The 72,089-nt window shown below is 43.2% G+C and overlaps 1 protein-coding gene across 1 annotated transcript; it reads left to right on the forward strand.

The window, feature by feature from the left end:
* Positions 1 to 28,736: 28,736 nt before the first annotated feature.
* On the forward strand, positions 28,737 to 48,661 carry JCHAIN (joining chain of multimeric IgA and IgM). Its single transcript, XM_056551899.1, has 4 exons — positions 28,737 to 28,888; positions 35,863 to 35,992; positions 42,238 to 42,318; positions 48,263 to 48,661. Exons 1-4 carry the CDS (start codon positions 28,828 to 28,830, stop codon positions 48,462 to 48,464), a joined length of 474 nt encoding a protein of 157 aa, XP_056407874.1. The 5' UTR covers positions 28,737 to 28,827; the 3' UTR covers positions 48,465 to 48,661.
* The last annotated feature ends 23,428 nt before the right edge of the window (positions 48,662 to 72,089 follow it).

Genomic DNA, 72,089 nt, shown 5'->3' on the forward strand with positions numbered 1-72,089 from the left:
TCCACAACAATACAACAAATTCGGGTTGGAAACCTTTATAAATACGTGGGAAAGCTCAGAAATGTCGGGTTACGCCCCTTTTTCGGGTTTGGGAGAATCCACATCGGGTCCATTGGGAAAAAATGTTGCATCGTGTCGCAGACTGGCGCATGATGTCTGCGACATGGCGCAGACAAAGATGCGACAAAAAAACCTGACAAAAGAGGTCGGGTTTAGAATAGTAAATGAGGGCCATTGTGTTTTGATTGGAGAGGCCTAGATTAAGCCCTCCTGCGATTCATATAAATAGCGCATAATGACTGAGACATTCATTGCTGTCGGTTGTCTCCTTGATAAAGCCCTGTGAGGGGCGAAACATGTCGGGGTGACGGCAGTTCATTTTAAGCTTGCACCTCATTGTGTGAATATAATCACATACAGTGAATACAATGAACTATTAACTAATTCACAATCTCTGCATTTCTATCCAGCCCACACCCGCAGTGCACAGTGTGTTGCGGGGCTAGCTTATCCCTACAACCAGCCAGCACTGATACACAGTGCTGGAGACAGTTTTCACCTGATTCTATATCGGTCTCCAACCACCGCAGTAGCAAGTGGTGGATTGGATACTAACCAAGGATATATAGAAATATTAATATCCTTGTACTGATATATGTTTAGTGGATGCCTTTTGATAATACGCCCCATACTCTATAAAGGGCCAATATAGTGTCGTCCATCTTGGTAGCTGGGAGTATTAGTGGTGCATTGAGTAAGTAGTAATCATAGGATATTAATTACGGAATATTGACACTGTATGAGGTGTGTTTTGAAAAGCTGGGTTCTCATGTTATATTTTATAAGCACACAATGAAAGTTAAGTATTATCAATTATCTGTCAATTATTGAGTATATACCCCAGGAATATTCCAAAAAACATCACAACCAGCAATTTCTTTTCTTTCATTTCTTAATTTCCTTCTTCCTCTTCCAATTTCACTTAATTATAATTCCACTGTCTCTTGAGGACTGGTTTTTGTATATAACAATTATATAATGTTCTTAGGTCTGTGGGATATAGACCTACCCAGTTAACCTCGAGCCAGCTAGTTGAGTGAGCTACACTATTTCTATTGTTTCATTCCCAGGTGTATATATACGTCAGTGCAGGGGACCATAGAAGAACGGCCGCATCTATACATTATACAGGAGGATCGCAGCGGGTGTCAGGAGAAGTGACATCCGCTGTGATCTGTTTCTTACTGCAAATACTACAGGTCCCAGCATGGAGCAGAGTGTGCTCCATGTTGTGAGCAGTAGTACCTGCAGTAAGGTTCAGATCACAGCGGATGTCACTCCTCCTGACACCCGCTGCGATCCTCCTGAAGTGAATGTCGGGATCAACTGTACCCAAGGCTACAGAGCTGGGAGAACAGCTGATGCTGAGCAGCAGATATACATCGTTTATCTACTGCCGTGCAAGAACTTACAGTGAGCCCCAATGTATATACAGTATACACATTGCTGGCTCACTTAACCCCTTGCTGAGCTGTGCGCTATGCGCAAGCCCTGCAAGGAAAGAGTTAACTTACACTGCTGTACAGTGTAGGTTAATCCTTCGGGTGGTATACAGTATATACAGCTATCTATAGATAGCTGTATATAGTGTATACAGAAGATGAAGAAATCCCCTTCCTCCCTCCAGTCCTGGCTGGGTCAGTGTAGCTCCGCCCCCTAGTGGTGATGTCATTAGGGGCGGAGCTTCAGACGGATGCCAGGCTGGTTAGTATAAGGCTCTGTTCACAGTGTCCTTTTTGTATAATGTGAACAGACCCTTCTAGCAGTGTCCTCCAGGACAGGGAGACTCCAGCTGTTGCTAAACTACAACTCCCAGCATGCCCAGACAGCCAAAGGCTGACTGGGCATGCTGGGAGTTGTAGTTTTGCACCAATTGGAGGCTCCCTGTTTAGGAAGACATTATATTATGGGCGCTCTCCCCAGCGGAAAGTGCCAAAAATGTGCTAACCTATTTTTTTCTCTCGTTTCAGATCCGTGCATGAAGAGGATTACGGCGGATTCGATGGATTACGGCGGATGAACTGGATTTTTTTCTTTTAATAAAATGGTTAATGGCTGTGGGGGAGTGTTTTTTAAAATAATTTTTTTTTTCCAATATGTTGTGGTTTTTTAAATTTAATTTTCAGGCTTATTAGTGGAAGAGGGAATTATAGACGGAATCCATTACTAAGTCAGGGCTTAGCGTTAGCCCCAAAAACAGCGAGCGCTAACCCCCAATTATTACCCGGTACCCACCGCCAAAGGGGTGCCGGGAAGAGCCGTTACCAACAGGCCCAGAGAGTCAAAAAATGACGCTCCTGGGCCTAGGCGGTAACAGGTGGCGTTATTTAGGCTGGGGAGGGCCAGTAACAATGGTCCTCGCCCACCCTGGTAACGTCAGGCTGTTGCTGTTTGGTTGGTATTGTGCTGAGAATGAAAATACGGGGAACCCTATGCATTTATTTTTATTTTTTATAAATAAATAAAAAAATGCATGGGGTTCCCCATATTTTCATTCTCAGCACAATACCAACAAAACAGAAACTGCCTGATGTTACATTGGGGTGGGTGAGGACCATTGTTTCTTGCCCTCTCCAGCCTAAATAACGTCAGCCTGTTACCGCCTAGGCCCGGAAGTGCCATTTTTGATTCTCTAGGCCTGTTGGTACCGGCTCTTCCCGGCACCCCTGTGTCGGTGGGTACCAGGGTAATACTTGGGGGTTAGCACTAGCTGTTTTTGGAGCTAACGCTAAGCCCTGACTTAGTAATGGATTCCACCAATAAGGCCGGCTTCCACTACTAAGCCTAAAAATTCAATAAAAAAAAAACACATTGGAAAAATTATTTTATTTTAAGAAACACTCCCCCCAAAAATCCAGTTCATCCGCCATAATCCATCAAATCCGCCGTAATCCTCTGCATACACGGATCTGAAACGAGAAGAAAAAAAACCACAAAAAATTGGTTAGTACATTTTTGGCACTCTCTGCTGGGGAGAGAGCCCATGATGCAATGTCTTCCTAAATAGGGAGCCTCCAATTGGTGCAAAACTACAACTCCCAGCATGCCCAGACAGCCTTTGGCTGTCTGGAGATGCTGGGAGTTGTAGTTTAGCAACAGCTGGAGTCTCCATGTCTGGGTAGACACTGCCAGAAGGGTCTGTTCAAATTATACAAAACGGACAATGTGAACAGAGCTTCAGACTTACTAGCCTGGCTCACGTCTGTAGCTCCGCCCCCAATGATGTCATCACTAGGGGGCAGAGCTACACAGACCTGACAAGGACAGGGAGCTAGGAAGGTAAGTGGACCTCCTGTTCTGTATACACTATATAAAGCTATCTATAGATAGCTGTATATACTGTATACCGCCCAAAGGGCTATAGGAACAGGGAGTCCTGTCAGTCTGGTGGCAGGATTCCCGGCTCCTGTATGGTATACATGGGTACACTATGCCCCCCTGTATACTACACAGCCTGGGGAGGTGAGTAGTGATGCTGTACATCATTCCTCATCTCCTTATACTCTGTGGACCGGGCGCTCAGCATCCGACCCACTGACTGGTACCCTGAAGACAGTGAGAAAACTGCCACAGGGGACAAAACTGTCTGTTTCCACACACCAGGAAAAACACCAGAAAAAATACCAAAATGTAGGAAAAATACGTGGCAGTTTTTCCCGGCATTTTTACTGGGGGGAAAAAACCTCAGTGGAATTCTAGCCTTAGTGTTGGATTTCTTAGTAACACAAAAACTAGTCAATTCATTACTAAGAAACCTTCGTGACATTCCCTTCGACCACAACTCCATCCATGCAAAAAAACAAAACAAAATCATGCGAGCTGTGAAACCATTGTAGGAGAAATTTTTACTCATGAAAAACTATTTCTATCTTTGGGGACATTTTACAATGCTGTGCTCCACAAAACCAACTGTGCTCTTCACAACCAACCATGCATGACATGGGTTAGCAGTAATAGCTCAGTTGGGGTAGTGTTAGATCTATACGTCCATGGTTTTATCCTGGGTTTCAACAGTCTCCTTTTAACTCAAAATCAACTAAAGTAAGTTAAAGGGTACCTCTCATCAAATAAACTTTTGATATATTTTAGATTATTGAATGTTGAATAACTTTCCAATAGCATGTTAATGAAAAATATGCTTCTTTCTATTGTATTTTTCCCGATCAGTCCTGTCAGCAAGCATTTCTGACTCATGCTGGAGTCCTAAACACTCAGAGCTGCCAGCCTGCTTTGTTCACAGCCAAACAGGATGTGAACAAAGCAGGCTGGCAGCTCTGAGTGTTCTCCTTTGTGAACAAAGCAGACTGGCAGCTCGTAGTGTTTAGGACTCCAGCATGAGTCTGAAATGCTTGCTGCCAGGACTGGTAGGGAGACCCTAGTGGTCATTTCTTCAAATTGGAAAATTAAATAGAAAGAAGCATATTTTTTATTAACATGCAATGTAAAGTTATTCTGCATACATTAATCTATAATATATCAAAAGTTTTTTTGATGAGAGGTACCCTTTAATTTGTTGATGGGTTTAGAGTTTTGGCAGCTTAGGTAATATACCTCAAAGGCCAGTTGTTGCATTGTGGTGAATAGAATTTTACAAATCCTGTACTAACTCCATGCCAGTACAGTGTGTGGCTTTCATTCTTAAATTTTTGAAGATTTTTTTGTCACAACTCCACCCATGCCAAAAAAATTAATAAAAAAAAAAAAACATGCAAGCTATTAAACCATTGTGGGAGAAATGTTTACAAATGAAAAACTATTCATTTCATTGGTTACATTTTACAATGCTGTGCTTTACACAACCATCTATGTATTAGATGTGTTCGCCAAAATAGCTCAGTTTGGAGAGCGTTAGACTGAAGATCTAAAGGTCCCAGCAGTCTCCATTTAATTCAAAATCAACTAAAGTAAGTTAAGTTGTTGATGTGTTTAGAGCGTTGGCAGCTTAGGTAATATACCTCAACAGCCCCTAGTTGCAAGTGGGATTTGAACCCCCACCTCCAGAGGAGACTGCAACCCATACACAGCACCTTAGACCGCTCAGCCATCCTGACATTCCCTTGTATCACAACTCCACCCATGCAAAAAAAAAAAAAATGCAAGCTGTTAACCCGTTAACAACATAGACGTCTATGCTCATCCATGTGCTGTTAATGGGGTATGACACTTCGAACCCGCAACATACCAGCCGGCCCCCAGCTGATTCCTGTAGCTGGGGGCCAATGTTAATAGCCAACATGCGGCGATAGCCGCGGCCAGAAACTAATCCTTTAGCTCACCGCAGTCAAAGCTGACAGCAGCATCTAAAGGTGCCTGTATCCCATCCCTGGTGGTCCAGTGGGGTGGATCCCCCCCCCCCCCCCCTGCAATCGCAGGGGGGCAATCCACTGTGGAGGTAGCCTGAGGGCTTACCTTTCCCCCTGTGCCAGCTCTGGAGCTCAGAATGATAAGCTTAGCAGGACCAATCGAGCGCAGAACACACAGATCAATGTGGTTCTATGGAACCATATTGATCTGTATGAGGAATCAAATGATTGCTCCTAAAAGTAAAAAAAAAAAAAGTGTAAAAAAAAAATAAAGTTTAAAAAAAAGATTTAAAACACACACATTAACCCCTTCCTTATTAAAAGTTTAAATCCCCCCCCCTTTTCCCAAATCTATATGTATAAAACTCAACGTGTGTATGTATGTATGTGTGTATGTTCCAGCATCACGTCCAAACGGCTAAAGATATTAACATGAAACTTGGCACACTTGTTACTTATATGTCAACAACAAACATAGGGTAGGTGATTTAACCCTTACTCACCCCCATTTGCCAGGGTCGGGGTTTATGTTTAAAGTCCTATACAAGTCAATGGGAAATATATATTACTGCATAACTTCCAAACGGCTGGAGATATTTCGATAATACTTGGTCACATGTTACTTATATGTCCACTTAAAATATTGGATAGTTAATTTAACCCTTAACTCCATTTGTGAGGGTTGGGGGTTTTGTTTAAAGTCCCATGCAAATCAAAGGGAAATGTATGTTCCCACATAACTTCTGTACGGCTGGAGATATTTCAATACCTGGTCACATATTACAGGTCGGAATATGAGGATGGGATAAGAGGTCAAGATAGGAGGTCAAGATAGGAGGACGGGATGGTCGGGATAGGAGGTCGAGTTAGGAGGTCGGGATATGAGGACGGGATAGGAGGTCGGGATAGGAGGACGGGATAGGAGGACCGGGATAGGAGGACCGGGATAGGAGGACGTGATAGGAGGACGCGATAGGAGGTCGAGATAGGAGGACAGAATAGGAGGTCGAGATAGGAGGACTGGATAGGAGGTCGAGATAGGAGGACAGGATAGGAGTTCGAGATAGGAGGACTGTATAGAAGGTCGAGATAGGAGGACTGGATAGGAGGACGGGATAGGAGGTCGAGATAGGAGGACAGGATAGGAGGTCGTGATAGGAGGACAGGAAAGGAGGACGGGATAGGAGGACGGGAAAGGAGGTCGAGATAGGAGGTCGAGATAGGAGGTCGAGATAGGAGGACGGGATGGGAGGACGTGATAGGAGGATGGGATAGGAGGACTGGATATGATGACGGGATAGGAGGTCGGGATAGGAGGTCGGGATATGAAGTCAAAAGCTTCCTCCTTTGTTTATTTTCCTCCCCAACAAGGATTAGGAAGGAAAAACCGTGCAACGACGGGTACTCAGCTATTTCCATATAAAAAATATATAAACATAATAAAAATCAAATATGTGGTATCGACACATGCGTAAATGTCCAAACTATAAATACATATCATTAATTAAACCGCACGGTCAATGGCGCAAAAAAATTCTAAATTCCAAAATAGCGTATTTTTGGTCACTTTTTATACCATAAAAAAAGGAATAAAAAGCGGTCAAAAAGTCCAATCAAAACAAAAACATACCACCCCGTATGTGGAAAAATAAAACAGTTATAGAGGTCAGAAGAGGACAATTTTAAATGTATTCATTTTCGTGCATGTAGTTGATGATTTTTTCCAAAAGTACGACAAAATCAAACCTATATAAGTAGGGTATCATTTTAATCGTTTGGACCTACAGAATAAAGATAAAGTGTAATTTTTACCAAAAAATGTACTGCGTAGAAACGGAAGCCCCCAAAATTTGCAACATGGTGTTTTTTCTTCAATTTTGTCGCACAATTATTTTTTTTCCCATTTCGCCGTCGATTTTTGGGTTAAATGATTGATGTCATTACAAAGAAGAATTGGTGGCACAAAAAAATAATCCCCCATATGGATTTTTAGGCACAAAATTGAAAGGGTTATGATTTTTAAAAGGTAAGGAGGAAAAAACGAAAGTGCAAAAACAGAAAAATGCTTGGTCCTTAAGGGGTTAAACTATTGTTAGAATTTTTTTTACATATGATAAACCATTCCTATCATTGGGGACATTTTACTATGCTGTGCTGTACACAACCGTCTATGCACCATCTTTGCACCGTCTTTGCACTAGGTGTGTTAGCTGAAATAGCCCAGTTAGGAGAGTGTTAGACTGAAGATCTAAAGGTCCTTGGTTTGATCTTGGTTTTGGCAGTCTCCTTTTAGCTCAAAATCAACAAAAGTAAGTTAAGTCGTTGATGCGTTGAGAGATTTTTCATCTTAGGTTATATACCTCAAAGGCCCTATGTTGCATTGTGGTGAATAGAATGTTACAAATCACTTTGGGATTCCATGCTAGTACAGTGTGTGGATTCTCATTCTGAAATTTTTGAAGATTTGTATTCTCTATATAAAAAGCTTCTGTCAGAAGTGGGATTCAAACACACACCTCCAGAAGAGACTGCGACCTGAATGCAGCACCTTAGACTGCTCGGCCATCCTGACATTCCTTAATATTCCTTAATATTACAACTCCACCCATGCAAAAAAAAAAATTATAATTAATATGAGCTGTTAAACCATTGTGGGAGAAATTTTTACACATGAAAAACCATTCCTATCATTGGGAATATTTTACAATGCTGTGCTCCACACAACCAACTATACATGACATCTGTTAGCAGAAATAGCTTGGTTAAGAGAGAGTTAGATTGAAGATCTATAAGTCCATGATTCGATCCAAGGTTTCAGCAGTATACTTTTTACTCAAAATCAACTAAAGTAAGTTAAGTTGTTGGTGCGTTTAGAGTTTTGGCAGCTTAGATAATATACCTCAAAGGCCAGTTGTTGCATTGTGGTGAATAGAATTTTACAAATCCCGTTCGCATTCTATGATAGTACAGTGTGTGGTTTTCATTCTGAAATTTTTGAAGATTTTTTGTCACAACTCCACCCATGCCAACAAAAAACAAATAATGCCAGCTATAAAACCATTTTGGGAGAAATTTTTACACATGAAAAACCATTCCTATTATTGGGGACATTTTACAATGCTGTGCTCTACACAACCATCTACACACTAGGTGTGTTAGCCAAAATAGCTCAGAGAACATTAGACTAAAGATCTAAAGGTCCCGGGTTTCGGCAGTCTCCTTTTAACTCAAAAACAACGGCCCTCATGCCCCATCCCAAAAACTTGCATTGAGGGGGCGGGACATCACGAGGGGGCGGGCGTGAACATGGAAGCCTGTACCCAGCGTTCGGAACATTGAGTTCTGGATGCTGGGGAGCGGAGTAACCCTTTAAATCTTTGATACGTTTAGAGTTTTGGCAGCTTAGGTAACATACCTCAAAGGCCACTTGTTGCATCGTGGTGAATAGAACTTTACAAATACCATTGGCATTCCATGCCAGTACAGTGTGTGTTTTTCATTCTGAAATTGTTGAAGTTTTTTGGTCTATATAAAAATCTATAATCTAAATGGTATTCAAATCTATGCCTCCAGAGGAGGCTGCAACCTGATCGCAGCCCCTTAGACCGCTCAACCCTCCTGACATTCCTTTCTGACATTCCTTTAAACCCCACTACCTTCCATGCAAAATAAATAAAAAATAAAACCTGCAAGCTATTAAACCATATTGGGAGACATTTTTACACATGAAAAACCATTCCTATCATTGGCGACATTTTTCAATGCTGTGCTCTACACAACCAACAGCACACATTGTGTATTAGCTGAAATAGCTCAGTTGAGAGAGTGTTAGACTGTAGATCTAAAGGTCCCTGGTTTGATCCTGGAGTTTAGCAGTTTCCTTTTAACTCAAAATCTACTAAAGTAAGTTAAGTCTTTGATGCATATAGAGTTTTGGCAGCTTAGGTAACATATCTCAAAGGCCAGTAGTTGCATTGTGGTGAATAGAATTTTGCAAATCCCATTGGTATTCCATGCCAGTACAGTGTGTATTTTTCATTCTGAGATTTTTAAAATATTTTAGTCTCTATATGAAAAGCTTCTATCAGAAGTGGGATTCAAACCCACACATCCAGAGGACACTGCAACCTGAACACAGCACCTCAGACCACTCAGCCATCCTGCCATTCCCTTGTACCTCAGCTCCACCCATGTAAAAAAAAATTACAATTAAAAAATGAGAGCTGTTAAACCATTGTGAGAGACATTTTTACACATGAAAAACTAAATAGAGCATTGGTGGCTAAGTGGTAGCATTCTTCAAGTGTTCAATTTCAAGCCAATACAGTGCCACTTTTTGTCCTTTAGCTCCCCTACCCCAAACCTTTTTTAGTCTTCATTTCAGGCTAGGACTACAGGGAGACTTTTTGTAGAGCTACTGATCGATTTCAACAAAAGGACTCCACAAGATTTAATACAGTCCAGCGATTTGCTTTGGACTACAGCTGAATAGTGAGAATTAATCAGTAGCCTTCCTTGATCCTTCTTTTCCATTCTCTTAATCCTTCCCAATGATTTTCTTCAAAGTTGGTTCAGCTGAGTTTGAGTTGTTTTGGTATTATTTCTTTTCAAGGAGGTAATCTGTGAGATCTTTGATGGGGTGATAGAGGTAAGCACATTGAAAGAAGTACTCTACCATATTGAATACATCTCTGTAATTTCCTTTGGACCTCAGCAGAATAGTCAAATGGTCAAAGTGTAGAAGTTGCCTTATTTGCTTCTGATGATCTTTATCCTTTCCAACAATTTTCCTTAAACTTTGTTCAGTTGCATTGAGGCTTTTGGTGTTATATTTTTCAGGGAGAAAATCAGTGAGCTGTTTGGTTGGGAGATGGAGATAAGCACAGCCAGAAAGGAAAAGTAACCATCTGCCACCTAACATGGGACTTGAAGCCATGCCTCTGAGATTAAGAGTCTCATGCTCTTCCAACAGAGCTAACCAGGTAACTGGCTGACAGGAGAGCTTAGTGCACCAGAGCGGGACATGGCATCTGTGAGCAAGAAGTCGTGATGAGGCCTGGGTGCCAGCAGCAGTAGCAACAGTAGGTGACCAAAAACTAACCGTGTACAGCAGAGCATTGGTCATTCAGTGGTAGAATTCTTGCTTGCCACATGGAAGGCCCGGGTTAATCCCAGCCAATGCAGTGCTCCTCTTTTAGTTGTTCAGCTCCCCTACCCCAAACCATATTTTAGCCTTTATTTCAGGCTAGGACTACAGGGAGACTTTTTGTAGAGCTACTGATTGATTTCAACCAAAGAGACATAAAAGGACTCCATGAGATTGAAGTCCAGCAATTTGCTTTGGACTACAGCGGAATAGTGAGAGAAAAACTGTAGCCTTCTGAATGTTCTAAGTGTAGAAGTATACACTTATGAGGGGAGGACAATGTGCTCCAGTTTGCTTAAAACAGTATTTTTCAAACCGTATACATTTTTGAACCGTATATGGGTTAAAATTTGTACACACTTTTTGATAGTTTAGTCAGGTTTTGAGGAATCCGTTTTCCATCAAAAACCTGATACAGGAACTGTATTGCAAAAACGTGGTGTGCATGCACCCTAAGTGCTCTCTGATGACACCTGTCTCGGGAAACGCCCAGTTTAGAAGAGGTTTGCTATGGGGATTTGCTTCTAAACTGGGCATTTCCCAAGACAGGTGTCATCAGAGAGGACTTAGACAGAAAAGAACAACCTTAACTTCAGAAGCTCATAAGTACTGAAAGCATTAAGATTTTTTAATAGAAGTAATTTACAAATCTGCTTAACTTTCTGGAGCCAGCTGATATATATATATAAAAAAGTTTTTTTTTCCTGGATAACCCCTTTAACAGTAAATTTAGCTGTAGTGACCAGTGTCAGGCAGCTGCTGCCAAGGCAAATAAAATCATGGTGTGCATCAATAGGGGCATAGATGCCCACGACAAGGAAATACCATATTTATCGGGGTATACCACGCACCGGCCTATAACACGCACCCTCATTTTACCAAGGATATTTGGGTAAAAAAAAGTTTTTTACCCAAATATCCATGGTAAAATGAGGGTGCGTGTGTGCGCGTGTATACCCCGATACACCCCCAGGAAAGGCAGGGGGAGGGAGGCTGTCACTGCCAGCTTCTCTCCCCCTGCCCTTCCTGGGGTCTAGAGCCCTGCTGCCGGCCCTTCTCTCCCCCTGGCTATCGGCGCCGCTCCCCGTTCTGTCCCCCTGACTATCGGTGCCGGCGCCCCATTGCCGGCGCCGATATCCAGGGGGAGAGAAGCGGCGCCGACAGCCAGGGGGAGAGAAGGGGCAGCGGCACCCATTGCCGGCGCCGCTGCCCCGTTGCCTCCCCCCATCTCCAGTTGCATAATTACCTGTTGCCGGGGTCGGGTCCGCGCTGCTTCAGGCCTCCGGTGCATGACGTCAGTGCGCCGCGCCGTGCAGTGCATAGCAACGATGCAGGAGACGCACACCGGAGGCCTGAAGCAGCACGGACCCGACCCCGGCAACAGGTAATTATGCAACTGGGGATGGGGGGAGGCAACGGGGCAGTGGCTGTCGGCGCCGCTTCTCTCCCCCTGGCTATCGTGCCGGCAATGGGGCGCCGGAACCGATAGTCAGGGGGACAGAACGGGCAGCGGCGCCGATAGCCAGGGGAAGAGAAGGGCCGGCAGCAGGGCTCTAGACCCCAGGAAAGGCAGGGGGAGAGAAGCGGGCAGCGACAGCCTCTCTCCCCCTGCCTTTCCTGGGGGTGTATCGGCGTATAACACGCACATAGACTTTAGGCTAAAAATTTTTGCCTAAAAAGTGCGTGTTACACGCCGATAAATACGGCAATTCTACCGCTGTACAAATCCCTAATCAGACCACACATAGAATACTCTGTACAGTACTGGGCACCAGTGTACAAGAAAGATATAGTGGAGCTGGAGAGAGTTCAAAGAAGGGCAACCAGGGTAATACGGGGAATGGGAGGACTACAGTACCCAGAAAGATTATCAGAATTGGGGTTATTTAGTTTAGAAAAAGGCGGCTTAGGGGAGACCTAATAACTATGTATAAATATATCAGGGGACCGTACAGAGATCTCTCCCATGATCTATTTATACCCAGGACTGTATCTATAACAAGGAGGCATCCTCTACGTTTAGAGAAAAGAAGGTTTCTACACCAGCACAGATGGGGGTTCTTTACTGTAAGAGCAGTGAGACTGTGGAATTCTCTGCCTGATGAGGTGGTCATGGTGAACTCTGTAAAAGAGTTCAAAAAGGGGCTGGATGAATATTTGGAGAATAATAACATCGCTGTTTATGTATACTAGATTTATAGGGACAGAACGTTGATCCAGGGATTTATTCTGACTGCTATATTTGGATTCGGGAAGGAATTTTTACCTCTAGTATGAGGGGTTTTTGCCTTCCTCTGGATCAACTCAGTAGGGACTCATTAGGGTTATAGGTTGAACTTGATGGACTCTGGTCTTTTTTCAACCTTATGAACTATGTTAGATGTACGTATGTGGTATGCACTTATGAGGGGAGGACAATGTACGCTTAAAACAATATTTGTCTACAACACCAGCAGGTGGGTAATTTTGCCTGGCCTTTCAAAGTATCTAGGACTTTAAGACTTTAACAGGAACAAAATGGTACACCACTTAGATGTAGGTATGTGGTATGTACATATGAGGGGAGGACAAAGCACTCCGGTATGCTTAAAACTGTATTTGTCTACAACACCAGCAGTTGGGTACTTTTGCCTGGCCTTTCACAGTATCTTGGCCCTTAAGACTTTAAAGGGGTACTCCGCCTCTAGATATCTTATCTCCTATCCAAAGGATAGGGGATAAGATGTCAGATCACCGCGGTCCCGCTGCTGGGGACCCTGGGGATCACCACTGCGGCACCGCGCTATTGTTGCTGCACAGAGCGAGTTCGCTCTGTGCGTAATGACTGGCAATACAGGGGACGGAGCAGCGTGATGTCATGGCTCCGCCCCTCGTGACATCACGGCCCGTCCACTTAATGCAAGTCTATGGCAGGGGGCGTGACGACCGCCACGCACCCTCCCATAGACTTGTATTGAGGGGGCAGGCCGTGACATCATGAAGGGCGAAGCCGTGATCTAACGATGCTCCGACCCTGTATTGGCCGTCATGATGTGCAGAGCGAACTCGCTCTGTGCAGTAATGATAGCGGGATACCGTAGTGGCGATCCCCGGGGTCCTCAGCAGCGGGACCGCAGCGATCGGGCATCTTATGCCTTATCCTTTGGATAGGGGATAAGATGTCTAGGGGCGGAGTACCCCTTTAACAAGAACAAAATGGTAAACCACTTGGTTGTTCGTATGTGGTATGCACTTATGAGGGGAGGACAATGCGCTTCAGTACGATTAAAACAGTATTTGTCTACAACACCAGCAGGTGGGTACTTTTGGCTGGCCTTTTACAGTATCTAGGCCCTTAAGACTTTAACAGGAACAAAATAGTACATCACTTAGATGTACGTATGTGGTCTGCACTTATGAGGGAAGGACAATGCGCTCAGTATGCTTAAAACAGTATTTGTATACAACACCAGCAGGTGTGACTTTTTTCCTGGCCTTTCACAGTATCTAGGCCCTTAAAACTTAAACAGGCACAAAATGGTACACCACTTAGATGTACATATGTGGTATACACTTATTCGTGGAGGACAATTCACTCCAGTACGCTTAAAACAGTATTTGTCTACAACACCAGCAGGTGGGTACTTTTTCCTGGCCTTTCCCAGTATCTAGGCCCTTAGGACAGGAACAAAATGCTACACCACTTAGATGTATGTAAGTGGTATGCACTTATGAGGGAAGGACAATGCGTTCCAGTATGCTTAAAACAGTATTTATCTACAACACCAGCAGGTGTGTAATTTTGCCTGGCCTTTCTCAGTATCTAGATCCTTAAGACCTTAACAGGAACAAAATAGTACACCACTTAGATGTATGAATGTGATATGCACTTATGAGGGGAGGACAATGCGCTCCTTTACGCTTAAAACAGTATTTTTCTTCAACACAAACAGGTTTGTACTTTTGGCTGGCCTTTCACAATACCTAGGCCCTGAAGACTATTTCAGGAACAAAATTGTACACCACTTTCCCACGTGTGACCCCATTTTGGAAACTAAACCTCTAAAGGAACATAACAAGGGGTAGAGTGAGCCTTAACACCCCACAGGTGTTTGACGACTTTTGATTGTCGGAAGTGTACATGAATTTTTTTTGTCACTAAAGTACCGTTTTTCCCCCCCAAATTTACCCTTTTTAGAAAGGGTAATAGAAGAAAATGCCCCCCAAAATTTGTAACCCCATTTCTTCAGAGTATAGAAATACCTCATGTTAGGATGTAAAATGCTCTGTGGGCTAATGGTGCCAGAACAGCAAAAAAAAAAGGAACGTAACAAGGAGTACAATGAGGCTTAACAACCCACAGGTAAATGAAAAAATAGTTTTTTCACAAAAATGCTGTTTTTCCCCCAATTTTTTAATCTTACAAGGGGTAATAGGAGAAAATACCCCCTAAATTTGAAACCCCCTTTCTTCCGAGTATGGAAATACGCCATATGTGGACATCAAGTGCTCTGCTGGCACACTACAATGCTCAGAAGAGAAGGAGCGAGACTGAGCTTTTGGAGAGAGAATTTGGTTGGAATAGAAGTTAGGAGTCATGTGCATTTACAAAGGCCCCCGTGGTGCCAGAACAGTGGACCCCCTCACGTGACCCCATTTTGGAAACTACACCTCTCACAGATTTTAATATGGGGTGCAGTGAGCATTTACACCCTCTTTGGAACAGTGGGTTGTGCAAATGAAACATTTTATTTTTAATTTTTACAGACCACTGCTCCAAAAATCTGTCAGACACCTGTGGGGCGTAAATGCTCACTATACTCCTTATTACATTAAGTGAGGGGTGTAGTTTCCAAAATGGGGGTCACATGTGAGGGGGGGGGTCCATTGTTCTGGCATATTTTCTCTCCAAAAGCCCAATGGTGCTCCTTCTCTTCTGAGCATTGTAATTCGCCCACAGAGCACTTTACATCCACATATGGGGTAACACCAGCATTTTTGTAAAAAAAAATTTTTTTTAAACTTTAATGAAAATTCGTCAAACACCTGTGGGGTGTTAAGGCTGTTCCGTGAGGGGTTTAGTTTCCAAAATTGGGTCACACGTGGATATTTATTTTTTTGCGTTTATGGCAGAACCACTGTAAAATCAGCCACCCCTGTGCAAATCACCAATTAAGGCCTCAAATGTACATAGTGCGCTCTCACTCCTGAGCCTTGTTGTGCGTCCACAGAGCATTTTACGCCCACATACAGGGTATTTCCATACTCAGGAGAAATTGCGTTACAAATTTTGAGGGTCTTTTTTTTTCCATTTACCTCTTGTGAAAATAAAAAGTATGGGGCAACACCAGCATGTTAGTCTAAAAATTGTTATTGACCCCGCAGGAAATCACGGGAACCGTCGCAGGACCTAAATATACGTCCTTCGTCGTTAAGCCTCTTGGGCATGGAGTTAATTAGAGCTTTACAGATCGCTCCAAAGAAAGGGCAGATATCCAGCTCCCAATGGATGAGTTAAAAGTCCAACTTTAATGAAAAAATATTAAAAACATACAGGTGGAAAAAACTGATGAATGAAACAAAGGGTAAAAGCACAAACAAAACGCCAATGCATTTCGACTCGTTAGCAAGTCTTAGTCATGGCAAATGCTTGGGACACAATGCCGGTATATATACACCAGTACTAGACACGTGGTACGCCTTCTTACACCACACACCCCTCCGATGACATCATGTCCAAGGGAGGAGGAAATGCAAATCATATGCCAGCGGAAATACTGGTAAGAAACAAATCAAATGACCATATATCCATATTTTCTAAGGTACCATCTTATAGGTGTATATAAATTCTATCATGACCACCATAACAACAAACTTATAAACATATAATCAAAAAAGAAAACACAAAACAACTCTTAGTATATAAGACAAATTGTTTCTATGGTTGAGACCAGAGGAATAACGGCTCTCTAGGTTCAGGTTTACAGATCGCCACTGGAGTCCTCTTCTGCTTCTTCATGATGACATCACAAAGCTGGTGGATGTTAGAGACCTTGCGCTCCCCCACCTTCCATTTGAGTGTTCCCAAAGATTTTTAATAGGGTTTAGGTCTGGAGACATGCTTGGCCAATTAATCACCTTTACCCTCAGTGTCTTTTGCAGGGCAGTGGTTGTCTTAGTGTTGGAGTCGCTATTATGTTGGAATATTGCCCTGTGGCTCAGTCTCCGAAGGAAGGAGATCATGCTGTGCTTTAGTATGATACGGTTCATATTTCCCTCATAAAGATGCAGATTCCCAGTGCCAGCAGCACTCATGCAGCCTGAGACAATGATACTCCCACCACCATGCTTGATTGTAGGCAGGATACACTTGTCTTTGTACTCCTCACCTGGTTGCCGCCACACATGCTTGACACTATCTGAACCAAATGAGTTTTTCTTGGTCTCATCAACCCACAAGACATGATTCCACTAATCAATGTCCTCAGTCTGCTTGACTACAGCAATCTTCTGGCTTTCTTGTGCTTCATCTTTAGAAGAGGTTTCCTTCTTGGAAGACCCCCATGCAGATTTAATGCAGCATGCGGCATATGGTCTGAGCACTGACAGGCTGACCTCTTCAACCTCTGCAGTAATGCTGGCACCACTTATACATGTATTTCTCAAAAACAACCTCTGGAAATGACATTAAACGTGAGCACTCTATTTCTTTGGTCGACTATGGCAAAGCCTTTCTTTTGTGGAACCTGTTTTGTGAGGGTCTTGTCAATCTTTCTATAACCTAGGCAATCTTTATGTACAGCAACAATTTTTTTTTAAGGTCCTTTCAGTGACCAGTTTTAAAGATTGTGAGATAATAACACCAAATTTAAGACACCTGCTCTCTTCACACCTGAGACCTTGTAACACTAACAAGTCACATGACACCGAGGTGAGGGGATTTGAGAGATAAATGGCTAATTGGACCGAAATTGGACATTTCCACTTAGAGGTGTACTCACTTTTGTTTCCAAGGATTAGACATTAATGGCTATGTGTTTAGTTATTTTGAGGGGACACAACATTAAACACTGTTAATACAGGCTGTGCACTCTCAGCTTTGCGTTGTAACAGATTGTTATTTCTTCAGTGAAAAGCTATAATAAAATATTTCATAAAAATGTGAGGGGTTTACTCACTCATGTGAGATACAGTACTAGTAAAGTTAGTTTTATTTATTTTAATAAGTCAGTTTTATTTATTAATTAATACATTTTTTTTAATCCTGCAAATCACTGATATACAGTAGGCAATGTTAAAATGCATAATCATACTGAAACCTAACAGAAACCTAATATGCAAATTGTCTGACAGAAACTAGATTTCACAAAGCAACCTGTGCTTATTTCTTGTTTAAAGCCAATTGAGCAATTAATATCCTATACATTCTAAATAAAAATGCTGCTTAGTCAAAAAATAGATTCTATCCATAGGGCATCTATGAATCACAATTTACAAATCAAATTCCCCATAATCATGTACATAACAGGGCAATTTCATAGGAACCCATTTGTTCTTCCATGATCGTTTTGCTTGTGGGATGAATCCTCTGTATATGGTGGAACAGTGAAATGAAAACTCATACCTCATAAATTTCCATTGGACCTTATGATTTCACATTATGGTATGCTAATACGGCATGTGTTTAACCCCTTCCCGCAGAATGGCATATATAAACGCCGGGTTGTGCAGTGCGTTCGCGCATCCCGGCATATATAAATGACATTCAGTTAACCCGGCGTTGCGCAGCATCGCACGGGTTAACTGGCAGAAGTCCAGCTGTTTCCAGCAGGGGACAACTTCTGCTTCACCCCCAGGACCATCCATTGATGGTCCTGGTCAGCGATCACTGTGATTGGTCCCTGTGGACCAATCACAGTGATCTAGGGTTAAAGTTCAAATCCCCCGCACTGCCCGCCCCTGGAAGTTGGGCAGAACGGGGGACGATGGCTGCGGGGGCTCGCAGCATAGGTGGAGGAACACGTGGGGACCGGCAGCCTTACCCGAACCAGCGGCGGGACCGAGGAGCAGCGCGGGACCGGCCACGTGGACGAGCAGCGAAGGGACCGGCAGGTGAGTATATGGTCCTCAGAAGCAGCAGTGAAGAACTTCACTGCTGCTTCTAGGAGTCTGAAAACTACAACTCCCAGCATGCCTAGACAGCCTTTGGCTGTCTGGGCATGCTGGGAGTTGTAGTTTTGCAACATCTGGAGGGCCCCAGTTTGGAGACCATTGTAAAATGGTCTCCAATCTGTGCTCTTCCAGCTGTTGCAAAACTACAACTCCCAGCTGCACTGACTGTCCAGGCATGCTGGGAGTTTTAGTTCAGCAACATCTGGCCCTTCAGATATTGCCAAACTACAACTCCCAGCATGCCCTTCAGCTGTCTGGGCATGCTGGGAGTTGTAGTTTTGCAACAACTGGAGACACACTGGTTGGGAAACATTGTTTCTAACTCAGTGTTTCCTAACCTGTGTGCCTCCAGCTGTTGCAAAACTATAACTCCCAGCATGCACTAACAGACCATGCATGCTGGGAGTTGTAGTTTTGCAACATCTGGAGGGCCCCAGTTTGGAGACCATTGTATAATGGTCTCCAATCTGTGCTCTTCCAGCTGTTGCAAAACTACAACTCCCAGCATGCACTGACTGTCCAGGCATGCTGGGAGTTTTAGCTCAGCAATATCTGGCCCTTCAGATATTGCCGAACTACAACTCCCAGCATGCCCTTCAGCTATCTGGGCATGCTGGGAGTTGTAGTTTTGCAACAACTGGAGACACACTGGTTGGGAAACATTGTTTCTAACTCAGTGTTTCCTAACCTGTGTGCCTCCAGCTGTTGCAAAACTATAACTCCCAGCATGCACTAACAGACCATGCATGCTGGGAGTTGTGGTTTTGCAACAGCTGGTGCACCCCCCCCCCCCCCCTGTGAATGTACAGGGTACATTCACATGGGCAAGGCTTTTACAGTGGGTTTCTCGCTGCAAGTTTGAGATGCAGCAAATTTTGCGCTGGGAAACTCACTGTAATCCCCCGCCCATGTGACTGTACCCTAAAAACACTACACTACACCTACACAAAATAAAATAAAAAGTTAAAAACACTACATATACACATACCCCTACACAGCCCCCCTCCCCCAATAAGAACGTCCGGTACACCACTGTTTCCAAAGCAGAGCCTCCAGCTGTTGAAAAACAACAACTCCCAGTATTGCCGGACAGCCGTTGACTGTCCACGCATGCTGGGAGTTTTGCAACAGCTGGAGGCACCCTGTTTGGGAATCACTGGCGTAGAATACCCCTATGTCCACCCCTATGCAAATCCCTAATTTAGGCCTCAAATGCACATGGCGCTCTCACTTTGGAGCCCTGTCGTATTTCAAGGCAACAGTTTAGGGTCACATATGGGGTATCGCCGTACTCGGGAGAAATTGCGTTGCAAGGTTTGGGGGGTATTTTCTTCTTTAACCCTTCATGAAAAGGAAATGTTGGGGTCTACACCAGAATGTTAGTGTAAAAATTTTTTTATTTTTGACACTAACATGCTGATGTTGCCCTATACTTTACATTTTCACAAGAGGTAAAAGGGAAAAAAGCCCCCCAAAATTTGTAACGCAATTTCTCCCGACTACGGAGATACTCCATATGTGGGCGCAAAGTGCTCTGAGGGCGCACAACAAGGCCCAGAAGGGAGAGCGCACCATGTACATTTGAGGTGATTTGCACAGGGGTGGCTGATTGTTACAGCGGTTTTGATAAACGCAAAAAAAAAAAAACCCCACATGTGACCCCATTTCGGAAACGACACCCCTCATGGAATGTAATGAGGGGTGCAGTGAGAATTTACCCCCCACAGGTGACTGACTGATCTTTGGAACAGTGGTCCGTGAAAATGAAAACTTGTACAGCCCACTGTTCCAAAGATCTGTCAGACACCAGTGGGGGGCAAATGCTCACTGTACCACTTGTTACGTTCCTCAAGGGGTCTAGTTTCCAAAATGGTATGCCATGTGTTTTTTTTTTTGCTGTCCTGGCACCATAGGGGCTTCCTAAATGCGACATGCTCCCCGAGCAAAATTTGCTCTCAAAAAGCCAAATATGACTCCTTCTCTTCTGAGCATTGTAGTTCGCCCATAGTGCACTTCAGGTCAACTTATGGGGTACCTCCATTCTCATAAGAGATGGGGTTAAAAATTTTGGGGGTATTTTCTGCTATTAACCCTTGGAAAAATGTGAAATTTGGGGGGAAACACACATTTTAGTGAAAAAAAAATATATTTTTTTTACATATGCAAAAGTCGTGAAACACCTGTGGGGTATTAAGGCTCACTTTATTCCTTGTTATGTTTCTCAAGGGGTCTAGTTTCCAAAATGGTATGCCATGTGAGGGTTTTTTGCTGTTCTGGCACCATAGGGGCTTCCTAAATGCAACATGCCCCCCAAAAACCATTTCAGAAAAACGTACTCTCCAAAATCCCCTTGTCACTCTTTCCCTTCTGAGCCCTCTACTGCGCCCGCCGAACACTTTACATAGACATATGAGGTATGTGCTTACTCAAGAGAAATTGGGCTACAAATATAAGTATACATTTTCTCCTTTTACCCCTTGTAAAAATTCAAAAATTGGGTCTACAAGAACATGCGAGTGTAAAAAATGAAGATTGTGAATTTTCTCCTTCACTTTGCTTCTATTCCTGTGAAACACCTAAAGGGTTAAAATGATGACTGAATGTCATTTTGAATACTTTGGGGGGTGCAGTTTTTATAATGGGGTCTTTTGTGGGGTATTTCTAATATGAAGACCCTTCAAATCCACTTCAAACCTGAACTGGTCCCTGAAAAATAGTGAGTTTGAAAATTTTGTGAAAAATTGGAAAATTTCTGCTGAACTTTGAAGCCCTCTGGTGTCTTCCAAAAGTAAAAACATGTCAATTTTATGATGCAAACATAAAGTAGACATATTGTATATGTGAATAAAATTTTTTTTTATTTGTAATATACATTTTCCTTACAAGCAGAGAGCTTCAAAGTTAGAAAAATGCTAAATTTTCAAATTTTTCATCAAATTTTAGGATTTTTCACAAAGAAAGGATGCAAGTTACCACAAAATTTTACCACCATGTTAAAGTAGAATATGTCACGAAAAAACAATCTCGGAATCATAATGATAACTAAAAGCATTCCAGAGTTATTAATGTTTAAAGTGACAGTGGTCAGATGTGCAAAAAACGCTCTGGTCCTTAAGGCCAAAATGGGCTTGGTCCTGAAGGGGTTAATGACCCTATTTTAACCTGCTAAGAATGAAGGGAATACAGGTACGCCCTTGCCTCCTGGTACTTAAGGACTAAGGGTGTACCTGTACACCCTGGTCCTGGTACCGCAGTTTACCCGAATACCAGGGGGGTACCGGTTACTATGAGCAACCCGGACCCAGGGTTAATGCCGGACATGCAGATCGGCCAATGCCCAGCATTAAACTCTTAAGACAGCCCGATCAAAGTTGATCACGGCATCTTAATGAGGGATCTATAGGTACCGGTAGCTCAGCTGTGCTGATCAGGACATCCGCAGCGAAATCGCAGGTCCCGATCAGCTGTGTGGATGGCGGGAGGGCCCTTACCTGCCTCCTCGCTGTCCGAACGTTGCTCTGATGTCTCCAGCCAGCCATGGCAGGCTAGATCAGCAGAGCACTGATTACACTGATCAATGCTGAGCTTGGAAAAGCATATGCAATCAAAAGACTGCATATTATAGCCCCCTATGGGGACTTCTAAAAAAAAGGTTAAAAGTATAAAAAAGAGTTAATATAAGTAAATTAACCTCCTGCCCCATTAAAAGTTTGAATCACCCTCCATTTTTTAAATAAAATAATGTAATCAAATATAAACAAAAACATATGTGGTACCACCGTATATGCACGTATACAATGTCAATTAAATGGTTCTATGCTATACAAAAAATACCAAAGTCCAGAATTGCGCATTTTTGGTCACTTTATATTCCATTAAATTTTTTTTATAAAAAGCGATCAAAAAGTCTGTAAAAACAAAAATGGTACAGATAAAAAAAACTATAGACAACAGTGCAAAAAATTAGCCCTCTTAAAGTCCCATATTCTAAAAAAAGAAAAAGTTATAGGGGTCAGAAGCAGACAATTTTCAACATACTAATTTTGGTGTATGTAGTTTAAATTTTTTTTAAAGTAGTTAAATAAAACTAAACCTATATAAATTGGGTATCCTTGTAATCATATGGACCTACAGAATAAAGATAAGGTGTCATTTTTACTGAAAAGTGTTCATAGACATGAATGGAGGGGGCGTGGTGTGACGTCACAATCACGGAAGCCCCAGGCTTCTGTGGCCGTAAGGCTGAGCGCTGGCCCGGAGATCGTGGGGGTCCCAGCAACTGGACACTCCCCCTACGATTAGACATGTTATCCCCTATCCAAAGGATTCATGTCTAGGGGCAGAGTACCCCTTTAAGGCCAAAATGGACTTGGTCCTTTAGGGGTTATATCATGGCCTATTGCTTTTTAACTTTATAGGTATATATCAGAAGGAACTCCTAACATATGTCCCTAAAGGAAGGCTTTGTCATATGTCATGGTATGACAATGCAGACATCCAATTCTTTCTTTCTTTTCTCAATAGTATTTTTCTTATTTTTTTGTGAAGCTAGCTTCCCCATCCTGCTTTCAGCATTCCTCTTATGTGGTATTTTGTGACCCCAGCTTTTGTCTCTATTCTCTCTGTTTTTTTGTCTTGGGTTAGATTTGTCCTGTTGGTTCCTACTCGGCCTGTTGACTATCCTGTGTGTTTGTTTGTCTCCACTGAGTATTGTATTGTGCATTACCCTTTTTGTATTCCTGACATTCCCTGACCTTTTGACTGAGTTTACTGTACTCAGTCTGTTTGTTATTTTGACTCTGAAGTTCCAGCACGTAGATAGTCAAGGACTGTCTTCGTGGTTGTGGAATTGTCAGTTAGGGCAGATATGCAATAGGGAGGGACAGGGGTAGTGGGCGAGCATAGCACTTCACCTTTTCCCCGCCCATACGTGACATAATTGTTGTTCACATTGCTTCAGAGAATATGTTAGAGTGAGAGCGGGAGAGGGAAGGTCAGCCCGCCTAGAGTCGCAGTAGTTTATAGATGAAACCTACATGACTAAAACATCCACTGAGTTTAAGTGTCCCAGTAAGCACTCCAGGAGGCACATTCTTGAGATGTTTTGCAGTAGTGGCTGATAAGAAGGGGGCTTGACCTCTCTCCAATTGGTAGCATGGCAGCTAGTGGAGTGTATGAAACAATAGTATGGGAATTGTTTGGCTACTGCTCTAGACCCAACCTAAGTATAGCTAGCTCCGAAGTCACCTTTGCTGAATTGTTTTTAAATGAGAGAGAAAATCTCATTCCAGAAATTGGTTAACTTCGAGGCAACTGCAGAAAATGTGGGGGAGAGATCCCTGCTGATCACCTTGTCTCTAGCATTCACCAGACAACTAGGAGTATATTTGTCTCAGTTGGATGGGCGTGTAGTACCAGTGAAGGGAAAGCTGGTGAAAGGTTTCCAAATGGTTGGTACAATGGGTCAATTTAAAGACCGTTTTAAAAGCTGAGCACCACTGTGTGAAGGTCTTCGTGAAGGTCCTCCACCGCTCCCTCTCCCACTTACAAAGGTATGAATGCTTCACAAAGCTTGTTACTGGTTAGAACATTATCGAATGTGCCAGGCCTTTTAGTTTTGAATTTGGGTTATTCAGAAATGCCAAGGGGGGTGAGAAGGTAGTGTGTCTTGAGGTAGTGGAGGGTCTGCAGATACAAATAGAAGTCCTGTTTGCGTATAGTTAACTTTGACTGGAGTTGGGAGAAGGACCTCAATCTGTCAACTGTATATAGTGGGTCTATGTGGGCAAGTAATATTATAAAGAAAGGATAATATGCACTCACCGCTAGGCTATGGCTGGCAATCCTAGAAGTCCGGGGACACGAGTGGAGTCGGCGTCTGCATGGAGCGTTCGGAGGCCTCCGAGCGCTCCATGCAGACGCCGACTCCACTCGTGTCCCCGGACTTCTAGGATTGACAGCCATAGCCTAGCGGTGAGTGCATATTATCCTTTCTTTATAATATTACTACGCTACTGCAGCTTTTCTAATATGCACCCCGCAGGTGGCATTTTCACATGAGTACCCCGGGCCGTCATATCTGTATATACGATCCATAGGAGCCATAGAACAGGCTTAGATAACATTGCACACCTTGAGAGTGCCCCCATCTGCCATTTCTTCTGTATATTCAATTTGTAAGTCTATGTGGGCAAGACCAAAATATTCCAGGGTGCCTATAGGCAAATGGTGGGGTGAGTCTGCATAGTCAGGGGACACCTAGGAGATTAGCCTTTGCCAAGCCAATAGTGTAGCTCATATGCTTGAAGGGGTGTGGCTGGGCATTTATAACCGAGTAAGGAGGTAAACAAACAGACATCCATTTCTTAAGAATAATTATTTTACATTTTTTTAGGCATTCCATAGAATACAAGCCCTCATAACACTAGAAGTTGTAATTTAAAATTGTACTATTTTGGGGTACAGATAAACCCCAGCAATAACACTATTGCTTATCCACTGTTTTCCCTTCTGTAAAAATAATGTTAACTTTATTATATGATTTTATATGAATAAGGCAATTCAATAAATTGCTTTCTAAATTTTAAAAAGCTTTTTTGTGTCTCTGTCTTACATTAACATAGCTGTATGAGGGAATGTCTATTGCACAGTGACATTTTAATTTAATAGAATACAAATACAAAAAAAGAAATAAAACCCTGAAAACCATTCACAATATATAACTTCACTATCAATAGTGCAAGGGAAGAGGTCTTATCCCAATTGACTTTTCCTCCTATACTTATTGTCATACAGAGATACAGAGGTGTAACTGTAGATACAATAGTAAATTGTGCTGACATTCTGCACATTTGACTAATCCGCCGGGTCCTTGGACCGCTCAGAAATGCACCATCTCATAGATGGCAATGCATTTCCTTGCGGAAGCCGCAAAAACAATAGACATGTCTATTCTTTCTGCGGACGCCAAAATTGGAGTTTCCATGGCATAAACATTTGCCGTGGAAATTATGCCATGTGAACAGTGCAGCAGCATCGCATTGATCTCAATGTAACTCTGTCGCAGCAGAATGTCCGCTGTGTAAACATAACCTCAATCATTCCTTCTTTCATTTCTCCTTTCTACTACTACTACTTTCTGGATGCCTTTTGCCCTAAACTCTTTGACTCAGTATAGAGATCCTTTTAAACTGTGTAAACATACCCTTATCCTGATTGAACATAGCCTAATAGAAATATGTGCATTTTTGACTTGTTGATTCGACTCCTGGTTGTCACGATTCGGCTGGCTGGAGGTGGATCCTCTGTGTCAGCGAGGGATTGGCGTGGACCGTGCAGGTGGACCGGTTCTAAGAAGCTACTGGTATTCACCAGAGCCCGCCGCAAAGCGGGATGGTCTTGCTGCGGCGGTAGCAACCAGGTCGTATCCACTGGCAACGCACAACCTCGCTGACTGCTGAGAAGGTGTGGGACAGAAGGAGTAGGCAGAGACAAGGTCAGACGTAGCAGAAGGTCGGGGCAGGCGGCAAGGTTCGTAGTCAATATGGGAATAGCAGGAGGTCAGGAACACAGTATGGGTAACACAGTAATAGCTTTCTCAAGGCACAAGGCAACAAGATCCGGCAAGGAAGTGCAGGGGAAGTGAGGTTATATGGACAGGGAGCAGGTGCAAGCTAATCAGGGTGATTGGGCCAGGCACCATCATTGGTGCACTGGCCCTTTAAATCTCAGAGAGCTGGCGCGCGCGCGCCCTAGAGAGCGGAGCCGCACGCGCCAGAGCATGACAGCCGGGGACCGGGACAGGTAAGTGACTTGGGATGTGATTCGCGGGCGGGCGCGTCCCGCTATGCGAATCGCATTACCGCCGGCAATGTCAGTGCAGCGCTCCCGGTCAGCGGGTCTGACCGGGGCGCTGCAGGGAGAGAAACGCAGTGAGCGCTTCGGGGAGGAGCAGGGACCCGGAGCGCTCGGCGTAACAGTACCCCCCCCTTAGGTCTCCCCCTCTTTTTGTCGGGATGTCGCTCCACACAGGACGAGGACATCGGGAGCAACTGTAGAGTCTCCCTCCGGGGGACAGCGAAGTCCTGGGTATGCCCATGCACGGCAGACAGTCCAGAAGGTGTGGGAATGGGGAGGAGGGGCAGAGGGTGAGGCTTGGGACGGGGCAGAGTGTCACCAGGACGGGGGCTATGAGGAGGCACGGCACAGTCCTGATAAGCCTTGGGGAGATCAGGCACAGGAGGAGACACTGAGGCTCGACAGGCGGGGCTGGGAGCAGAAGTGAGGCATTTCTTGAGGCAAGCAGGACCCCAATTCTTGATCTCCCCAGTGGTCCAGTCAAGGGTGGGAGAATGATGCTGGAGCCATGGCAGACCGAGAAGGACTTCAGATGTGCAGCCAGGCAAAACCAAAAATTCAATCCTCTCGAGATGTGGTCCAATGTTCATAAGCAGGGGCACTGTGCGATAACGCACAGTGCAGTGCAACTTGACTCCGTTAACTGAAGAAATGTGGAGCGGCTTGATGAGACGGGTCACCGGGATGCAGTACCTATCAAGCAAAGAGGCCAGAATAAAATTTCCAGAAGAACCAGAGTCCAAGACGGCCACGGCAGAGAAGGAGGAGTGTACAGTGGCGGTGACAGGGTCATCGCAGTCCCAGAGCGGTGTGGCCCAAGCCAAAGCCTTCCCAGACAGGAGACTAACCACGAAAGCCACCTTCGACCGTTCTGTAGGAAATTGGTCCGACAACATCTCCAAATGTAGGGAACATTGTGACAGGAAACCTCGGCAGAGTCTAGAGTCCCCATCAAATTTGTCCGGCAGGGACAAGCGGAGGTTAGGAGCGGCCACTCGCTGCGGAAGAGGTGCAGGAGCCGGAGGAGGAGATGGTTGTTGCTGCTGTAGCTGTGACTGAAGTTGCTGTAGCTGTGACTGAAGCTGCTGTAGCTGTGACTGAAGTTGCTGTGACATGGTGGTCAAGTACGACAGCTGGTGATCTTGTTGAGCGATCTGTCGGGATTGCTGGGCGACCAGCGTGGTGAGGTCAGCGACGACTGGCAGCGGGACCTCAGCGGGATCCATGGCCGGATCTACTGTCACGATTCGGCTGGCTGGAGGTGGATCCTCTGTGTCAGCGAGGGATTGGCGTGGACCGTGCAGGTGGACCGGTTCTAAGAAGCTACTGGTATTCACCAGAGCCCGCCGCAAAGCGGGATGGTCTTGCTGCGGCGGTAGCAACCAGGTCGTATCCACTGGCTACGGCACAACCTCGCTGACTGCTGAGAAGGCGTGGGACAGAAGGACTAGGCAGAGACAAGGTCAGACGTAGCAGAAGGTCGGGGCAGGCGGCAAGGTTCGTAGTCAATATGGGAATAGCAGGAGGTCAGGAACACAGTATGGGTAACACAGTAATAGCTTTCTCAAGGCACAAGGCAACAAGATCCGGCAAGGAAGTGCAGGGGAAGTGAGGTTATATGGACAGGGAGCAGGTGCAAGCTAATCAGGGTGATTGGGCCAGGCACCATCATTGGTGCACTGGCCCTTTAAATCTCAGAGAGCTGGCGCGCGCGCGCCCTAGAGAGCGGAGCCGCGCGCGCCAGAGCATGACAGCCGGGGACCGGGACAGGTAAGTGACTTGGGATGCGATTCGCGGGTCGGGCGCGTCCCGCTATGCGAATCGCATCCCCGCCAGCAATGTCAGTGCAGCGCTCCCGGTCAGCGGGTCTGACCGGGGCGCTGCAGGGAGAGAAACGCTGCGAGTGCTTCGGGGAGGAGCAGGGATTCGGAGCGCTCAGCGTAACACTGGTTTTGGTAAAAAAAAATATTATGACCAAAATGAGGACCAAAAAACACACTGTGTGAACATAGCCTTAGAGGCTTTCTTTTTAGAAATAGAAGTTACTGCGTATTATGAGTAGACAATTGTAGAATGTATTTCATAAATACATAGCTAGATAGGCTAGCATATTGATATCTATATCTGATTTACATATCTATCTTGCTTAGCATAGTATTTCTGGAGTTACAGTCCACGAAAGTAACATCTGTTTTCAAAACTGAAACAAAGTGAAACTATCTGCTACTTAAAAATAACGTCTAAGTGCCCTTCACCCCATTTCTTATAGTGCGATTTCTCTTGGACATTTCCATTAGAAGAAAAGAGAGAATGGAGAAGTTCACTGTATTACAAGCAGCAGTTTTACTTTTCTTTGCTGTATATGTAACAGGTAGGTAAAGCATATATCTGTATTATTTCTCTATTAAGGAATTAAGCAATTTTTATGTTTAGGCACTGCATATCAATAAATGGGTATATTCACACATGCCAGATTTGTTGTAGAAATTTCTGCAACTGAAAAAATGTATTCCGTGTACCTGAATGGGGTTGTTTCTGCAACACGCGTGTTGATTCCTAGAGCCCATTTGCAACAAATCTGCCACCTGTGAAAATACCCCAAAGTATAGTTTTTTTCTTTATTTTATCTGGTAATACCTTAGCTATTTCATTACATAGTACATATGTTATTTGTCATGATACATCACAAAATTAGGCTAGGTTGCTTAATGTGTTTATATATTTGTTACGTATACTGGTAAACAAATTACTGTTAATATAAAACAAAATTTTGACATCCTAAATAAGTGTTACGTTTAGATCAATATTTAAGGCTGCATCCACTGCATTTTATTCTTTTTTTTAACAAGTAACATAGAATATGCCTAACATTAGAGGTTGAAGAGTGAGGCTAAGTTTCTACTTGTTTTTTTGTGCTGCGTTTTTTGGGTAGGAAAAAAACGCATGAAAAAACCCTAGTGCAATTTCCTGCGTCTGGCGTTTTTTCTGTTTCTTCTTGCGTTTTTTCATTTGTGTGGAAATTGCACCTTGGCAGGTTTTTTTGTTACCCAAAATTTGTTGGGTACCAAAAAAAATAAAATAAAAGATGCAGCAGTGATGAAAACATTTTATTAAACGAAATGTATATATTTTATAACGCAATTTTTATTATTTTTTAATAAAGTATGTGTGTTTCACTTTTTTTTCTCAATTTTTACACTTTTTAGGTAGTAGTACTACTACTCCCAGCATGGAACAGACTGTTCCATGATGAGAGTAGTAGTACCTGTAATAAAGACATATCGCCCCGGGTGTCAGTCCTGACACCTGATGCGATCGTCCATAATATAGCAGAGATGCAGAACGGCTCTATACAGTGCTCGCATCTCTGCCGGCCAGTGATGTGATTTGAACATCACTCATTCATATTTTCTGCCCAGAGTGGTGATTGGCCGGATGGTTGCAGCCAATCACAGCTCTCAGAGGGAAATATGAATGAGTGAGTGGCCGGCCGGAGTACAGAGCAGAGATGCGAGCGCTGTATACAGCTGCTCTGCATTTCTGCTATAGACAGGACGATCGCAGCGGATGTCAGTAATGATACCCGCTGTGATCTTTTCTTAACTGCAAGTACTACTACTCCCAACATGGAGCACACTCTGCTCCATGCTGGGAGCTGTAGTACCTGCATTAATAGACAGATCACAGCGAGTGTAACTTCTGACACCCGCTGCGATCTGTCTATTAATGCAGGTACTACAGCTCCGAGCATGAAGCAGAGTGTGCTCCATGTTGGGAGGAGTAGAACCTGCAGTTAAGGAAAGATCACAGCGGATGTCACTGCTGACACCCACTGTGATCCTCCCATATAATGTATAGATGCAGCAGGCACTCTTCTATGGTCCCCTGCACGGCCGTATATATACACATATTCCTATTTCCCACAGAGAGCTGTGATTGGCTGGAACCATCTGGCCAATCACAGCTCTCTGCGGAAATTATGAATAGGTGCATATATATATACGTCAGTGCAGGGGACAAAAGAGCGGTTGGCCACATCTATAAATTATACAGGAGGATCGCAGCAGGCGATCTGTCTATTAGTACAGGTACTACTACTCCCATCATGGAACAGTGTGTTCCATGCTGGGAGTAGTAGTACTACCTAAAAAATGAAAAAATTAAATAAAGAAAAAAGTTAAAAACATACACACACTACATTTTTATTATTGTCGGCTACATTTTTAGGTCCCCACCCGCCCACATAAATTGATCCCTCTTTAAAAATTAATAAAAATTTTGTTATAAAAAAGATACATTTCATAAGATACAATTTTTCTTCACTACTGTATCTTTTTTAAAATGTTTTAATGGTACCCTATGAAATTTTATTAAAAAAAAGGGTATCGCTAAAGTCCAAAAAAGAATAAAAACCGCCTGCAAAAACGCCAAAGTTAAAACCCACATAGACTTCTATGGGAGAAAAATGCCATGATTTTGACAAAAAAATCGCCAGTGGCTCAACATGCTGAGATTAACAAGGATCTGAAAAACGCCAAAAAAGAGTGAAAAAACGCCAAAAGGATTTAAAAAAAAAACCCGCCAAAGTGAAAAACGCCAAGTGGATTAAGAATTTAGCGATTTCTCATTGATTTACAGCTAACATCTGGCCGTAGCGTTTTTTGGGCAAAAAAACGGCATGCGGCAGAACTGGCGTTTTTCTTGGTGTTTCACCCCCCCCCCCCCCAAAAAAAAAAGAAACAAGTAGAAACTTAGCCTTAAGGTGGCTGCACCACTATTGATCAGAAACTATAATGAAATTTCAACACAGCTTCCACAGCTACTCTTTCATCAGTACCTATGCGATTGGACTGTTTTTTTCCCCTACCATACCTTTTAAAGGGGTACTCCACCCCTAGACATCTTATCCCCTATCCAAAGGATAGGGCATAAGATGTCTGATCGCCGGGGTCCCGCCACTGGGGACCCCCACATTCTACCATGCGGCACCCACCTGTAATGGCTTCCGGAACTTATGGAGGCCCTTAGGCTAATACCAACCCGACAACGGGAATGGAAGATCGTGACGTCACGACTCCGCCACTGTGTGACATCACACCCTGCCCCCTCAATGCAAGTCTATGGGAGGGGGCATAACAGCTGTTTCCATTCACAAATTCACACTTCGAAATTTGTGAAGCAGAATTTGTGAATGGAAAATCCGCTTGAAAATTTCTGCCTGAAGAATGGTGTTGCTCATTCTTCAGGCGGAAATACTCACGGAAAACATTGCAGTCTATTGGAGACTACAGTGTCCGCACGGTCCTAGCGCTAACTGATTCAGTCAGCGCTGGCCAGGCGGAAACTTTGTGCCTGGAGATTCCTTCCTTTATGTGTCCAATTCCTTTTGAATACACTTGGCTTTAGCTCAAAAACTGCAGTTGTAGTATTCCAAAAACTGCCAGAAAAAAAAACTTTTTTCTTTTAAATCAACTGGTGGCAGAAAGTTAAACATATTTGTAAATTACTTCTATTAAAAAATCTTAATCCTTCCAGTACTTATTAGCTGCTGAATGCTACAGAGGAAATTCCTTTCTTTTTGGAACACTGATGACATCACGAGTACAGTGCTCTCTGCTGACAGCTCTGTCCATTTTAGCAACCATGCATAGCAGATGCATAGCAGATGCATAGCAGATGCATAGCAGATGCATAGCAGATGCATAGCAGATGCATAGCAGATGTATGCTATGGGCAGCATGGTGGCTCAGTGGTTAGCACTGCTGCCTTGCAGTGCTGGGGACTTGGATTCAAATCCCACTAAGGACAACAATAAATAAAGCGTTATTATTATTATAATAACGTCAGCAGAGAGAACTGTGCTCGTGATGTCATCAGAGAGAATTCCAAAAAGAAAAGAATTTCCTCTGTAGTATTCATCAGCTAATAAGTACAGGAAGGATTAAGATTTTTTAATAGAAGTAATTTACAAATATGTTTAACTTTCTGCCACCAGTTGAGTTAAAAGAAAAAAGGTTTTCACCGGAGTACCCCTTTAAAGACATATAACTTTTATATTTTTCCATACACAAAATCATATGAAGGTTTATTTTTTTGCTGGACCAATTGAATTTTTCAATGTTATCTTTATTCTGTGGGTCAATACGCCTAAAACAATACCCATATTTACAGATCTTTCTATTAGGCTTGGTTCACACTGCGGAATCTTTCTGCCCGGAGATTCCGAGTGCAGTCATCGCCGACTGAATCCGTCAGCACTAGGACCGCGCAGACACTGCAGTCTCCAATAGACTGCAATGTGTTTCGTGAGTATTTCCACCTGACGAATGAGCAACACCATTCTTCAGGCGGAAATTTCCAAGCGGATTCTCCGTTCACAAATTCCACTTCACAAATTCCAAAGTGTGAATTTGTGAACGGAAACCCATTTACTATACAGTACATTTTAGTTAGCAGAATTTCTGCCTGCAATTTTAAAGCAGAATTGCAGGCGGAAATTCCGTAGTGTGAACCTAGCCTTATTGTACTACTTTTTTTTTTAACAATAAGTATGATTGATTTCTTTTTTATAATTTATTTATTGTTTGACCAAAAATTAACAATTCTGTTTGTCATTTTTCTTCCTTTATGCCGTTTACAATACAGGATATATTATGTTATATTCTAATAGATTAAACAATTCCACATGCCACCATACCAAACATGTTTATTGTTATATTTTTTTACTGCACACTGAGGCACAGACTGCCACATCTTACATGTAGGACACGTGTCATCAAATATACGCATTAAATATTTTATGGCAGGCAAGAAAGAATTCATGTTACAAAGTATTACTATTTCTCAATCAGCTGAGCACCATATGGCTAGACTCCACTGAGATTTTTTCCCTGCGATTTTTGTTGCCTAAAAACGCCAGAAAAAACGCCAGAAAAACTGCCACAGTTTTCCCCTGCGTTTTGGCATTTTTTCTGGCATTTTTACCTTTGTGTGGAATTTGTGTTTTTTTGGCCCCTTTTGCGTTTTTTTTTACAAAATAGTTTGGTACAAAAAAAAAGGATGCAGTAGGGATGTGAAAATGTATTTAACTAAATGTTTTTTTTTATAAAAAAAAGTTTTAATACATTTTTTTATAAAGTGTGTGTGTGTGTTTAACTTTTTTTTCTCTTTTTTTAAAAACTTTTTTATGTAGTACTACTACTCCCAGCATGGAACACACTGTTCCATGCTGGGAGTAGTAGTACCTGTACTATAGACATTTCGCCACGGGTGTCAGTCCGACACCCGATGCGATCGTCCATTATATAGCAGAGAAGCGGAGCGGCTCTATACTGCGCTCACTCTGCTCTCTCTGCTCTGTACTCTGAGTGATGTTCTATTGATATTTCCCACCCAGAGCTGTGATTGGCCGGATGGTTGCAGCCAATCACAGCTCTGAGCAAAATATGAATGAATGAGTGGCCGGCCCGGAGTATAGTACAGAGCAGGGATGCGAGCTATAGACAGGATGGTCACAGCGGGTGTCAGTAGTGACACCCGCTGTGATGTGTCCTTTAGTAGGCACTACTACTCCCAACATGGAGCACACTCTGCTCCATGCTGGGAGTTGTAGTACCTGCTTTAATAGGCAGATCGCAGAGAGTGTAATTTCTGACACTCGCTGCGATCTGTCTATTAATGCAGGTACTACAGCTCCCAGCATGGGGCAGAGTGTACTCCATGTTGGGAGTAGTAGTACTTGTAGTTAAGGAAAGATCACTGCGGGTATCACTCCTGACACCCACTGTGATGCTCCTGTATAATGTATGGATGCAGCGGTCCCCTGCACGCCGTATATATACACATTCTGATTTCTCACAGAGAGCTGGAACCATCTGACCAATCACAGCTCTCTGCGGGAAATATGAATATGTGTATATATATATACGTCAGTGCAGGGGACCAGAGAAGAGCGGCCGTCGCATCTATACATTATACAAGAGGATCGCAATGGGCGATCTGTCAATAAGTACAGGTAACTACTACCCCCATCATGGAACAGTGTGTTCCATGCTGGGAGTAATAGTACTACCTAAAAAATAAAAAATAAAATGAAAGTGAAAAACACACACACACTACATTTTTATTATTGTCGGCTACATTTTTAGTGCTTTACCCGCTCACATAAATTGATCCCTGTTTAAAACTTATTAAACATTTCGTAATAAAAAAGATACATTTCGTTAGATACAATTTTTTCCATCACTACTGTATCTTTTTTATTATTTTTTTTATGGTACCCTATGAAATTTTAATAAAAAAGGTATCTCCATAATTTTTTTGGATCGCTAAATAAAAACCAAAAACGCTAAAAACGCTAAATTTAAAACCAACATGGCATTTTTCTTGGCGTTTTTGCTCTCCCATAGACTTCTATGGGATGAAAACACCACGATTTCAAGGCGAAAAATGCCAAACTAGGTTTTGTCGGGCGTTTTGAAAATCCAGCCTCTGAGCCCAAAATTGCTGAAAAACGGCAAAAGGATTAAAAAAAACGCCAAGTGAATCTGGCATTTTGCAGTTTACTATTGACTTGCAGCTAACATCTGGACGCAGCGTTTTTTCACAGAAAAAATGCTGTGCGGGAAAGTTGGCGTTTTTGCAAGAAAAAACCTCAGTGGAGTTCCAGCCTATTGCATTTAATTAAAGGGGTACTCCGGTGAAAACCTTTTTTCTTTTAAATCAACTGGTGGCAGAAAGTTAAACATATTTGTAAATTACTTCTATTAAAAAATCTTAATCCTTCCTGTACTTATTAGCTGCTGAATACTACAGAGGAAATTCTTTTCTTTTTGGAATGCTCTCTGATGACATCACAAGCACAGTTCTCTCTGCTGACGTTATTATAATAATAATAATAATGCTTTATTTATTGTTGTCCTTAGGGGGATTAGAGCCCAAGTCCCCAGCGCTGCAAGGCAGCAGTGCTAACCACTGAGCCACCATGCTGCCCTTAGCATACATCTGCTATGCATCTGCTATGCATCTGCTATGCATGGTTGCTAAAATGGACAGAGATGTCAGCAGAGAGCACTGTACTCGTGATGTCATCAGTGTTCCAAAAAGAAAGGAATTTCTTCTATAGCATTCAGCAGCTAATAAGTACTGGAAGGATAAAGATTTTTTAATAGAAGTAATTTACAAATATGTTTAACTTTCTGCCACCAGTTGATTTAAAAGAAAAAAGGTTTTCACCGGAGTACCCCTTTAATTTAGACAATTTAGACTTTGGAGCTGCTTTTTCACCTTTCTGTTCTTTTCAATAAGCAATAAAAAAAACTAAAAATATTAAGCAATTTATTTCAGGTCAATACTATGGTGGCCAGAAGCATGTTTTGGTGGACAACAAGTGCAAGTGTGTCAAGGTGACCTCTAGATTCATCCCATCAAAAGACGACCCAAACATAGAGATTTTAGAAAGAAATATTGAAATAACGTGAGTGTAAATAAAAGAAAATCTTACTTTCCTGGAAACGGTCGTAAGTAGAAAAAGTTTTGACCCATAGCAAACTTCTTTTAAAGAAACATCTACACTTACTTACATGATGCATACTTATCATAACTAGTACTACAGAATCTTCAGCTTTTTTCCAGCACAGCTGCATTCATGCATTTAAGTACTGTAACTGGGTCATGTTATCACCAGCCTGACCCACAGAAAATCACTATGTTTTATGTGCCAAAGTAAGCGGTTTTCCTGGCAGCCTAAGGAGATGACCAGATGCAGGGGACAAACTATATCCCCTCTGTCTAATGTGCTAAAAGCTTGAAGGAAAATGTAGGCAGCATTTTAGGCTAAGTTTCTACTTGGTTTCTTTTCTAGCAGTTTTTGGAGATCTGCCACTGCAGTTTTGAGCCAAAGTCAGAAGTGGATCCATAAGGAAGGAGAAGTGTAAGTACTTCCATGATATTCTCCATTCCTTTTGAATACACTTCTGGCTTTGGCTCAAAAACTGCAGCGTCAGTATTCCAAAAACTGCCAGAAAAAAACAAGTGGAAACGTAGCCTAAAGGAAATCCTGAGAGTAATGAAACACGAATCAACATAGCTAAAAGCCCATGTCTGTCACATCAGCTTAAAAAAATGCACAAGAACCTCTACACTATTCTGCAATGATCGCCTATGCTACACTTCATAGGCACACAATTCCCAAAGTGCTTCTTGAAAAAAGTTATCCAGGAATTGAACAACAGAACTAACTTCTAAAAACAGCTCCACATCTGTCCTCAGGTTGTGGGTGGTATTACAACTTGGCTCCATTCACGTCAAAGGCACTGAACTGCAGTATAACACACAACTTAAGGACAAGAGTGGTGCTGTTTTTGAAAATAATCAGCTGTGTTTCTAATATTGAATAATCCCATTCCCTTTCCACATTATTAGCATGTACTAAATCCACTAAACAGCTGAGTTTACTTTAACCTTACAGGCTTAGGAATTCCACATATATAAACAGTTAAAGGGGCACTCATCCCCTAGACATCTTATCCCCTATCCAAAGAATAGGGGATAAGATGTCTGATCGCGAGGGTCCTGCCGCTGGGGACCCCCGCAATCTCTCATGCAGCACTCACATGTCTCAGCTGCATGCATCGCTGGAGGCTCCGTGTCTGAAGCCTCACGACCATGGGGCCGGAGTATAGGGATATCACGACTCTGCCCCCTTGTGACGTCACGAGCGTCACAAATGGGCGGAGTCGTGACATCACGATACCCTGGCCCCATGGTCGTGAGGCTTCAGACACGGAGCCTCCAGCGATGCATGCAGCTGAGACATGTGAGTGCTGCATGAGAGATTGCGGGGGTCCCCAGCGGCAGGACCCTCGCGATCAGACATCTTATCCCCTATCCTTTGGATAGGGGATAAGATGTCTTAGGGCTGGAGTACCCCTTTAAGCACTGAAGGCATATTGGTATAATTTTGGTTGTTAACAACGGCAGAGGGATTGGAGGCCAGGATCAAAGATATCTCCTATTTCAGCCTCTGCCAGTGGGTGTCAGATATATAACACAGCTGGCACCTGCCATGGAGCAAGATAAGCCTGTTTAGTTGCTTCAAACATCTTTCCCTGACACCTTGGCATACATATACGTCAAATTTTGGTACCTTCGACACCTTTGCAAATGTCTTTGATTGGAGCATTTTGCTAAATAAAACATATGCGCAATTGGTTTTAAAAAAAGTTTGGTCTTTTTGTCTCCTATAGCTTGTATGGCTATATGTACACATTTTGATCCTTAAAAAAAAAAAAAAATTTTAACAAATTATTTTTGGGGTTCTGGCAGCTTTTCACCCTGTCTAAAACTGATCCATTTTCATTAGCCATTAGCAAAAAAAAAATTGCACTATATTTAGCTATTTTCCATTATTTTGAGCCATGAATGGCAACTTTATGGCTAACAAAAATGGACCAAACTATTGTGTGTGAATATAATATAGCTATAACCAAAAAATCAGCAATTTGTGAATGCAATCACAAAAAAATGGTAAATTTTATGTTTCATGTCTCAATAAATGGTCAAAAAGAAAACCTAGTAAGTATATAGCCTTACAATACAATTGAAGTTACTTGATGCCATTCAGTGCCCATTCCCTCACATGATGACTTAGTCTGCAGCCTCTCTCTGCTCTTAATGGGATCAGATGGCCTCTTAAATCCTGCAGAGGCCTTTTTAAACAAAAAAAATTTGATTGGTTGCTATGGGCAACTGGTTAACTTTTCCTCTGCATAGGTTTTGATAAATCTCCCTTCATTTTTATTTTATTGTAAAGTTGTCAGCTTAGAGCAGAGAGAGAGGAGCTGCAAACTGCAAATAAATAGATAAGTTCACACAATGGAATGTCCGCCTGGAAATTTACTGAGCAGACATTCCGCAGGTGCTGTCGCTTGGACTGGCCGGAAAAGCGCCATCTCCATAGACGGCAGTGCATTTCCGAACTGATTAATATGTCAATTCTTTCTGCAGATTCTGAAATACAAATTTCTGCAGCAGAAATCAGAAATGTTATCACTGGAATTCCGCCATATGAATGGTGCAGCAGAATCCTGTTGAAAACAATATGATTTTACTGCTACTGCATTTCTGTGCAAAATTTTTCTGCTCAGAGAACTTGTTTGATTTAGGCTAGGTTTCCACTTGGTCTTTTTTTTAGCAAAAACGCCAATAAAAATGCCCATTCTGCCGCATGGCGTTTTTTTTTTTTTTTTTTTTGTGGCCAGATGTTAGCCGCAAGTCAATGGGAAACTGCAAAATGCCATATCCGCTTAGCGTTTTTCAGTTTGGCATTTTTTAAAATCCTTTTGGCGTTTCTCTGCTATTTTGGGCTCCTTGGCAGTTTTTCAAAAATGACCTCTTGTTGAGACTTTGGCGTTTTTATGGGAAAATCTTGGCATTTTCCTCCTGTAAAAGTCTATGGGAGTGAAAAAAAAACAAGAAAAACACCATGTGGGTTTTAACTTTGGTGTTTTTGCAGGCAGTTTTTATTCTTTTTTGGACTTTAGCGATCCAAAAAAAATTATGGAGATACCTTTTTTATTCAAATTTCGTAGGATACCATTAAAAAAAATAAATAAATAAAAAGATACAGTAGTGATGGAAAAATTGTATTTAAAGAAATTTATCTTTTTAATGAATTTTTAAACAGGGATCAATTTATGTGGGCGGGTAGGGCACTAAAAATGTAGCCCACAATAATAAAAATGTGTGTGTGTTTTTCACTTTTTGTTTAATTTTTTTTAGGTAGTACTACTATTCCTAGCATGGAACACACTGTTTTATGATGATGGTAGTAGTAGTAGCTGTACTAATTGACAAATCGCCTGTGTCACTTCTGACACTCGTTGCGATCCTCCTATATAATGTATAGATGTGGCCGGTCGCTTCTATGGTCCCCTGCACTGCCGTATATATACACCTATTCATAATTCCCACAGAGAGCTGTGAGTGGCCAGATGGTTCCAGCCAATCACAATTCTCTATGGGAAATATGAATAGGTGTGTATATATATGTCAGTGCAGGGGACCATAGAAGAGTGGCCGGCCTATACATTATACAGGAGGATCACAGTGGGTGTCAGGAGTGACACTCGCTGCGATCTGTCTTTTAATGCAGGTACTACAGCTCCCAGCATGGAGCAGAGTGTGCTCCATGTTGGGAGCAGTAGTGCCTGCAGTTAAGGACAGATCACAGCGTGTGTCACTCCTGACACCCACTGCGATCATCCTTCATCCCTGAGATGCAGAGTGGCTTTCTCCTGTGCTCGCATCTCTGCTCTGTACTCCGACCGGCCACTCACCATTCATATTTCCCTCTGAGAACGGGAATTGGCTGCCACCATCTGGCCAATGGAAAATATGAATGAGTGATGTGAATTTCTATTCACATCACTGGCCGGCCCGGAGTATAGTGCAGAGATGCGAGCGCTGTATAGAGCTGCTCAGCATCTCTTCTATATTTTGCACAATCGCATCGGGTGTCAGGAGTGACACCCAAGGTGATCTGTCTATTAGTACAGGAACTACTACTCCCATTATGGAACAGTTTGTTCCATGCTGGGAGTAGTAGTACTACCTAAAAAATATAAAAAAATTAAGAAAACCAAAAGTGAAAAACACACACTACATTTTTATTATTGTTGGCTACATAAATTGATCCCTGTTTAAAAATTTATAAAAATTTTATTATAAAAAATTTTGAAAAAAATGCCAAAGGGTTCAAGAAATGCAAAAATGCCAGAAAAACCTGAAAAACGCAGATAAACTCTGTGGCAAGTGGAAACCTAGCCTCAATATGCACCAAATGGCATCCAGCAGTTGCATTTAATTGTAAGACATTTGTGCTAAAGAAGACAAAAGATTGAACATTTTTTTTTAGTAAAACCAGTAGCAAATAAGTTTTAATAAATAAAATCCATATGATGCAACAAAAATGTCTGCTAAGGTGTCCATAGCCTTTGTGTTGCAAACTTTAATGATTGGATTCTACTCCAAATGCCTGCAGTTCCTAAATGGGCACATGAAGAGTGTGGAAACTGATTGGACTGTTTAAAGAGATGTGCATTGTAACATTCACGTTTCAGAAGACAGGAACTCCGGTGGATGTGGATCCACAGGATCTGTGTGGCAGATGACTCGGACCGTACTAGGGATCGGAGTCTAAGGTGCCGCTGCTTTTCACCAGAGCCCGCCGCAAAGCTGGATGGACTTGCTGCGGCTGACGGCACCCAGGTCGCTACCCCTGGCACGGCTCGACCACACAGGTGGCTGAAGAGATGTGAGGCACAGGAGGGATAAGGCAGCTCATAGTCAGGATAGCAGAAGGTCAAGGCAGGCGGCAAAGTAGCGTAGTCAGGACGTAGCAGGAGGTCAGTAGGCTGGCGGCAGAGGAGCAAGGTCAAGTTACAGAGCAAACCATCCGACACAGTAAGGCAACTCTCAGGAATGCTTTCTCTCAGGCACAAGGTACAAAAATCCACCAGGGAAGTGAGGAGGGACTTATCAATGAGCCACAGGTGAATTACACTAATGAGCACACTGGCTCTTTAAATCTTAAAGCTCCGGTGCAGAGAGATAGAGGCTGGGGCAGGAGAAGCACCAGGTGAGTAACGGACTGGGGCTCGCATGTGGGCGCATCCCGCGATCCAAGTCCCAGCAACGCCAGCAGCAGTAGGTAACGGGACCATGCACTCACGGCCAGCGTGTGCGGCTGGAGCGCATAACGTACCATGCATGCCCTATGTACATGTAAAAAAAATAACACAATGCAAAGTCTAAGTATAGGTGCCTTAAAATTGTTATATAGGGAATGCAAGCATGAACAAAAACAGGCATGTCCATAATTTGTGGAGGTTATGGAACACAAACCAGTCTTCTGTATTTAATACCAGTAAGTACTTCAACAACCATATCATTTTCTACATCAGATCAAGGTTTTTGCAGGGAACTAAGACACCATTGAGAGATAATTAGCTGTTCTCTATTCATTAACACAGTGGTTAAAGGGATGTTCTCATCTGTCTTTTTCAGCTCATAGCAGAGCTCCTCCTATCTCTCCCTACTTCTTACTGTAATTTACACCATTTTATGAAAGCTACTGGCACTTTGCATGACTCACTGATGCAGTACAGCATGCACACAAGCAGAAGAGCCTGTGTCAGTAATTATAGGGGAGATTTATCATAACTTGTGCTCAGGAAGAGTGGTGCAGTTTTCCGTAGCAACCAATCAGATTGCTTCTTTCTTTTTAAAAAAGACATGTGAAACAATAAAAGAAGCAATCTGATTGGTTGCTATGGGCAACTGCTTTACTTTTCATCTACACAAGTTTTGATAAATCTCCCCATATCTATACATGACAATAAGGTTTCTGTGCAGAGAGAGTGTTACCTAAGCAGCAGCAGCGTCAGCTTCAGAGTAAAGAAAAGTGGTCTGTAGCTTTGACAACAAACAAGAGGCAGAGAAATGCAGCTGTAACATTAGAAGAAGGCAAGTTTGAAAATTATATAAATCTTTACAAAAGTGTACCATTTAACATCCCTACATTTTAAACACTGATTATGGAGATGGAAATATCCCATTAATATTGAGATATAGGGCCAATTAACTTTTACTGCATGACACACAAACAATTATATTTTATTATATGGAAATGTAACCTTTTTTTCTGCTATTTGCTTATAGGATTCCACTGAAGAGTAGAATGAACATTTCAGATCCAACGTCTCCATTGAGAACAAACTTTGTTTATGATCTTTCAAAACTGTAAGCTATAATATTTCCTATACTAGCTGTGTGCAATACTGATTCTGAATGTCGTTTGGTATTTCCTAGTATTGTCCCAAGGTGTACTATTAACCCGTTAAGGACCCAGGGCATACAGGTACGCCCTGACATCCTGGGACTTAAGGACCCAGGGCTTACCTGTACGTCCATGAAAATTCGCCTGGCGGGGACCGGACCGGGATGCTTGCTGAAATCATTCAGCAGGCACCCCGTTGTCACGATTCGGCTGGCTGGAGGTGGATCCTCTGTGCCAGAGAGGGATTGGCGTGGACCGTGTTGGTGGACCGGTTCTAAGTTGCTACTGGTATTCACCAGAGCCCACCGCAAAGCGGGATGGTCTTGCAGCGGCGGTAGCAACCAGGTCGTATCCACCAGCAACGGCTCAACCTCTCTGACTGCTGAAGATAGGCGCGGTACAAGGGAGTAGACAAGAGCAAGGTCGGACGTAGCAGAAGGTCAGGGCAGGCAGCAAGGATTGTAGTCAGGGGCAACGGCAGGAGGTCTGGAACACAGGCTAGGAACACACAAGGGAACGCTTTCACTGGCACAATGGCAACAAGATCCGGCGAGGGAGTGCAGGGGAAGTAAGGTATAAGTTGGGAGTGCACAGGTGATAACACTGATTAGGCCTGCTGCACCAATCAGTGGCGCAGAGGCTCTTTAAATTGCAGAGACCCGGCGCGCGCGCGCCCTTAGGAGCGGGACCGCGCGCGCTGGGACAAGACAGACGGGGAACGGGTCAAGTACGGGAGCCGGAACGCGCATCGTGAGCGGGCGCCTCCCGCGTCGTGAATCGCATCCCGGCTGGGAGAGATATTGCAGCGCACCCGGTCAGCAGGTCTGACCGGGGCGCTGCGAATGAGAGGATGCTGCGAGCGCTCCGGGGAGGAGCGGGGACCCGGAGCGCTTGGCGTAACACCCGTGCTAACCCCTGGGGGATCCTGAGACCAATTCAGGCACCCCATGCTAAACCATTCAGATCGTCGATTTGCGGGGATTCCGGGTCAATCAGGTCCACGGTGACCTGGAAAAAAAAAGTGATAGGTGCCATGTCAGACAGCACCTATCACCCTTTAGCAGCAGGAGTGAGGTGGCACTGGTGCCACCTCACGATCATCCTGATTCAGGACGCCTGCTGTGGGGGTGTCCCTAACGGCACCCGCTCCGCCCCTACTCTGCAGGGTGATAGCAGGTGCCAGGAGTATGTACCTGAAGTTGGGGCCCCCGATCCCCATCATCGGCGGTGGGATTGGGGCACCGGGAGCGAAGACAGCGGTGGCAGGAGTCAGGATCCGGCGTGTGCAGCAGCAGTAGGTAAGGCTGGTCTCCTGCTGCTGCTTAGCAATAACTCCCAGCATGCACAAAAGGGCATGATGGGAGTTGTTGTTATACAACAGCAGAAGGCACAACGACAACTCCCAGCATGTCCTTTGGTAGTTTGTGCATGCTGGGGGGTGGAGTTATGCAACAGCTGGAGGCACATTTTTTGCATAACTACAACCCCCAGCATGCACAAACTACCAAAGGGCATGCTGGGAGTTGCAGTAGTGTGCCTCCAGCTGTTGCATAACTACAACCCCCAGCATGCATGGGCAGCCAAATAGCATGCTGGGAGTGTAAGTAGTATGCCTCTAGCTGTTGCATAACTACAAGTCCCAGCATGCCTTTTGGCTGTCCGTGCATGCCTGGGGTTATAGCTTTTGCAACATCTGAAGGCACACTGGTTGCAAAAGACTGAGTTTGTTACCTAACTAAGTGTTTAACAACCAGTGTGCCTCCAGCTGTTGCAAACTACAACTCCCAGCATGCACTGACAGCCAAAGAGCATGCTGGAAGTTGTAGTTTTGCAACAGCTGGAGGTTTGCCCCTTCCCCTCCCCCCATGTGAATGTACAGGGTACATTCACACGGGCGGGGTTTTACAGTGAGTTTCTAGCTGCAAGTCTGAGATGCAGCAAATTTTCTACTGCAGCTCAAATTCCCAGCGCCCCCCAATAACAATGAAGACTGTCTGGTACGCACTGTTTCCAAAACGGAGCCTCTAGCTGTTGCAATACAACAACTCCCAGTATTGCCGGACAGCCATTGACTTTCCAGACATGCAGGGAGTTTTGCAACAGCTGGAGGCACCTTGTTTGGGAAACACTGCCGTAGGGTAATTTTGGTATCAGAGGCAAGTCTAATTCTTGCATTCGGGTCTGTCCCTATGCAAATCTCTAATTTAGGCTTCAAATGCGCATGGCACTCTCTCTCTTCGGAGCCCTGTCAGATTTCAAGGCAACAGTTAAGGGCCACATATGGGGTATTTCCGTACTCGGGAGAAATTGCCTAACAAATTTTGGGGGGCTTTTTCTCTTTTCACCCCTTATAAACAGGTAAAGTTGGGGTCTACTCCAGCCTGTTATTGTAAAAGAATTCAATTTTTTACACTAACATGCTGGTGTTGCCCCATACTTTTCATTTTCACAAGAGGTAAAAGGAAAAAAAGAACCCCACAATTTGTAACAAAATTTCTCCTAAGTACGGAAATACCCAACATGTGGACGAAAAATGCTATGCGGGCACACAACAAGGCACAGGAGTGAGAACGCCATGTACATTTGAGGTACTTTGCACAGGGGTGGCTGATCTTACAGCCATAACAGATCTGACATAAACGCAAAAAAAAACATGTGACCCCATTTTGGAAACTACACCCCTAACAGAACTTAACAAGGGGTATTGTGAGTCTTAAAACCTCACAGGGGTTTGAGGAATTTCCATTAAAGTTGAACGTGAAAATGAAATATATTTATTTTTTCACTAAAATGCTGGTGTTATCCCAAATTTTTCATTTTCACAAGGGGTAATAGGACCCCCCCCCAAATTTGTAACACCCTTCTTATGATTATATAAATACCCCATGTGTGGACGTAAAGTGCTCTGTGGCGCACTACAGTGCTCAGAAGAGAGAGCGCCATTGAGCTTCTGGAGAGAGAATGTGTCTGGAATTGAAATCCATGTGCGTTTACAAAGCCCCCATGGTTCCAGAACAGTGGACCCCCCACATGTGACTCCATTTTGAAAACTACATGCAGTGAGCATTTACGCCCCACAGGTGTCCGACAGATTTTTTGAACAATGGTCTATGAAAATGAAAAATGTAATTTTTCATTTGCACAGCCCACTGTTCCAAAGATCTGTCAAATGCCAGTGGGGTGTAAATGCTCACTGCACTCCTTATTAAATTCTGTCAGGGGTGTAGTTTCCAAAATTGGGTCACATGTTGGGGGGGGGGGGGTTTACTGTTTTGGTATCATGAGGGCTTTGTAAACGCACATGGCCCCCGACTTCCATTCCTAAAAAATTCTCTCTCCAAAAGCCCAATGGCACTCCTCTTCTGAGCATTGTAGTTCCCCCGCAGAGCACTTTACGTCCACATATGGGGTATTTGCAACATTTTGGGAGGATTTTTCTCCTGTTACCACTTGTGAAAATGAAAAATTTTGGGTAATTTTTCATTTTCACGTCCAAATTTAGTGGAAATTTGTCAAGCATCTGTGGGGTGTTAAGGCTCCCTGTACCCCTTGTTACGTTCCTTGAGGGGTGTTGAATCCCAAAAAGTGTTGGGATTTTTTTTGCTGTTCTGGCACCATAGGGGCTTCCTAAATGTGACATGCCCCCCAAAAACCTTTTTAGCAAAATTTGCTTTCCAAAATCCAAATGTGACTCCTTCTCTTCTGAGCATTGTAGTGCGCCTGCAGTGCACTTGACGTCCACACATGGGGTATTTCCATACTAAGAAGAGGTGGGGTTACAAATTTTTGGTGGCATTTTCTCCTATTACCCCATGTAAAAATGAAAAATCTGGGGAAAAAACTACATTCTAGTGAAAAAAAATTCATTTACAAATCCGATTTTAACGAAAAGTCGTCCAACACCTGTGGAGTTTTAAGGCTCACTGTACCCCTTGTTACATTCCTTGAGGGATGTAGTTTCAAAATTAGTATGCCATGTTTTTTTTTTTTTTTTTTTTTGCTGTTCTGGCACCATAAATGTGACATGCCCCCCAAAAACCATTAAAAATAAACTCACCCTCCAAAATCCCATTGTCACTCCTTCCCTTCTGAGAATTGTAGTGCACATGCAGAGCAGTTGAAATCCAGATATGAGGTATTTCCTTACATTAAATTTTAGGGGGATTTCTCTCCTTTTACCCCTTGTAAAAATTCAAACACTGGGTCTACAAGAACATGCCAGTGTAAAAAACGAAGATTTTGAATTTCTCCTTCACTTCGCTGCTATTCCTGTGAAACACCTAAAGGGTTAACACTCTTTCTGAATGTTATTTTGGATACTTTGAGGGGTGCAATTTTTATAATGGGGTCATTTATGGGGTATTTCTAATATGAAAGCCCTTCAAATCCACTTCAAAACTGAACTGGTCCCTGAAAAATTCTGATTTTAAAAATGTTGTGAAAAATTGGAAAATTGCTGCTGTATTTTGAAGCCCTCTGATGTCTTCCAAAAGAAAAAACATTTCAACTTTATGATGCAAACATAAAGTAGACATATTGTATATGTGAATCAATATATAATTTATTTGGGATGTCCATTTTCCTTAAAAGCAGAGAGGTTCAAAGTAAAAAAAAAAATCTAAATTTTAAAATTTTTAATCAAATTTTGGAATTTTTCACCAAGAAATGATGCAAGTATCGACAAAAATTTACCACTAACATAAAGTAGAATATGTCACGAAAAAACAATCTCTGAATCAGATTGAAAAGTAAAAGCATTCCAGAGTTATTAATGCCTAAAGTGACAGTGGTCAGATGTGCAAAAAATGCTCGGGTCCTTAAGGTGAAAATGGGCTCGGTTCTTAAAGGGGTACTCCGCCCCTTGACATCTTATCCCCTATCCAAAGAATAGGGGATAAGATGTCAGATCGCCGCGGTCCCGCTGCTGGGGATCCCCGCTGCGGCACCCCACTATCATTACAGCACAGAGCGAGTTTGCTCTGTGCGTAATGACGGGCGATACAGGGGACGGAGCAGTGTGACGTCATGGCTCCGCCCCTCATGACATCACGGCATCACCCCTTATTGCAAGTCTATGGCAGGGGGCTTGATGATCGCCACGCCCCCTTCCGTAGACTTGTATTGAAAGGGGCGGGCCATGACATCATGAGGGGCGGAGCTGTGACGTAATGATGCTCCGGCCCCTGTATTGCCTGTCATTACGTGCAGAGCGAACTCGCTCTGTGCTGTAATGATAGCGCAGTGCCGCAGCGGGGATCCCGGGGATCCCCAGCAGCGGGACCGCGGCGATCTGACATCTCATCCCCTATCCTTTGGATAGGGGATAAGATGTCTAGGGGCGGAGTACCCCTTTAAGGGGTTAAAGCACTTCATTTTAGGGAACCTATTTTTAAGGAAATTTCTGGGAGGAGGAAAAGAAATCCTTTTTCTCACACCTGGTGCTCTACTTTCACTATCATGACATGAAAATGCTTAAAGAGTACCTGTCACCAAATAAAGATTTTAATATAGTGTTCCTTGTGTAATTAGCAGACACTTTATGATTTATGGTGCTGTAAGTTCAGTTTAATATAATTGCAGAGAGTTTCACTGTTTTATTTGGTACAATACAACTGTCTGAATAAGACCTAAAGCTTAATTTAGATGTCCATGTCTTGCTTTATGTTTACTGTCAAAAACTTCTGATCCCGTTTTGGAACTAAGTACCGTATACAGAATTTACTCAGAGCTTAAACATAGCCATCTGAATAAAGGAGTAACCTGCACAGTGTAGACCCTTTTACTTTTTAGATAAGCTGTCTATGTGAATGAATTCTAAAGGGATAAAAACATTCAAGACCATAACTTAACCTTTAGTATTTGTGCTCTCATATTTTTCTGAATAATAATTGCATAATTTTTTTCCAGTTGCAAAAAATGTGACCCTGTGGAAATCGAAATTGGCGGTGAACCAGTTCTTGTTTCTCGGGATAGCTGCAGTAAATCTGAGGAGGATGTGTGCTACACTCTTGATAGAAACAAATGCTACACAAGTGAAGTTCCTTTCATGGTGGATGGAAAAAAGATAATGAAGAAAGTACCTATAAATCCTGAATCCTGTTATGAATAAATATATACATATTTGAAATATTGTTAACATTAGCCTCAGACAGGTAGCAAAACAATGTGTACAGGTTATATTTTGTTTATGCTTTTTCTATTGCTCTTATATGCTTTAGAGTATTGTACCTTTTTTAGCCTTGCCTTACTCACATTACAGCTACCCATATTTTATCTGCATATCAATAAAGGAATTGTGATAAAGCATTTTTTTTCCCTTTTTGTTTTTTTCAAATGTATAATATTTTAGGAACTATTTACATCACTCAAGGGACAACTTCTAAAAGGTGCCAAAACATATTAGACAAAATACGTTAAGAAAGAAGGATCGGCCATGTTGGATTTCAACTACCTGATTGTTGTTCTAGGAGAGATAAGCGGCCACCATTGCTGTCTGCCTACAGCTTTCCCCACCCTTCTTCAAATCTCCATAAGGGACATTGAATTTAAAAAAGGGAAATACTAACCAATTTAAATCCATGTTTGTATTTTGTTGTGCTGTTTGAAGTCTAGGTCTACGTCTAGGTCTATATTTTCTATTGGAAAGTCTCTCCAAAAATGTATGTACACAGATATCACCATTGGTATAATTTATTTATGGTAAATGTATATTATGGTAAATTTTTAATATAACAAAGGATAGGAGTCTGACTGCCAGGAAGGATTTAATTGATGATAATGTAAACATTTAGTTCACCGAAAATCCCAGAGTGTATTGTTCCATAACAATTTAATTACTATTCCATCCTATTTGGAAAACATTTCCAGAGAACTGACAGGCCATAAAATCATGTCCTTTTTAATACATATATATCATGGGGAATATATATCTGACTTTCATATAAAAATAAGACAAACACACAACATGGCATGAGCATTAAAGCTTTTGTTTAATAATGAATACAATTGTAATACACTGCAATGTTTGTGTTGCAAATTCCACACATTACCACAAGATGGAAGTAATTGACTTTTCCAAGAAAATGTTTCCTTCTTTAGCACGTTACAAAGCTATAGTGCTCTGAGATATTACTAACAGAAATACAAATGTAATGTAAAGAAATCTCATCAAAAGCATGGACTATGATCATCAAAGTCTTAAAAATCTTGACATTATCATTAATTAATGATATTTGAAAATTGAGCTTAAAAAGAAGTCATCCTAAGATATAAGAAAAAATCTTCACAATGTTTCATGCTGATAGCAGGGAACGTGTGACCATCTTTCATCAGATCAGCAGATGCACATGTATCTCTGGGTCCTTAAAGGGAATCTGTCAGCTCTATATACTGCTAAGAGAAGCAGAAACCAATGGATAGTCAGTGAAAAAAAGAAAACTGTACCTTTCCTGAAGTTTATGGTGGTTGATATACAGGACTCTTTACATTAGCCACCATCAGCTCCAGGAAAGGTAAGGTTTGATTTTTTTTTATACTGATAGCATCTCCTATCAGTACATAGAGCTGACTAATTCCTGGCAAGCTTCCTTGCTCTTGCAGGGTTCTGTGAGATAAGGGTGAACAAGAAAGCGTGCCAGGTTGACATTTGGCTGATAATTTTAACAGGCAATTTTATAAGTTTGGCAACCACCAGCTCATAGAAACATAGAATGTGTCAGCAGATAAGAACCAATTAGCCCATCTAGTCGGCCCAATATTCTAAATACCATTAGTAGTAATCCTTGTTGGGGAGGAAAATCAACAAAGGAGGAAGCTTTTGACTTCATATCCCATCCTCATATATTGTTGTCATATCCCAACCCCATATCCCGTCCTCATATCCAGTCCTCATATCCCGTCCTCATATCTCAACCTCATATTTCGACCTCGTATCCCAACCTCATATCCTGTCCTCATAGCCCAACCTCATATCCTGTCCTCATATCCCGACCTCATATTTCGACCTCATATCCCATCCTGGTATCCTGTCCTCATATCCCGTCCTCATATCCCGACCTCATAACCGGTCCTCATGTCCCGTCCTCATATCCCGTCCTCATATGTCATCCTCATATCCCATCCTCATATCCCATCCTCCTATCCCGTCCTACTATCTCGACCACATATCCCGACCTCATATCCCGTCCTCATAAACCGACCTCATAACCCGACCCCATATCCCGTCCTTATATCCTGCCATCATATCTCGTCCTCATATCCCGACCTCATATCCTGTCCTTATGTCCCGTCCTTATATCCTGTCCTGAGGTGGGACTGATTTGTGATGAAGATAGTGTAAGCTGAAAATAGAAGGGGACGTGGCTTTGTGTGACTGGGCGTGATTTGCAAGCCAGACCGATGCACAAAAAGGGTAGAGAATAAAAGGACAGGAGCTTACACAGTGGGTGTGTCTATGTGAGATGGGGTGTGGCATGCAAGCCGGACTGACACATTCACTAGGAGATTGTGGAGTAAGGTACCCCATATACTTGCATGGGACTCGAAACAAAAACCCATCTTTTATATAAGGGTGTAGGTAAGGGTTAATTTAACTATTATATATTTTTATTTGACATATAACTAATATGTGTACCAGGTATTATTGAAATATCCCCAGCCGTACGGAAGTTATGTGGGAACATACATTTCCCATTGATTTGCATGGGACTTGAAACAAAAACCCTGACTCTCACAAAATGGGGGTAGTTAAGGGTTAAATTGACTATCCTATATTTCAAGTGGACATATAAGTAACATGTGACCAAGTATTATGGAAATATCTCCAGCCGTTTGGAAGTTATGCAGTAACATATATTTCCCATTGACTTGTATGGGACTTTAAACAAAAACCTCGACCCTGGCAAATGGGGGTGAGTAAGGGTTAAATCACCTATCCTATGTTTGTTGTTGACATATAAGTAACATGTGGCCAAGTTTCATTGTCATTTTTTAAATATCTTTAGCTGTTTGGACATGACGCTGGAACATGCATACATACACAAACACACATGGAGTTTAAACATGCATGGGATATGCATAAGGCTATCCTTCATCTATTCATAGAAAACTCAATCACTGTATTTGCTGCGACCACTTCTGCAGGAAGGCTATTCCATGCATCCACTACTCTCTCAGTAAAGTAATACTTCCTGATATTACTGCATAAATCTTTGCTCCTCTAATTTAAAACTATGTCCTCTTGTTGTAGTTTTTCTTCTTTTAAATATCCTTTCCTCCTTTACCGTGTTGATTCCCTTTATGTATTTAAAAGTCTCTATCATATCCCCTCTGTCTCTTCTTTCTTCCAAGCTATACATGTTAAGGTCCTTTAACCTTTCCTGGTAAGTTTCATCCTGCAATCCATGTACTAGTTTAGTAGCTCTTCTCTGAACTCTCTCTAGAGTATCTATATCCTTCTGGAGATACGGCCTCTAGTACTGCTCACAATACTCCAAGTTAAGTCTCACCATTGTTCTGTACAGCGGCATGAGCACTTCTCTCTTTCTACTGCTTATACCTCTCCCTATACATCCAAGCATTCTTCTAGCATTTTCCGCTGCTCTATTACATTGTCTGCCTACATTTAACCTCTTCGAGGATGAAGGGCATACAGGTACGCCCTTGCTCCCTGGTACTTAAGGACCAAGGGCGTACCTGAAATCAATCAGCGGGCATCCTGTGAAAATGCCTGGGGGGGTCCTGAGAACCCCCCATGTCGTCGATCGCCGCAAATCGCCAATCAATTCAGATCGGCGACGGGCTGATCAAGTCTCTGATGACCCGATAGCCCAGAAAATAGGGATGATCGGAGCTGACAGACAGCTCCGACCATCCTGAAGGATAGGAGTGAGGTGGCAGGGGTGCCACCTCATCCTATCCCCTACGATTGGCCGATCAGGACTGATCGGCGAATCGCAGGGCAGGGGCATTGGTGAAAGTTCAATCCCCCGCTCTGCCTGCCCCTGGATGCAGGGGCAGAGTGGGGGAAGATGGCGGCGAGGTGAGGTGGGGACCGGCGGCAGTTACCTCTGGTCACGCGAGGACCAGGGACCGGCAAGTGGTGCAGCCGCGGTGTCAGATGCTGCAGTGAAGATCGTCGTAAGGTGATCTTCACTGTAGCTTCTAGGAGTTTCAAAACTACAACTTCCAGCATGCCCAGACAGCCTATGGCTGTCTGGGCATGCTGGGAGTTGAAGTTTTGCAACATCTGCTGGGCCACAGTTTGGAGACCACTGTGCAGTGGTCTCCAAACTGTGTCCTTCCAGATGTTGCAAAACTAAAACTCTCAGCATGCCCAGACAGTCCAGACATGCTGGGAGTTGTAGTTCTGTAACATCTGGCCCTTCAGATGTTGCAGAACTACAACTCCCAACATGCCTGGACAGTCTCAGCATGCTGGGAGTTGTAGTTTTGCAACATCTGGAGGGCTACAGTTTGGAGACCACTGCTCAGTGGTCTCCAAACTGTTCTCCTCTAGTTGTTGCATAACTACAACTCCCAACATTTCCTTCAGTTGTCTGGGCATACTGGGAGTTGTAGTATTTCCACAACTGGAGGCACACTGGTTGGGAAACATTGTCTTTTTCCTAAACCAGTGTTTCCCAACCCGTGTGTCTCCTGCTGTTGCAAAACTATAACTCCCAACATGCACTGACAGACCATGCATGCTGGGAGTTGTAGTTTTGCAACAGCTGGAGGCACACGGGTTGGGAAACATTGAGTTAGGAAACAGACAGTGGTGTGGAAACACTGCGGTAGTCTGTTACCTAACTCAGAGTTTCCCAATCCCAACCCGTGTGCCTCCAGCTGTTGCATAACTACAACTCCCAACATGCACGGTCTGTCAGTGCATGCTGGGAGTTGTAGTTTTGCCCCCCCCCCCACCCATGTGAATGTACAGAGTACATTCACATGGGCGGGGGTTTACAGCAAGTTTCCCACTTCAAGTTTGAGATGCTGCAAATTTTCTGCTGCAGTGGGAAACACACTGTAAACCCCCTCCCGTGTGAATGTACCCTAAAAACACTACACTACACTACACTAACACATAATAAAAAGTAAAACACTACATATGCACTACACCCTTACACTGTCGCCCCCCACTACATACAGGGCCGTTTGAAGGAATTTGGGGGCCCCAAGCAAAATGAACATGGAGGTCCCCCCCCTTGATGTTCACGCACGTCACTCTCTAGGGCCTGCGTCAGGACGTAGTAACGCCGGCCCTTGAATGCTGGGAGCTCGACGTGAGCGAACGTCTATACGAGGCCCCCACATTAGGTGCAGCACAGTTCCCCCGCGTTAGGTGCGGCAAGTCCCCCCCCACCCCCATGTTAGGTGCGGCACAGTTCCCCCCGTGTTAGGTGCAGCACAGTTCCCCCCACGTTAGGTGTGGCACAGTTCCCGCCATGTTAGGTGCGGCAAAGTTCCCCCACCCCACATTAGGTGCAGCAGGGTTCCCCCCACATTAGGTGCAGCAGAGTTCCCCCACATTAGGTGCAGCAGAGTTCCCCCCCACATTAGGTGCAGCAGAGTTCTCCCCACATTAGGCTAGCAGTGTTCCCCCACATTAGGTGCAGTATAGTTCCCCACATTAGGTGCAGTATAGTTCCCCACATTAGGTGCAGTATAGTTCCCCCACATTAGGCAGTATAGTTCCCCACATTGGGTGCAGTATAGTTCCCCACATTAGGTGCAGTATAGTTCCCCAGATTAGGTGCAGTATAGTTCCCCCACATTAGGCTGTAGTTCCCCACATTAGGTGCAGTATAGTTCTCCACATTAGGTGCAGTATAGTTCCCCCACATTAGTTGCAGTATAGTTCCCCCACATTAGGTGCAGTATAGTTCTCCCCACATTAGGTGCAGTATAGTCCCCCACATTAGGTGCAGTATAGATCTCCCCACATTAGGTGCAGTATAGTTCTCCCCACATTAGGTGCAGTACAGTTCCCCCACATTAGGTCCAGTATAGTTCTCCCCACATTAGGTGCAGTATAGTCCCCCACATTAGGTGCAGTATAGTTCTCCCCACATTAGGTGCAGTATAGTTCTCCCCACATTAGGTGCAGCATAGTTCTCCCCACATTAGGTGCAGTATAGTTCTCCCCACATTAGGTGCAGCATAATTCTCCCCACATTAGGTACAGTATAGTTCTCCACATTAGGTACAGTATAGTTCTCCACATTAGGTGCAGTATAGTTTCCCACATTAGGTGCAGTATAGTTCTCCACATTAGTATAGTCCCCCACATTAGGTGCAGTATAGTTCTCCACATTAGGTGCAGTATAGTTCTCCACATTAGGTTGGCAGTATAGTTTATCCCACATTAGGTGCAGTATAGTTCTCCACATTAGGTTGGCAGTATAGTTTACCCCACATTAGGGGCAGTATAGTCCCCCCACAGACATACAGCCTCCAGCCATACAGTGTATGGCTGGAGGCTGTATGCCTGTTTACTGCCCTACTTCAGTGTTCTGACCACTGCTCCTTTTGTCCGGCCAACATAGCAGTAGGTCCTGGGACTGGAGAAGCGGTGGTCGGGGGAACTGAAGCTGATGTGCCGCTGGTCACTTACCATGCTGGCCAGCGCATGTCCTGTCCGCTGCTCCGCTGCAACTGCCCCGTTTCCCCCACTGGATCTGCCACTGCATGCATTATATACACACACACAACACACTATATAAATCACATACTGTACATGCATGCTTCATACACACACAGATACTGTACACATTACATATTGTACATGTATGCTTCATGCACACACAACACACTGTACATGCATGCTTCATACACACACAACACACTGTACACATTACATACTGTACATGCATGCTTCATACACACACAACACACTGTACATATTACATACTGTACATGCATCATACACACACATACTGTACACATTACAAACTGTACATGCATCATACACACACTGTACACATTACATACTGTACATGCATCATACACATACACTGTACACATTACATACTGTACATGCATCATACACACACATACTGTACACATTACATACTGTAAATGCATTATACACACATATACTGTACACATTACATACTGTACATGCATGCTTCATACACACACAACATACTGTACACATTACATACTGTACATGCATGCTTCATACATCATACTGTACATGGATCATATACACACACATACTGTACAAATTACATACTGTACATGCATCATACACACACACTGTACACATTACATAATGTACATGCATCATACACACACTGTACACATTAGACACTGTACATGCATCATACACACACTGTACACATTACATACTGTACATGCATCACACACACTGTACACATTACATACTGTACATGCATCATACACACATACTGTACACATTACATACTGTACATGCATCATACACACACACACACATACTGTACACATTACATACTGTACATGCTTCATACACTAACAACATACTGTACACATTACATACTGTACATGCACCATACACACACATATACTGTACACATTACATTCTGTACATGCATGCTTCATACACACACACACTGTACACATTACATACTGTACATGCATGCTTCATACACACACACACACTGTACACATTACATACTGTACATGCATCATACACACACACTGTACACATTACATACTGTACATGCATCATACACACATACTGTACACATTACATACTGTACATGCATCATACACACACAAACTGTACACATTACATACTGTACATGCTTCATACAAACACAACATACTGTACACATTACATACTGTACATGCATCATACACACATACAGTACACATTACATACTATACATGCTTCATACACACACAGATACTGTACACATTACATACTGTACATGCATCAGACACACACACACTGTACACATTACATACTGTACATGCATCACACACACATACTGTGCACATTACATACTGTACATGCATCATACACACACATACTGTACACATTACATACTGTACATGCATCATACACACACAACATACTGTACACATTACATACTGTACATGCATCATACACACACACTGTACACATTACATACTGTACATGCATCATACACTCACATACTGTACACATTACATACTGTACATGCTTCATACACACACAGATAGAATAGATCAGTGTTTCCCAACCAGGATGCCTACAGAGGTTGCAAAACTACAACTCCCAGCATGCCCAGACAGCCTTTGGCTGTCTGGGCATGCTGGGAGTTGTAGTTTTGCAACAACTGGAGGCACCCTGGTTGGGAAACACTGGTATAGATACACACATGCACTTTACATATAGTCATCCACAGTAGTAACACACACAGGCACAGTACATAGGCATACACATATGTACACACATATATATATATCCACACACACACACGCTTATACACAAATACATGCAGGAACACCTATGTTAGTCAGGCCCCATGTTGTACAGCCTCTGCGGTCTCCTTGTTTGGGTGCCTGGGGCCCGGAGCACAAACTGCAAGAGCAGGATTGTTAATCGCTACAGGACAGGCAAGCACTGGCTGTGTTCGGGGGCCCCCAGCCAGCTCGGGGCCCCAAGCAATTGCTTGGTTTGCCTGTCCTGTAGAGACGGGCCTGACTACATATACACTACACCCACATGTGACCCCATTTCGGAAACTACCCCCCTCACAGAACGTAACAAGGGGTACAGTGAGCATTTACACCCCACAGGTGTCTGATAGATTTTTGGAACAGTGGTCCGCGAAAATGAAAAATGTAATTTTTCATTTGGACTGCCCACTGTTCCAAAGATCTGTCAAACACCAGTGGGGTGTAAATGTTCACTGCACCCTTTGTTACGTTCCTTGGGGGGTGCAGTTTCCCAAATAGTATGCCATGTGTGGTGTTTTTCGCTGTTCTGGCACCATGGGGGCTTCCAAAATGAGACATGCCCCACAAAATCCCTTTCAGCAAAATTCACTCTCCAAAAGCCCAATGTCGCTCCTTCCCTTCTGAGCCCTCTAATGCACCCACAGAGCACTTTACATCCACATATGAGGTATTTCCTTACTCGAAAGAAATGGGGTTTCAAATTTTGGGGGACATTTTCACCTATTACCCCTTGTGAAAATGAAACATTTGGGGTAACATCAGCATTTTAGTAAAAAATATTTTTTTCATTTTCACGTCCAACTTCAACGCAAAGTCGTCAAACACCTGTGGGGTGTTAAGGCTCACTGTACCCCTTGTTACATTCCTTGAGGGGTGTAATTTCCCAAATAGTGTGCCATGTGAGTTTTTTTTTTGTTGTTCTGGCACCATAGGGGCTTCCTAAATGCGACATGTCCCGCAAAAACCATTTCAGCAAAATTCGCTTTCCAAAAGCCCAATGTCGCTCCTTCCCTTTTGAGCCCTCTAGTGCACCCACAGAGCACTTTACATCCACATATGATATATATCCTTACTAGAGAGAAATGGGGTTTCAAATTTTGGGGGACATTTTCACCTATTACCCCTTGTGAAAATGAAACATTTGGGGTAACATCAGCATTTTATTGAAATTTATTTTTTCATTCTCACATATAACTTTATTGAAAATTTGTCAAACACCTGTGGGTGTTAAGGCTCACTGTACCACTTGTTACGTTCCTTGAGGGGTGTAGTTTCCCATATAGTATGACATGTGGGGTGTTTTTGCTGTTCTGGCACCAACGGGGCTTCCTAAATGCGACATGCCCCACAAAAACCATCTCAGCAAAATTCACTCTTTAAAGGGGTACTCCGGCGCTTAGACATCTTATCCCCTATCCAAAGCATGGAGGATAAGATGCCTGATCGCGGGGGTCCCGCCGCTGGGGACCCCCGTGATCTTGCATGCAACACCCCAGTTAAGATCAGTCCCCGAAGCATGTTCGCTCCGGGTCTGATTGCCGACAACCACGGGGTGGGCGGCGTGTGACGTCACGCCTCCACCCCCATGTGATGTCACGCTCCGTCCCTCAATGCAAGCCTATGGGAGGGGGCGTGACAGCATTTTGAAAATTGCTGCTATACTTTGAAGCCCTCTAATGTTTTCAAAAAGTAAAAACATGTCAACTTTATGATGTCAATATAAAGTAGACATATTGTATTTGTGAATCAATATATAATTTATTTAGAATATCCATTTTCCTTACAAGCAGAGCGTTTCAAAGTTAGAAAAATTCAAAAATTTTCTAAATTTTCATGAAATGTAATTTTTCACCAAAAAAGGATACAAATAACGCTGAAAATTTACCACTATGTTAAAGTAGATATGTCACAAAAAAAGAATCTTGGAATCATAATGAAAGGTAAAAGCATTCCAGGGTTATTAATGCTTAAAGTGACAGTGGTCAGATTTGCAAAAAAGGGCTGCCTCCTTAAAGGGGTACTCCGGTGGAAATTTTTTTTTTTTTTATGAACTGGTGCCAGAAAGTTTAAATTTGTAAATTACTTCTATTAAAATGTTTTAATCCTTTTAGTAATTTTTAGCAGCTGTTTGCTACAGAGGAAAATCTTTATTTTTTGTATTTCTTTTTTGTGTTGTCCACAGTGCTCTCTGCTGACACCTGATGCCCTTATCAGGAACTGTCCAGAGCAGGAAAAAATCCCCATGGCAAACCTATGCTACTCTGGACAGTTCCTGACATGAACAGAGGTGTCAGCAGAGACACTGTGGACAACACAAAAAAATAAATTCAAAAAGTTAAGAATTTCCTCTGTAGCATACAGCTGCTAAAAAGTACTAAAAGGATTAAGATTTTTTAATAGAAGTAATTTACAAATTTGTTTAACTTTCTGGCACCAGTTCATAAAAAAAAAAAGAAAAGGTAAAAAAAATGCTGCGTCCTCAAGGGATTAAAAGGGATACTCCGGTGGAAAACTTTTTTTCTTTAAATCAACTGGTGCCAGAAAGTTAAACAGATTTGTAAATGACTTCTATTAAAAATCTTAAGCCTTCCAGTACTTATTAGCTGGAACACAGAGCTGAAATCACAAGCACAGTGCTCTCTGATGATATCTCTGTCCATTTTAAGAACTGTCCAGAGTAGGAGAAAATCCCCATAGCAAACAAATGCTGCTCTGGTCAGTTCCTAAAATGGACAGAGATGTCAGAAGAGAGCACTGTCTTCGTGATGTCAGCAGAGAGCTCTGTGTTCCAAAAAGAAAATCATTTGCTCTGTAGTATTCAGTAGGAAGGATTAAGATTTTTTTAATTGAAGTAATTTACAAATCTGTTTAACTTTCTGGCACCAGTTGATTTAAAAAAAGTATTCCACCGGAGTATCCCTTTAAGTCTTCTGAAATAATGATCCCTAAATTCCTTTCCTCAGATACTAAGGTTAGGACTGTGTCACATATTTTAAGTTCTGCCCTTGAGTTTTTATGCCCCAGGTGCATTATCTTGCACTTAAATAACAGTTGTCAGAGTTCTGACCATTCTTCTAGTTTGCCTAAATCTTGCAGAGGAAAGGTTGACCAGTTGCCCATAGCAACCAATTAGATCAATTCTTTCATTTTTCTGAGGCCTTTTAAAAAATGAAAGAAACAATCTGGTTGCCATGGGCAACTGATTAACTCTGCACAAGTTTTGATAAATATTCCCCATAGTCTGCAGTTTATAAATATGTCTGCTATATGTGGGACAGTGCCAAAAGCCTTACTAAAATCTAGATATGCGATGTCCACTTCCCCTCCGCCATCTATTATTTTAGTCACCCAGTCAAAAAAATCAATGAGATAAGTTTGACATGATCTCCCCGAAGTTTAGTTGTGAAAAGGGAAAGGTATAGTTTGCTTTTATATCCTGACAGCCATCAATGGCCTTTCCAGTGCTTAGCAGTAATTCGAGCTGACAGATTCCCTTTAAGGGAATGTCCACAATGGATTAAAATGCTGCGCAACAAATCCACAGTGTAACCCTAACATAAAATGACATGTTGTGTATTTAAAATCTGCACCAGAGGTCAATTTCCCCATTATATTCCATGTGGAACCTATGACTTCTGTATAGGATGTCAGTTATTTGTTTTTGTTTTGTTTTGTGACATTAACGCTTTAAAATGACATGCCAAGATATACAGATCCACTATTACATGTTGTGCATTTTGAGCTGACCCCAGATGCATGATGTTTAAAAGGGAAGAGATTAACCTATATTAATATAATCATAATCAGGTGAATGTAGTGATAACTATTTTATGGATATTAGTGACTAGTGTAACAACTTGTAAATATTATGTCCCTGTTCATTATGCTGAAAAACGTAATGTATTTTATTGTATTAGTCCCTGCTAAGGTTGCTTGGAATCAAGCAAAAGGGTTAAAGGGTATTTTTACACAATGCGGTTTTGCTTAGGTATTGTGGTTCAGTTTGGAAGCCAGTAGGTGTGGATCACAATGAATTAGATATTAGACCAGATGCTTCCTCTACGCTAATTTCCCCTGGGGTTTGTAAAGTTTCAAATTAATTAAATTTTTCTCAAAATTTGTGGCACCAGTGGCGTACCCAGGGGGGCCGGGGGGTTGGTGTCCCACCCCGGGTGCCACTCACAAGGGGGGTGCCAGGGGTGGACTGACCGTCCGGTCCGATTGGACATCGTCCGAGGGCCCGGCCGGGTTAAGGGCCCACCGCCGCCGCTACTGAGAATCCGGGTCACACTTCCCAGATCCCCAGCAGACAGCGCTGCCTTCTCCGGTATGTGCGATACACGCACATACAGAAGAAGGTATCCCCTGTGTGAGTCGCATCTGCAGCTTACACAGGGGAGACGTGACCTCCGCCCCCACGCAGCACGCAGTACAGGTGCCGATGACATCACTCATCAGCGCCTGTACTGTGGAGGGAAGAAGACGCGAGCCCCTGCTGCTGAGGAGATTTTTTACTCTGCATATACCTATGGGAAAGGGGGAGGGTGTAACTCTGCATATACCTATGGGAAAGAGGGGGAGGGGGTATAACTCTGCATACACCTATGGGAAAGAGGTGGGTGTAACTCTACATATACCTATGGGGAAAGGGGGGTAACTCTGCCAATAGCATTGGGGAAAGCGGGGGATAACTCTGCCTATACCTATGGAGAAAGGGGGGTAACTCTGCCTAGACCTTTGGGGAAAGGGGGGGGGTAACTCTGCCTATAACTATGGGGAAAAGGGGGTTTAACTCTGCCTATACCTATGGGGAAAGGGGTGGGAGGTGGGACTCTGCTGCCTATACCTAAGGAGAAAGGGGGGTTAACTCTGTTCCTATACCTATTGATAAGGGGGTTTAACTCTGCGGCCTATACCTATGGGGAAGGGGGGGTTAAGTCTGCTGCCTATACCTATGGGGAAGAGTGGGGGCTAACTCTGCTGCCTATACCTTTGGGGAAGTGGGGTTAACATTGCTGCCTATACCTACAGGGAAGGGGAGGGGTTAACTTTGCTGTCTATACCTACAGGGAAGGGGGGTTAACTCTGCTGCCTATACCTACAGGGAAGGGTGGGCTACCTAACTTTATACCTGGATGCCTAACTACTTACCTTCATACCAGGCTAACTACCTACATACCCAGCTACAGCTATGTACATACCTGGCCTTCATACATGGCTGTCTAACTACTTAGCTAGCCCCCTACCTACCTGGCTTGTCACCTACCTACATATCTGGCTTCCTGATCTACCTACCTAGTTACCTATTTACCTGGCTACCTACCTACCTGCCCTTTTACTGTGCAGGACACCAAGGAGGGCATTATTACAGTTTGTGGGCCTATAGATGGAAACATTGTGTAGAGGACAGAATGGCACTGGAAAAATGTAAAGTCTGACATGTTTGTCCTGCAGATGTTAAGAGATCCACATGGCGGTCTTATCCAGACGGTGAAGAAAAGGAAAGAGGACGCCGCTGATCAGAAAAGACATAATTGTGAGTCCCAAAATGTAACAGTAATCACTTATATGGTACAGATCCTGTGTACAGCTGATATCTACCACCATATGGTCCTGTATATAATCACTTATATTCTATACAGATCCTGTATAGCATACTGGTCTGTGTATAGTGGTTTTTATTCAGTACAATATGGCAGTATAATCCAGTTATTGTGTGGTGGTATATATTTACTCCTTGTATACCAGTATTATTGGTCATGTAAATTTACCTACGTTAAAGGGATTCTCCACCATAAGGTGATTTTAGTATGCACCTGGCAGACAGTAATGGACATGCTTAGGAAGGATCTGCGCTTGTCTTAGGGCTAAATGGCTATGTTGTGAGATTACCATAACACTGTGGCTAGCTGTTTGTGAACTGGTATTTCCAGTTTGACTTTGCTTTTTTTGACTACAAATCCCACAATTCCATTTTCCTCCCTCCCACACATCAGCCACCCCACCCATTGAAACATAAATGAGCTGCATCCCTCAAAATACCTGTGGTTTTCAATCAGGGTGCCTACAGCTGTTGTACTAGTTGCACAATGATCTCTCTCCCACCAAGCGATCGCTCCACCCATTGAAGCAGACAGGCTCCCTGTCATCAGCTGACTAATGAGTCAGGTCTTGGCCGCATTGCAACCTGGGAAAATCTGAGACAACAGTCATTTTGTATGCTGGTAAAAATAAATATTGGAGTGAAAATCACAGAAGAATTGTGAGAAAACCTTCACACACAGGTACAGACACTGTATTATGAAATACACTAACTTCACAGCCCCTGTAGCATAGTCAAATAAAAAAAATATCCTGGAATACCCCTTTAAAGTGTTTCTTACATATATAAATTTTAGTTTATTGTGTGTGGGATTTGGGTGGAATAGGGGCGTGGCAGAAGATTGACGAGCTGCAGAGCCTAGCAGGGTCCCTTGCCATTTTTTGGTCCAGGGGCCCCGAGTGTTGTCAGTTCACCCCTGGGGAGAGGGAGGGGGTGAAATTAAGGGGGAGGGGGTGTAATTAACGGGGGAGGGAGTTGAATGTAATTAGAGGGGGGGAAGGGAGGGAGGTGTAATTAAGGGGGGGGGGGCAAACAAAGGGTCCGCCCCAGGTGCCAAATGCTCTAGGTACGCCCCTGTGTAGCACATATTTGATCAGCTGTTAGCTGTACCTGGTAGCTATCATTTAAAGAGGTACTTCGGTGGAGTATGCTATGGGGATTTGCTCCTGCTCTGGACAGTTCCTGACATGGGCAGAGGTGTCAGCAGAGAGCACTGTGGTCAGACAGAAAATAAATTTAGAAAGAAAAGAACTTCCTGTGGAGTATACAGCAACTGATAAGTACTAAAATGATAAAGAAAATTTCTGGCACCAGTTGATTTGAAAAAAAAAAAAATTTTTCCAGTACCCCTTTAACTATGTTTGTGAGGCTGTGCAGTCTCCAGATGTCTTAGCAGGTCTCAATAACATGTTATGACATGCTGAGACTTATAGACTCAAAACTGCTGCAGAACACTGAGCTAAATTGATGAAGACTATTGTATGAGCAGATACACTAAAAAATAAAAATCTTTTAATTCACTCCTCAGAAGCACACCTTCACAGCATTGTTCTGTACATTTAGCATAACTTTGCTAATTTCGGGGGCTTTTATTTTCATACATAAATTGTCAGTTTTATTATAAACTGAACTCTTTATTACACTGATACGCCAATTTATGTAGTTTTTGTTTTATTTTATTGCTATTGAAAAAATAAAAACTTAAAAATAAATCATTTTTTTTCCATGTAAAGTGCTGAATACGGGCTCATTTCTATCACTTTTTATTAATTTTTTTTTTATACATGATGTGACAAAAAATCTAAAATCCTGACATTTAGTATTTTTTTTGTTTATGCCACACACAATGTGGAATCAATGTTGTATTTTAATAGTGTGAGCATTAGGGAGGAACAGCTCAGCATGGGTTAGAAGTAACAGCTTTCTTTCCATTATAGATATGAGCTCCTGGTGCTTTATCTTCCATAATGCACAGACATCTCAGCCTTTGTACCCCATTCTAGCCTTTGCTGGCACCACTTATGTTTTTATATCTTGCTTAGAGTATACATAGGTGCTGGTATAGTATATATTGGACTTTAAGAGTGTTATTTATTTAATCGGAGTGCAATATATTGTAATTTCCATATTTGTCGCACTATAAGTGTCTTGATTATATTCAAATTGGGATTTATACTTTATCCCTTTTTGCTGTTGCTATACAGCGGCTATTCTCGTATGGCATTGTGGTGTCCCGGTGCAGTATTGCATACCGTACCTAGTGTAGAGGTCCCCAAAGTCAGAGTAACTATGTTCAGGTAGGGTTGTTCAGGTGGGACAGCCACTAGTCGCCTCTCCTCAAGTGTATCTCTAATAATAATATATGTATATATTTAATAATTATATATATTTTATAGTAATGTATAGTACTTACCTTGTTCAGCGTCGCAGGACCTTCGGTCATGTGACCATGCTAATTACCTCTATGGTATGTTGGAGAACCTTTGGAGGTCCTTGGGTCAGGTGTTACCCACAAATCTCTGTAATGGTGATTGACATCCGTTTGGACCAATTAGCATTAGTCCAGCCCCTGCCCATATAAGGGAGCTGCGTCCAATTATCGCTCTCTTGGGTTGCTGCTCTCGTGGATGCCGGACTAACAGGACGGTGTGCTACGCAACTTTCAAAGACACGCTAGGCCTCAAAAACCTGCTGGCCTCAGCTGAACTAAAACCGTGAGTTCAAATCTAAATCCCTGCCAATGCTAGCGTGACTACTGGACCGCAACTAAACCCCTAAATCCAGTGGAACACCGCACAGTACTAAAAGACTCTAAATGCTAAAGTCCCAACCTTAGTCAATCTCCAAGGAAAGCCGTTGTTATGCTTAGAGACTGTTATGTTATTGAAGCTTGTAGAAAACCTTCAGTAAAAGTTAATACTGTTTCAGAAAACTCTCCGGTTGTGGACAATCTATTATTATCTACCTCTCTATCGCTCTTGGGAAGGGTGGCGGTAGGACAAGCATTACTTAGGAGCCCTCACCCTGGCGTTAACAAGCACCCTTTAATAACCGCACAGCTACACTCCCCATACCCTACATCCCCCAGGCTATCACAGCATTATTTACATAGTTACAAAGTACGGTTGAAAAAAGACATATGTTCATCCTATGTCTATACGCCATAGGAAAAAGCTATAAGGACATACCATGTCAAACATTTATGGCATGTCTGATAGCTGAGGGACCAACACACCTATCTGTAAAACAAGGGCCTCTCTGTGTATCTGGCCTGTACACAGCACAACAAGCTACACTGGTTTCATAAGTTGCAGAAACAGAATAGCTAACAATGCTGCTCTGCGTCTACAACTCCTCTTTTCTTCTATGAGAGTTAAATAAACAGCATAAAATATTCCACTCGCAACCAGGCAAGATGGACCAGGGCCCCCATCCTACACATGCATGAGGGTCAAAGAGAAGGGACGGCATTTTACAGACATTTATGTCTGAGCCAAAGGACTGATCGACTATTACTGCAACTCTGCCCATGTAAAAGAGTCCTTATATATCCTACCCCTTGACATGTACCACTGCAATAAGAAAATTAACCTGATTCACCCTTAATGTTATGATTGATCAATGTATGTACTGGGCATACAGTGTGTAGCGTGAAGTACAAACTATATTTTTGTTTAACAAGAGGGTCATTATTCCAGTAAATATGCTCCCCCTGCTAAACTTCTTAACAATGTAGGACTGTGTTAGAAGAGTCACACATGACTGATCACCGAATTTGATAGTAATGAGTAATGAATGTGCAGATGTTCATTCTGATATCCACAAATAATATCAAATTATGTTTCATTTCCTTTTAAGTAGTGCTATTTGCCTGTTTTTGCCAAGTTGAGATCGCCTGAATCACAAATTCCACATAACTAAGAAAATGCTTGAAACTTTTTTTCTTTCAAGGGTGATGTAGTTTATCTCGAAAAAATGCCACCTCTTGAGCCATTAAACTTTTATTAAATTTGAATGCTTCCTATTCTGCTTATTTACAATTATGGCGATGCTACACTATTTTATTATACAAATCCTACATTAACTCCGCTGTTGCGGTAATGCTACCCATGAGAATATAATCCTACAAAGAAAATGGTAGACTCCAAAAATTACTAAAATATAGATTCTTTATTAATAGTGTTGAGCAGCATAGGCCATATTCGAATTCGCGAATACAGTGACCCCTCGACTTATGATGGCCTGGACATATGATCATTTCAACATATGATGGCCTCTCAGAGCCCATCGTATGTTGAAGGCAGCCGCGACATATGATGCTGCTGTGTGTTTGGGCCATTGTACAAACAGCTATCTGACAGCGCTGACAACTTCAGCAACTGACAGATAGTTGTTTAATGTGCCCCGTGTGCCCCGTTCTGCCTCCTGTTACTCACATGCTGTCCTGCTAACTCACGCAGGCTTCTACTGTGAGCTCTGTGTAAGCCCCACCCCCCACCCCCCAGAGCAGCCATAGCCAATAGCCTGCAGCATCTTGCTGCAGGCATCCAATGAGCTGCTGGCTGCCCTCCCCTTCCTTTCCTATAGAGCTGTAGTCGGCAGGATCGTAATGGAGGACATTCTGTCCCCCCTGAAGGTATTTAAAGAACTGTACAGTACTGTATGCGATGTCACACAACACATACAATACATATACACACTATACACCCCATACATCAATGTTTCCCTATCAGTGTGCCTCCAGCTGTTGCAAAACTATAACTCCCAGCATGCCCAGACAGTCAATAGCTGTACATGCATGCTGGGAGTTGTAGTTGTGCAACAGCTGGAGGCACCCTGGTTTGTTAAACACTCCCCATACAATGGTCATCCCAGAACCAATTGGCAGTTTCCCATAGAGATATGTATTCAACATACAATGGTTCCGAGGCCCAGAACCAATTACCATTTTTACATAGACATATGTACTCGACATATGATGGTTTCAACATATGATGGTTCTCCTGGAACCAATTAATATCATATGTTGAGGGACCACTGTATTCGCAAATATATGGACGAATATTCGTCATATATTCACAAATATTCGCATATTCGTAATACCCTCGTTTTATTTTCGCATACGCGAAAATTCGCGTATATGAAAATTAATATAAACACAAATTCGCATATGCGAAAATGTGCATATGCTAATTTTCGCATATGCGAAAATTCGCACGCCAGTCTCACACAGTACTTTACACCACACAAGCTGGAAGCAGAGAGGGATGATCACTGTGATGTGTACTGTGAAAAACAAAACAAAAAAACAAAAAAAAAACGAATATTCGCGAGCAACACTATTTATTAATACTATACAAAGCAAAACACACACATTTAAAATGACATATAATAGCACAGAAACATGACAAAAGAAGAAAGGGCCAACAGGAAATGACCGATTCCACTGGTTGGAGAAAACAAGTTTTCCTCTACTGGGCTATAAGGTGCTAGCGCATAGAATAATGGATGGTATTTTACCAGGAGACAGAGGAAGGGGGGCTGTCAGCAGGAATAAATAATATCAGTAGTAAACAGCGCTATATTAGTCAGAAAGTGCCCTAGTGCAAAGTTATTCTTAAAGTAGGTAGATATCAGTACAGTACTTAGATTATATTGTACTGGAGGTATATAGCACCACAATCTGTAAATACAAATACACTCTAGTCACTATTATATGGTCCTAATAATAAACACAATCCATTGCACTTCCCCAATTGCCAAGTGAAATGTATTGTGTTTATTATTAGGACCATACAATAGTGACTAGAGTGTATTTGTATTTACAGATTGTGGTGCCATATACCTCCCGTTGCAATATAATCTAAGTACTGTACTGATATCTATCTACTTCAAGAATAACTTTGCACTAGAGACCAGAGAAGAAAATGCCAGGAGGACAGATGGAGGCAGGTGAGGGGACCTTCGTCGGCCATCTTGGCTGATCTTATTCCCGCAGCCGTGCTGTAGGTGGTGAGAGAAGCCCTAAGAAGTGCCGCTTTGCTGCAGATGCCATGATCTATTTTGATCATGGCATCTGAGGGGTTAATTAGGTAATTAACCTCCATGGTCCGAGGATGAGATAGCATCTCCTAGGCCAGGCGCAGGGTAATGAATACACCGACACAAGTTTACAGATAAATATCTTTATTGTTGCTAAGATGACTGAATCCTTGACAATAAAAGCTTTAGTACCGAGGGACATGCAGAGTGTAACCCGGGGAGCTTGCTGGGAGTTGTAGTTGCTGTTGCTGCAGCTTTCGGATTGTTGGCAGCTCACGCTGACTTGATAGATTTAACTTGACTGACTAAAGACGTGATTTTCCCCAAGAGCTCTACTTATCGCCTGACTTTGACATTCCCCTGTGTGTCGGGGTTTTCCTGAGATTGGCATTGCTGTAGAATTTGGAGACTTTCTTCTCCATAGGCATCTCCTCACAGTACCTGCACTCCACACTTAACTGCAACTGAATTGAACCCCTAACTAGAACTGACTAGCTCCTCCCCCCCCCCCCGCACTACATAAGGGCTAGGTTTAGGGGTCCCCAATTGAGGCATCACCAGGTCACTCTGCCACATTCCCTTAAAGGTACAGTGCATAATTAAGGCATAGCATAACATAACAATATATCACATTTCAACAGGTCAGACTAAGGAGCAGTGGGCCCCACAAAGAGACAGCAAGGATACCCAAGGCAATCTTCAGCCCATAGGACAGCATATAGTGCTGGAACATGACCACAGGCTCTCACGCCACTAGGACACCACAACTCAAGTGACCGCAGGCTCTCACGCCACTAGGGCACCACAACTCAAGTGACCGCAGGCTCTCACGCCACTAGGGCACCACAACTCAAGTGACCGCAGGCTCTCACGCCACTAGGGCACCACAACTCAAGTGACCGCAGGCTCTCACACCACTAGGACATGAGAGTGAAGAAAGCTGCATATTCATATCAGGGACGGGCATATCAAGCAGTGGCGTCTCCAGCATTCAAATTTAGGGGGGGCACATGGGGGGCCAGTGACAAAAGTGGGGGGGCAATTTTAAAATGTGTGTATGTGTATATATATATATATATATATATATATATATACACACATATATATATATATATATATATATATATAACACACAATGAATTTTTTTCCGTTTTTGCCATAGATTTTTGGGTAAATGACTGATGTCATTATAAAGTAGAATTGGTGGCGCAAAAAATAAGCCATCATATGGACTTTTAGGTGCAAAATTGAAAGGGTTATGATTTTTAAAAGGTAAGGAGGTAAAAACAAAAGTACAAAAACGGAAAAACGCTCGGACAATAAGGTGTTAAAACTTTTGGACACTACCATCAACTTTGATAGCGGCATCTAAAGTGTTAATGTCAGACATCAGCCTGATTGGTGATATCTGGCATTAGCCGAGGGTTCTAGCTAATGATTTATACAACACAGTGGGAGCAGGCACTGGACGTACACATACGCCTTGTGTGCTTAGGTCTCATTTACACGGACGGATCCTCAGCATATTTTACGCTGCGGATCCCCCGACAATGGACCCTACAGTGCTGCCTCCATCTGTGCCTGATCATAACGGCAATCCTCCGCTACGAGCAGACACGCTTTGATGTGTATACTCGCACACATCGCGGCTGCTCTCGGCCTAGCTCAGAAAGCAGGAGGAGCGGCCATGATGTGTGCGAGTATACACATCAAAGCGTGTCTGCTTGTAGCGGAGGATTGCCATTATAGGCAGGCACAGATGGAGGCAGCACTGTAGGGTCCATTGTCGGCGGATCCGCAGCGTAAAATACACTGTGGATCCACCCCTGAATAAGCCCTTAGGATACGCTCACACGTACAGGATCTGCTGCATATTTTCTGCAGCTGATTTTGCTACCTATTGAAGCTAATGGATTGCAAAATCAGCTGCACAAAATATGCAGCAAAAATATGCAGCAGATCCTGTACATGTGAATGTACCCTTGAGGGGTTAATGAGGGGTTAATGTGTTCACATGTTGTCCTTCCAGAGGGGTCACTTTCCCTCCTCCATAGGGTTGCCACCCTGCCGGTATTTTACCGGCACAGCCGGTATTTTCATCTACATTCCGGGCTGTGCCGGTAAGTTTGGATGAAAAATACCGGCCATGCAATGGCCGGTATTTTTCATTCACTGACAGGGGCGGACGGAGCAGCATCCCCAGAACAGCACTGCTTTCATGACCGGCCGTACAATGCCCAGGTCTAACACCAGCCTGTGACAGGGAGAGCTCCGTGCGATGACAGGAAGAGATTGTACAGTGCTGGGGAGGGGGCGTGCACCTCCTGTCTCCTCTCTCCCCCTCCCCCGCCTTCTCTCTGCCCCGTGCAGTCTTACAACCCTCCATAGGCAGAGCAGGGAGGGGAGAGGCCGTGTATCCTGTCTCCCTCTGCAGCGCAGGGCGGGTGAGTGTCTGTGTTTATATGTGTCTGTATATATGTGTCTGTGTATGTGTCTCTATGTGTCTGTGTATATATATATGTGTGTGTGTGTGTGTGTGTAGGTGGGGGGGGTAAACTGCCTAATCTGGGGGACAACTATGCTGCCTAATCTGGGGGACAACTATGCTGCCTAATCTGGGGGACAACTATGCTGCCTAATCTGGGGGACAACTATGCTGCCTAATCTGGGGGACAACTATGCTGCCTAATCTGGGGGACAACTATGCTCCTAATCTGGGGGACAACTATGCTGCCTAATCTGGGGGACAACTATGCTGCCTAATCTGGGGGACAACTATGCTGCCTAATCTGGGGGACAGCTATGCTCCTAATCTGGGGGACAACTATGCTGCCTAATCTGGGGGACAACTATGCTGCCTAATCTGGGGGACAACTATGCTCCTAATCTGGGGGACAACTATGCTCCTAATCTGGGGGACAACTATGCTGCCTAATCTGGGGGACAACTATGCTGCCTAATCTGGGGGACAACTATGCTCCTAATCTGGGGGACAACTATGCTGCCTGATCTGGGGGACAACTACCCGGCCCTCCACAATATTTTTAGTTTCTCATGTGGCCCCATGGGATAAATAATTGCCCACCCCATTCCTCCTCAACCCCGGACATTCCTTAACCTGGAGCCGCCCGGGGAAAGGAGAAAGTGAAGACAAGAGACTGGTGAGACCTCTCTGCAAAATTGTGTATTTAATGCAGTGTTTCCCAACCAGGGTGCCTCCAGCTGTTGCAAAACTATTACTCCCAGCATGCCCAGACAGCCTTTGGCTGTCCGGGCATGCTGGGAGTTGTAGTTTTGCAATAGCTGGAGGCACCCTGGTTGGGAAACACTGATTTAATGTTTTAATGTGTGAAACTATCTGCTGCGCTCTGTATCTAATCCTGTCATGTACGATACTGTCTGCTGAGCCTGTGTATCTAATCCTGTCATGTGTGATACTGTGAGCTGAGCCTGTATATCCAAATCTGTCATGTGGGATACTATCTGCTGAGCCTGTGCATCTAAATCTGTCATGTGTGATACTATCTGCTGAGCCTGTGTATCTAATCCTGTTATGTGTGATACTATCTGCTGAGCCTGTGCATCTAAATCTGTCATGTGTGATACTGTCTGCTGAGCCTGTGCATCTAAATCTGTCATGTGTGATACTGTCTGATTAGC

The sequence above is a fragment of the Hyla sarda genome, chromosome 1, assembly GCF_029499605.1.
Source record: "Hyla sarda isolate aHylSar1 chromosome 1, aHylSar1.hap1, whole genome shotgun sequence".
In the NCBI taxonomy this organism is placed as follows: Eukaryota; Metazoa; Chordata; class Amphibia; order Anura; family Hylidae; genus Hyla; species Hyla sarda.

Bases quoted from the DNA above. Each gene is read 5' to 3' on its own strand.
- JCHAIN (XM_056551899.1), top strand. From the start codon at position 28,828: ATGGAGAAGTTCACTGTATTACAAGCAGCAGTTTTACTTTTCTTTGCT. The intron at 28,889-35,862 runs GTAGGTAAAGCA...AATTTATTTCAG, and splicing joins CTTTGCTGTATATGTAACAG to GTCAATACTATGGTGGCCAG. The intron at 42,319-48,262 runs GTAAGCTATAAT...ATTTTTTTCCAG, and splicing joins GTTTATGATCTTTCAAAACT to TTGCAAAAAATGTGACCCTG.